Source organism: Eleutherodactylus coqui, chromosome 7, assembly GCF_035609145.1.
Source record: "Eleutherodactylus coqui strain aEleCoq1 chromosome 7, aEleCoq1.hap1, whole genome shotgun sequence".
In the NCBI taxonomy this organism is placed as follows: domain Eukaryota; kingdom Metazoa; phylum Chordata; class Amphibia; order Anura; family Eleutherodactylidae; genus Eleutherodactylus; species Eleutherodactylus coqui.
In genome coordinates, this window is record NC_089843.1 from 44,523,889 (window position 1) to 44,595,977 (window position 72,089).

Sequence of the window (72,089 nt, forward strand, 5' to 3'; positions counted from 1 at the left end):
TGTGCTGGGCACTGAAATGGGATATATTTATGTACCGCCGGTGGCTTCCTGGGACCCACCTATGCTGTCGGTCCACAAGGAGTTGTAACTGCATGTGTCCACTTATAAAGAACCCCAGTCTGACTGGGGCATGCATTGTGGGCCGTAGCCCACCTGCATTAAACCTGACGTTACCTCAGCTGTGCTGGGCACTGCAATGGGATTTATTTATGTACCGCCGGTGGGTTCCAGGGAGCCACCCATGCTGTGGGTCCACAGGGACTTCACATTGGGGATTTGTACCTGCCTGTGTCTATGAATTAAAAACCCCGGTCAGGTTGGGGCATGCAGTGTGGGCCGAAGCCCACCTGCATGTAATCTGACGTTAGCTTTGCTGTCCAGGGCACTGCAATGGGATATATTTATGTACCGCCGGTGGCTTCCTGGGACCCACCCATGCTGTCGGTCCACACGGAGTTGTAACTGCATGTGTCCACTTATAAAGAACCCCAGTCTGACTGGGTATGCAGTGTGGGCCGAAGCCCACCTGCATTAAACCTGACTTTACCTCAGCTGTGCTGGGCACTGCAATGGGATTTATTTATGTACCGCCGGTGGGTTCCAGGGAGCCACCCATGCTGTCGGTCCACACCGACTTCACATTAGGGAGTTGTGCCTGCCTGTGTCTACTTATAAAAAACCCCAGTCTGACTGGGGCATGCAGTGTGGGCCGAAGCCCACCTGCATTTAATCTGACGTTAGCTCTGCTGTCCAGGGCACTGCAATGGGATACATTTATGTACAGCTGGTGGGTTCCAGGGAGCCACCCATGCTGTGGGTGCACACGGAATTCCCATTGCGGAGTTGTACCTGCCTGTGACTATTTATAAAAAAACCCAGTCTGACTGGGGCATGCAGACACCTTGACAGAATGAATAGTGTGTGGCACATGGGTTCCCCATTGCTATGCCCTCGTGTGCAGATCCTGATGGAGGTGGCACAGGATTGGATTTCTCATTGCTTCTGTACAGCATTGTGGGCTATCGCCCCGCCCCTTTTAAAGAGGGTCGCTGCCTGGACCTGCCAACCCTCTGCAGTGTGTGCCTCCTGTTCCTCCTCATGGCAGATGCACTTATAAATAGACATGAGGGTGGTGTGGCTAAGAGGCCAGCGTGTGGCATGAGGGCAGCTGAAGGCTGCGCAGGGACACTTTGGTGTGTGCTGTGGACACTGGGTCGTGCGGGGGGGGGGGGGGTTTGGCAGCATGTAACCCAGGAGAAGTGGCAGCAGAGTGTCATGCAGGCAGTGATTGTGCTTTGTTGAAGGTAGTGTGGTGCTTAGCTAAGGTATGCCTTGCTAATGAGGGTTTTTCAGAAGTAAAAATTGTTGGGAGGGGGGGGCACTCTTGCCGCTATTGTGGCTTAATAGTGGGACCTAGGAACTTGAGATACAGCCCAACATGTAGCCCCTCGCCTGCCCTATCCGTTTCTGTGTCGTTCCCATCACTTTCTTGAATTTCCCAGATTTTCACAAATGAAAACCTTAGCGAGCATCGGCGATATACAAAAATGCTCGGGTCGCCCATTGACTTCAATGGGGTTCGTTATTCAAAACGAACCCTCGAGCATCGCGAAAAGTTCGGCTCGAGTAACGAGCACCCGAGCATTTTGGTGCTCGCTCATCTCTAAAGGTGATGTACTGTTAGGGCCAGAAATATTTGGACAGTAACACAATTTTCGCGAGTCGGGCTCTGCATGCCACCGCATTGGATTTGAAGTGAAGCCTCTACAACAGAATTCAAGTGCAGATTGTAACGTTTAATTTAAAGGGTTGAACAAAAATATATGATAGAAAATGTAGGAATTGTACACATTTCTTTACAAACACTCCACATTTTAGGAGCTCAAAAGTAATTGGACAAATAAACATAACCCAAACAAAATGTTTTTATTTCAATATTTTCTTGTGAATCCTTTGGAGGCAATCACTGCCTTAAGTCTGGAACCCATGGACATCACCAAACGCTGGGTTTCCTCCTTCTTAATGCTTTGCCAGGCCTTTACAGCCGCAGCCTTCAGGTCTTGCTTGTTTGTGGGTCTTTCCGTCTGAAGTCTGGATTTGAGCAAGTAAAATGCATGCTCAATTGGGTTAAGATCTGGTGATTGACTTGGCCATTGCAGAATGTTCCACTTTTTTGCACTCATGAACTCCTGGGTAGCTTTGGCTGTATGCTTGGGGTCATTGTCCATCTGTACTGTGAAGCGCCGTCCGATCAACTTTGCAGCATTTGGCTGAATCTGGGCTGAAAGTATATCCCGGTACACTTCAGAATTCCTCCGGCTACTCTTGTCTGCTGTTATGTCATCAATAAACACAAGTGACCCAGTGCCATTGAAAGCCATGCATGCCCATGCCATCACGTTGCCTCCACCATGTTTTACAGAGGATGTGGTGTGCCTTGGATCATGTGCCGTTCCCTTTCTTCTCCAAACTTTTTTCTTCCCATCATTCTGGTACAGGTTGATCTTTGTCTCATCTGTCCATAGAATACTTTTCCAGAACTGGGCTGGCTTCTTGAGGTGTTTTTCGGCAAATTTAACTCTGGCCTGTCTATTTTTGGAATTGATGAATGGTTTGCATCTAGATGTGAACCCTTTGTATTTACTTTCATGGAGTCTTCTCTTTACTGTTGACTTAGAGACAGATACACCTACTTCCCTGAGAGTGTTCTGGACTTCAGTTGATGTTGTGAACGGGTTCTTCTTCACCAAAGAAAGTATGCGGCGATCATCCACCACCGTTGTCTTCCGTGGACGCCCAGGCCTTTTTGAGTTCCCAAGCTCACCAGTGAATTCCTTTTTTCTCAGAATGTACCCGACTGTTGATTTTGCTACTCCAAGCATGTCTGCTATCTCTCTGATGGATTTTTTCTTTTTTTTCAGCCTCAGAATGTTCTGCTTCACCTCAATTGAGAGTTCCTTTGACCGCATGTTGTCTGGTCACAGCAACAGCTTCCAAATCCAAAACCACACACCTGGAATCAACCCCAGACCTTTTAACTACTTGATTACAGGTTAATGAGGGAGACGCCTTCTGAGTTAATTGCAGCCCTTAGAGTCCATTGTCCAATTACTTTTGGTCCCTTGAAAAAGAGGAGGCTATGCATTACAGAGCTATGATTCCTAAACCCTTTCTCCGATTTGGATGTGGAAACTCTCATATTGCAGCTGGGAGTGTGCACTTTCAGCCCATATTATATATAAAATTGTATTTCTGAACATGTTTTTGTAAACAGCTAAAATAACAAAACTTGTGTCACTGTCCAAATATTTCTGGCCCTAACTGTATAGCGGAAATCACTGTCCGTCTCCATTCACAGTAAACAGGAAGTTGTTCATTGATAAACAACTGAATTTTTGTAAAGGCCGTTCGTCATTCATTTTTTATGCCTACAGAAACTGAACGATGAATAATAAGCCAAGGAATTATCATTTGTTGTTCAGTCACTGCAGGCAATTACACTGAATGGTTTCCGTGATCCAGCAAGAACCTGAGCAATAATCATTCTGTGTAAAAGGGCCCTAACTGTAAGCGTATATTTACATGGGCAATTGCAATATTAGGACGTAGAAAATCACACAACTCCACATAATGCTATGCTATTATGCACTCACAGCATGGGAGTATTATTTATTAGCAGTAGGGTAGCATTATCTGCTAACACTATGGTGGAGTTATCTATTCATAATATGATAGTTTTATCCAGTTATCATATGTCAATTTTATCCAGTTACAGTATGGTGTTATTATTCAGTCACGGTTTGGTGGTGTTATGTAGTCCCAGTAGAGTGGTATTATTCAGTTATGGTAGAGCAATTGTACGCAGTCAGTGGTGCTAACATGGAGTGCGCGGAGGGGAAGCTGAACTTTTGCAAGATACATCACAGGTAAAAATATTTACTATGTAAAAGATAAGTTGGATAGAATAATTTGTAAAAGTGACAATGAAATATGTTTTAAATCCACCTTTAACATTTCAATTAAACTATGAAAGACTCACATCCAGTAATTTTAAGAGATAAGCTTGATGCTTGTTCAAGCATTAGTATGCTCGATGAACTCGTTACTCGACCTGAGCACCACGCGGTGCTCAAAAAAATCTTGACACTCTCCACCCCACCTGTATTCAATGGAGCCGCGGTAGCTGCATACTCGAAACGAGCTCTCTAGCATTAGAAAAAGCTTGGCTCGAGTAATGAGCACCAGAGCATTTTTGTGTTCACCCATCTCATGTAATATTATCTAATCTGGGGGATTTGCATATTTGCTGTTTTACATAATCCCTCAGACTATTTCCCTGTAGACTTCATGTGATATAAATAAGAGCTGAACCCAATGATCTGTGTCTGTGAGCGTCCAGAACAATGAAGATGCTTTCCCTGAGATCTCTGCTCTGTGTGCTGTATCTTTACATACAAGGTAATGTCCAGGGAGGTTTATACTATGTGGGATAGATGGGAATACATAGAACATCCCTGTATACATGTAGGAGGGGGAGAATGATCACATTTATATCACTGATTGTCACCATTATCTCTTCACTTTCTGCTCCTAGTTTCCTATGGAGAGATTACACTGACTCAGACTCCAGAATATATGTCGGTGTCACCCGGAGATACGGCCAGATTCTCATGTAAATGTAGTGAAAGTGTCTATGACAGCGAGGATTCAAATAATTACCTAGCCTGGTACCAACAGAAACCTGGACAACCTCCAAAACTTCTGATCTATTGGGCAAACACTCTAGAATCTGGGATCCCAGAAAGGTTCAGTGGATCCGGATCTGAAACTGATTTCACTCTCACAATCACAGGAGTGACAGCAGACGATGTAGGACATTATTTCTGTATGCAGAGTAATGAGCTCCCTCTCACACGGTGATACAGAGCCGTACAAAAACCTCCTTCCTCATTTTCTTGCTGAGATGCTAAAACACAGAAGTCTGATGTAACAACTTCTTGGAGTCATTAAATATAATGATAACATTCTCGTTATGGAGCTGCTTTAGTAAAACTGTTAAATACAATATAGGAAGTGAATAAACAGAGGTCCGGGGTCAGACAGGTGTGGTGCCCGTTTTGGGTAAATTATTAGTAGGTACAAGGGTGAATATATTTCATGAAATAAGGAAATACATGTTGGTACTTTCTTGTTAACAGTTATCCACCTAGCAGTATGCCAGTATGTGCAGTAAGTTTAGTATAACATGAGCCATATGCATCCTGTCCATATTGTGACATGCAGTGCAGATAATGAGCTGTGCCAGGTTGTACCCAGGGCAGCAGACTGCCCTCACTATGATGAATAGTGACAGCTGACTGACAGCATGTCCTGCAAAACTTTTTACTTCTCAGAAAAAAAACAAAACATGTTGTGGGGTTTGATACACAGACATCTCCCTGTGTCCCCCCATCAGAGTTTCTGCTGCTCCCTATTGTAGACCTTTCTTGGAATACTCCAGAGTGCTGCACTATCTATAAAGACAGAAAACCACTCAGTTATTGAAACTGTGGCAGTTTGTCAGAATAGACATTCTTAAACACATTTCTCCATCCCTGCCCTTCTGTCACACTCTGGAGGTCTCCTCTGTGTATTGCAGATACTTCCATGCAGTACATCCCCTGTGCAAATGTCATCAGCAACCATCTTGTGAGTGAGACTTTTTAATTTTAATTTTTAACCAATCCCATGATGCATCAGCACGGCCTTCGTGAGAATATACCATTTTTGCCTGTTGGGGAAATGTTTAATTATCATTAACTTTTCTATTGACCTCAATAAGCTACAGCTCTCACTGGGGGAATAGCTACAAAATGAATGAACTAAAAAAAAAAATCACCAGAGTGGCCCTTTACAAAAACAAACAAAAAAAAAAAACAGCATGAGCGCCATATTGGTAAATCATCTGGTCGGTTTTCTCCATGTTTCTGTTGTTTACAAGTATTCAGATTGGCAGTATAACTTTATATGTCACACGGAGAGGAAAGGTTTCTACAATATATTCAACCTTGTCAGGTTTCAATGAACTTCTAGCAAATTTTCCCGGATTTGCTTGTTATATGCATGTTACACACAAATACATACATATACATAGCGCAGGAAAGTAACACTTTGCACTAACACCCTTATCAAGCTGTGCCAAATACAAAGATACATATGACATCAATATGATGAAAAAAAAAACAGAAGTGTAGGCACTATAATACATGATACGTGAAAAAGTCAAAAATAATATCAAGATCCTTAGAACAACAAAAGACGCAATTGATATTAGTTTTGCCTTTTTCATGTATCACATACTATTCTGTCTGCACTTCTGTTTTCATCCTCATACTGATGTTATGTATATATTTGTATTTGGTGCAGCTTGATGAAGGGCGTCCACCCGAAACATTACTTTCCTGTGCTGTGTACATCTGTTATCTCATAACATCTGTAATAATGCTATAATTTACATGCAATTTTTTACTCATGATTCCTGATTATTGCTTGCAGAATATTTCTAGAACTAGAGGGAATGAGAACAGAGATGAGACGTTTCTACTGAATATCCCAAGACAACATGTTTTACAAAAATTACAAAGATGTAGAACAAAATGTGATTGCTCCCAGCAAGAGAAATAAGTAATCTTGTAGATATAATACCTTTTAACCCCTTGAGTGGCACACCCGGAAATTTTCCGGGACGAGCTCCACTGCCCATAGCGATATAGACCGGAAGATTTCTGGGCTATGTATCACTATGGGAGCTACAGAGCACAATCCCACAAGCTGTGGCAGTGTGCTCTGCCTGCACAGTCCCACAGAGAACAAAGCAAGGGCTTTGAAAAACCAGCAGAAGATATTGCCGATCTGCCGGTAATCTCCTGCTTCTAAGTCTCCTGCTTTGTTTATGGGTTGCCATAGAGACCATCGGCTTGTCAGAAGCAAGCCGATGGCCTCTGCGGCAGGGAGAGCTGGTGCTTGGCTGTCAGAGGACAGCTAGGTACTAGCTCTTACAGCAGAGATCAGAGAAAACCTCCGATCTCTGCTGTGTTAACCCTTTACATGCTGCAGTCTATGTGACTGCAGCATGTAAAGGGCTGTCACTGCAGAATGTAAAGGGGTGTCACCATCGGACCCCTGGAATGTGATCAGGGGGTCCTGATGGGTCCCTGTGGAAGTCCCCTAAAGGGAAAAAAAAAAAAACAAAAGAAAAAAAATTATAAAAAAAAATTATAAAAACACTTGTCTCCCTTTACTTGGTAAAAAATCAAAAATCAAATCACACGTGGTATCCGTGTGTGTCGTAATGACCCAGAGAAGGAAGTTAATGCATTATTTAACCCCTTAATGACATGGCCCCTTTTTTTCTTTTTTCCTCATTTCTTTTTTTCCTCCCCCCTGTTTAAAAAAATCACAACTTGTCCCGCAAAAAACAAGCCCTTATATGGCCAAGTCAATGGAAAAATGAAAAAGTTATGACTCTTGAGACGCAACTGCAAAATTAGTTGAAATTCAATGATTAGACCATTTAAAAAAACCTGCCCTGGTGGGTCTGACAGGGTGGTAGGAAACCCGCCACTCAAGGGGTTAATGGCTAACAAAAATACATGATGTTCTAGCAAGCTCTCATTCTAGCAAGCTACATTCATTTAAAGCGAAAACTCTGGCAAAAAATGAAAATTCACTTTTTGCCCAGTACCTTAGAACTCCTTACATATACTGCACGTGTGTTGTTGTTGTTGTGTGACCTGTAGTTCTATGGGTTTCCAGGAGCGCACTGCTGTAGGTGTGGTTGACTTCGCTGACTGACGCTGTGGAGTTATTGAGCCAGACAATCACCATCATTCCGTGCACATGAATACCAGCCCCTCTTACTAAAGGTTGCTGGTCATTTATCCATTATCCCCCTCAGTACTTGGTAGTTTGTGACATGCATGCTGCTTGTTTGAAGTTGTTTCTTCCACCTACTATGAAGATGGTCTATACACCTGATATTCCTGTGTACATGTTCTGCGGGCTGCTTCTCCTTCCCTTTTTATCACATGCGGCCTGCAGACATCTTATGTCCTGTATGTAGTCAGAAGGGTGATATCTAAAACTGACACTATGCAGCTTTATGTCAGATTGGTGTCGGATGCTTTTTCCCCTCTCTCGGTGTGCGGACACTTCAACTAGCTCCTGTTTATCTACGCATGCATGAGGTTCTAAGTGGTGTTTCTTTCTGTCTATGAGGTAAGCAGACTTTAGGTGTGAACAATTATTTGTTTACTGTCTGTCCGAATGTGGGGTCTACACTTGGTGTGTACAAGGTCCCTTTCAGGGTGTGTCTGAAGGTGTGGGTATACTTGGTTTGTGCAAGGTCTAATTCAAGGTATGTATGAAGGTGTGGACTACATTTGGTGTGAACAGGGTCCTGTTCACTGTATATCTGAAGTGTGGACTACTTTTGGTGTGCACAAGGTCCTGTTCGTTGTGGTCTACACTTGGTGTGTACAAGGTCCTGTTCAGTATCGTCTACACTTGGTGTGTACAAGGTCCTGTTCGGTATCGTCTACACTTGGTGTATACCAGGTCCTGTTTGGTATCGTCTACACTTGGTGTGTACAAGGTCCTATTCAGTATCGTCTACACTTGGTGTGTACAAGGTCCTGTTTGGTGTGGTCTACACTTAGTATGAACAAGGTCCTGTTCAGTGTGTATCTGAATGTGTGGTCTTCACTTGATGTGTACAAGGTTCTGTTCGATTTGGTCTACACTTGGTGTGAAGAAGGTACTCTACGGTGTGTGTCTGAGGTTGTGAACAAGGTCCTTTTCGGTGTGTGTCTGTGAAGGTGTGAACAAGGCCCTGACTCTTACATGTATGGAGAAAGGTCCTGTTCAGTGTTGGGGTGTTTGTGTGCTCTGCTGGTTTATGTATGTTTGATGTTGGTGTCTGATCCAGTCATACAATTTGTTGCGTTCGTGTAGGTTGTTGTTCCCACAGCCAGCATGGATATAACAATAGGTCTCTACTTCAGAGATTACCACTGTCCTTTAGTAAGCCCCAGCATAACAACGGAGCAGCACTGGCAGGAGGAATTTACTGGTCATCCAGGAAATACTCTAGTGATTACTGGCACAGGTGGTAGTTACCTGTAACATATACAGATATTTAATGGTTTTGCCATCACAGAAAATAAAGGCCCACGATGAGGATAAGTCATAGCCTCCTGGTAGGTGGTGGTAAATGTGTCAGGATAATTAAAATCAAGAGAATGAAAAAAGTTGCAGAATTGCTTTAGCGCTGCAACACCTCAAGGTTTGTCCCCTACACATTGGGGCTCCCAACCACCTGCTGTGCAGGGAAAAGCAGCATAGATCTCTTAACAGCGGTGTCGGGGATATCATTGTATAAGGAAACTGTACTAAACTAGCACTGAGAAGACAGGAAAAGGAAGGTCCAGAAAAAAGTAAAAGTGAAAACTGTCAAGCAACTGTTTCTTCTATTCAAATGTAATACTACATTTCTACATGGTATCAATTGGAGAACAAATCTACTGCATCTCCATTAGAATACCTTCATTGATTCAGGTATGTTGTTTTGGAAAAAACCTGCATGTCACAATTCTCCACGAGGCACTTTTCTGCGAAGAGGACTACGCCTGCTTTAGAGGAAGAAATGTCCACTATGGTTGTAAGAGAAAAGGCTTGTTTCAAGGTCTGAAAAGCAGTTTCAGCTTCTGGGGTGCATTGCTTGGAATCTGCTTCTTTGCGGGTGAGAGCAGAGATAGGGGCACTTAAAGGAGATGTCCCGCGCCGAAACGGGTTTTTTTTTTTTAAACCCCCCCCCCCGTTCGGCGCAAGACAACCCCGATGCAGGGGTTAAAAAAACCACCCGCACAGCGCTTACCTGAATCCCGGCGGTCCGGTGACTTCAATACTTACCGCTGAAGATGGCCGCCGGGATCCTCCGTCTTCGTGGACCGCAGCTCTTCTGTGCGGTCCACTGCCGATTCCAGCCTCCTGATTGGCTGGAATCGGCACGTGACGGGGCGGAGCTACACGGAGCCGCTCTCTGGCACGAGCGGCTCCATAGAAGACTGCTGAAGACCCGGACTGCGCAAGCGCGGCTAATTTGGCCATCGGAGGCCAAAAATTAGTCGGCTCCATGGGAACGAGGACGCTAGCAACGGAGCAGGTAAGTAAAAAACTTTTTATAACTTCTGTATGGCTCATAATTAATGCACAATGTACATTACAAAGTGCATTATTATGGCCATACAGAAGTGTATAGACCCACTTGCTGCCTCGGGACAACCCCTTTAAGGTACAGAAGTGTGGAATGAATTGCTTATAGTAATCTGTAAAGCCCTGGAACCATTGGATATCATGAAGGCCTGAGGGGTGAGGCCAGTTCAATACGGCAGATTCTTTGTCTGGGTCCATTTGTAAGCCCGTCATGGACATGATGGAACCCAAAAAAGGAAAAGATTTGCCTTAAAAAAAAAAAGCATTTTTCAAACTTAGCATACGAACGGTTCTCTCTTCCCCACTAGAGTACAGCCCGGACCTTTGGCGATGTGAGTGGATGTCAGATGAAAAAAGCAGGATGTCGTCAAGGTACAGAACCATGCACTCATAGATGAGATCCCTGAATATGTTATTCACAAACTCTTGGAATACAGCTGTCACATTGACTAATCCGAAAGGCATGAGTAGGTATTCGTAGTGCCCATCTCATATGTTGAACGGGGTCTACCACTCATCGCCCTCACGGATGAGGACAAGGTTATACGCTTCTCGAAAATCAAGGACAATATATTTGGCTGCGGCATGAGTCTGGGGAAGCGACAAGGAATATACCCTGTCTCTAGTGGGTATGGAACCTGGCACGGGCTCAATAGGGCAGTCATGTGTGCAATAAGGTAGTAAACACTCCGCCTACTTCTTGTCGAAGATGTCTGCAAAGCTGCAGTAGGCCTCTGGCAGGCCCTGGAGATTCTGGGGTACAGTGGGAAGATGAACTGGCTGAACTGAAAGCAAGCACTGAGTATAGCATGAAGTTCCCCAATGTAACACCTGTCCAGTCCTCCAATCCATAGTAGGATTGTGTTTCCGTAGCTAAGGCAGCTTTAATAGCAAAGGACTGGTTGCCCCAGGAAGGACCAGCAGAGAGATTCTCTCCAAATAAAACACACCAAGCTTCAGTTCCAGTGGTTTCGTGACAAAATAAATGGTCCTCAACAAGGTTGTTACATTGATGGTAGTGATTGCAAGGGGTCTCTCAAGGCATCAGACAGGGATGTAATAATCGGGTCACCATTAGCTGCTACACAAAGTTTCCAGCTGATCCGGAGTCCAAAAGTGCTGCCACAGTGACCTGGGAACCAGAAAGGAACAATGTCACCAGAAGATTTAATCTTAGAGAGGACTGATCCTCACTTAGGGTAGCCTCCCCTATTGAGCTTGAGAGAACAGGATCGAACCAGGTGATCCAATGCACCACAGTACATGCACGAGCCTTTCGACCGTCTGTGCCTGCGCTCCTCCTCTGTCTGTGACAGTCCACCTGCATGGGATCTGGGTCATTAGCCAGAGAAGACAGGTGGCTCAGATAGCGGTCTCTGGAACTTGGGTGCCAGGCGAATCAGTCTCCGCTTCAGAATATCCTCCCTGGTCCTATTCTGGAACTGAAAGTCAATTTTAGTAGCCAGGGAGATCAAAGCGTCCAGGGAAGTTGGAACCTCACAGCCTGCCAAATCATCTTTAATGGATCTGGCCAATCCGTCCCAAAGAGCCGCCACCAGGGCCTCGTTGTTTCAGACCAGTGCTGAGGCCAAAGTTCTAAATTTAATGGCATATTGCCCTATGGTGAGATTGTGCTGCTGTAAGTGAAATGTGGAGGAGGCGGCTGACATGGTGGATCCTGGCTAGTTGAAAAACCTCTGAAAAGTCTCAATAAACAAACTAAGTCTATTCACCACTGGATCATGTCTCTCCCAGAGATGGTTAATCCACGCTAAGTCCTGATCGGAGAGATACGACATCCTAAACGCAACCTTGGTACTGTCCGAGGTGAACAGGTGTGACTGCAGCTCGAAATGGAGTGAGCTTTGATTGATACATCCCCGGCACTGACACTGGAGTCTGTCTATTCCTGACAGGGTACAGGAAAAGTGAACTGAAAACTAAACGCACACACACAGAGAACAAAGAGATTCACCACAGAGATAAATACTATACAAGACAGGATGGCACTAGGGAACACAAACATGGGATAGGTGCTAGCTGGAGAGTAAGAAAGCACTTGGAAATGAGAACTAGACTGGATAGCCGTAGCAAGGCACACCAACACTAAGGCAATGAACCTAAGATCCCAGCAGAGCTGAATAGGAAGCTGATGGCTGATGCTTTGCAGCTAAACTGGCACACTGTAAAGATTAACCCATGCACTGCTGGAAAGAAAGCAGTTCAGGTTACCATGGAAATCAGATGAAACCTTCATCTGCCAGAAATAACCGGACTCAGATAGGGTTGGGACACAGGCTTAATATTAGTGTAAACAGTGCAAGGAATTACACAAAGTAGAACAAGAGCAGAGGAAATAAAAGATAGTAAAATAAGTACATTAAAATGAACAAAAAGGCAAAATACAAATAAGAGTTAAAAATTCTATAAATATAATCAAATCGAATATGAGTCAAAATTAAAATAGTTCCAGAGAAGACAAATGTATAATCTGGTGTCAGGCATTTTTAGTCAAAACAATTTCATGCAATAGCAGGAAGTGAGAAAACTGACAAGGCATTGTGGGGTTAAATGTATTATATATTAAAAAGACTGAAATCAGAAGGATATAAACTCAATTTTCTAAAAAATGAAATGATTAAGATGTCAAGGTCTTTTTTTTAACCAATATATAAAAAATTATAAAAATAATATATAGTAGCCAATAGATATATGGATGCCAGAAAAAGAAAAGCTGATAATGTACTTTATTAGTGACAACATCTATTATACTTAGAGGCCGCGCCAGTGTTCTATCTTTTTATTTCCTCACCACTTCTAAAAGAATGCTGACTAGGCCACTGGTCCTACTGTGTACTAAGCTGGCAGCACCTGCCCTAATAATTCTCTCTTGCTCTTCTCTTGACACAGCCTACCAGTGCACAGTCTCTATTCTTCTCCGAGAATAGTCCACCTGTTTTCCCCTTTTTTTTCCTCCTAAATCTCCTCAGCGTTAGTGAGGCCGGGGACTAGCTGTAGCTAGATGCTTGATGCTTGTTCGATTATTAGGGTACTCAAGATGCTCGTTACTTGAGACGAGCAACATGCGGTACTCGAGTCAATTGCATTTCCATTCCCCGCATGTTTAGCACCATTTTCTAGCCAATAAACATGCGGGGAAGGCATTACCACTTCCTGCTGTGACGTGTCAACCCTCTGCACGTCTACAGCAGTGAGTAGCTGGCAGGATCAGGTGACCGCCGAGTACTTAAAGTGGTCCCGCCCGCGGCTCACCTCAGATGCATGCTGGAAGTGGTAAGGGAAAGTGCTGATGCTGATATAGGGAAAGTGTTAGAGTAGGATCCTGTCTTCAATGAACCCCAACGGTCCTTCTTAGGGCTACACCTCATTATGTGCATTACAGTTGTGGCTGGCTGGGAGCAGTAGTGCACCATTTTTTTTAAGCATCTAGGCCTGTGCAGGCCATTACACCTATACTGTTCTGTGTGTGCAGTGCCGTAGGCAGAGGGCTGACTCTCATCGCTAAACAGTACTCTAATATTTCCTGGGACACTGCAGATCATTGCAGCTATACCGTTATCAGCACTATCCACTGGCTGTATAGCTTTCTGCCCCTGTGCAGAGCATCTCACAATACCCTTTCCTTGCATGTGGTGAAGTTGCCCCTATTATTAGCATTGTCCCCTGGCTGTATAGCTTTCTGCCCCTGTCAGAGCATCTCAAAATACCCTTTCCTTGCACTGAAGTTGCCCCTGTTATTAGCACTGTCCCCTGGCTATATATATTTCTGTCTCTGTGCAGAGCGTCGCACAATACCCTTTCCTTGGGTGCGGTGAAGTTGTCGCAGTTACCAGCACTATCTACTGGCTTTCTAGTTTTCTCCCACTTCATATAGCTCCTCTATTATAGAGGAGCTCTGAGCGGTAAATGACCCCTCGGTATCAGCGCAAGACAGCGGTTTAATTTTTTCCAGTCACAGCATAGAGCCTTCAGTATCTACAAGTCTCTGTGTGCGGGAAATTAGCCACTGTTCTCAGCGCTATACGGTGGGGTAATTTATTTTGGCCCTGCTCTATCCTTAATCCGACATGATGAGGAGTAGGGGTAATGGTCAAGGACGTAGAAGTGGGCCGAGGTCCTGGGAGGGGTGCATCATAGCCGGCTGCTGAGGGATTAGCACCAAGTCCCTACGCCCCCCAGCTTCATATCACAATTTGCGGGTCCGCGTGGTAGACAAGCACAGCTGTGCAAGCAGGTCTTGTCGTGGCAGATAACGCGTCCAGCAATGTATCAAATACCCAGTCTTCTACGCAGTCCACTACTCCCGGCCTAGGGACTGCAACTCTGAATCCTCTGGCTGCTCCTCCTTCCTCCCAGCCTCCTCACTCCATAAAAATAACAGATTCTGAGCAGGCATACTCCCAGGAACTGTTCTCGGGTCCCTGCCCAGAGTGGGAAAAAACGGTTCCTCGCTCACCTGAGGAGTTTTTTGTGACCGATGCTCAATCTTTGGAACGTTCCCAGAGTCCGGGTGATGAGGCTGGGGACTTCCGGCAACTGTCTCAAGAGCTTTTTGTTGATAAGGATGACGAGACACAGTTGTCTGTCAGTGAGGTAGTAGTAAGGGCATTAAGTTCGAGGGAGGAGCGCATGGAGGATTCGGAGGAAGGGCTGCTGGACGATGAGGTGACTGACCCCACCTGGCTTGCTAAGTCTACTGAAGACAGGGCTTCAGAGGGGGAGGCAAGTGCAGCAGCAGGACAGGTTGGAAGAGGCAGTGGGGTGGCCAGGGGTAGAGGGAGGCCCAGATGAAAGAATCCCCCAACTGTTTCCCAAAGCACCCTCTCGCTGCAAGCCTCCGTGCAGGGGCTAGATGTTCAAAGTTGTGGATGTTTTTCAGTGAGAGCGTGGACGACCGACGAACAGTGGTGTGCAACCTGTGTTGCACCAATATCAGCCGGGGAGCCACCACTACCAGCCTCACCACCATCAGCATGCGCAGGCATATGATGGCCAAGCACCCCACAGGGTGGGATGAAGGCCGTTCACCGCCTCTGGGTCGCACCACTGCCTCTTCCACTGTGCCCCAACCTGCCACTCAGATCCAACCCCCTTTCAGAACACAGGCACGAGCGCCTCCCGGCCTGCACCCACACCCTCACCTCCATGGCCTCTAGCAATGTCTCCCAGCTCAGCGTTTGGCTGTCGCTAACACAAGCGTTACAGCGAAAGCGGAAATACGCCACCACCCACCCGCATGCACAAGCTTTAAACATGCACATTGCCAAATTAATCAGCCTGGAGATGCTGCCGTACAGGCTTGTGGAAATGGAGGCTTTCAAAACATGATGGCGGCTCCGGTCCCACGCTACTCGGTCCCCAGTCGCCACTATTTTTCCGGGTGTGCCGCCCCCGCTCTACACCAGCACCTCTCCTGCAACATTACCCGTTCCCTCAACAATGCAGTTACTGGGAAGGTCCACTTAACGACAGACATGTGGACAAGTACTGGTGGGCAGGGCCACTATATCTCCCTGACGACACATTGGGTGAACTTGGTGGAGGCTGGGACCGAGTCAGAGCCTGGGACTGCTCACGTGCTACCCACACCAAGAATAGCAGGTTTTACCTTGGTGCTGGTATCTTCGGCGTATTATGCCAAATCCTCCAACCCCCCCCCCCCCCCCCCCTTCCTCCTCTGCCACCTCCACCTCTCAATTACGAAGTGTGAGCACATTGCCAGCAGTCGGTAGCGCACAGCGCGGCAGCACAGCGGTGGGCATGCCTCAGCTAGCCGTGCTGAGACTAATCAGCTTAGGTGACAAGAGGCACACGGCCCCTGAGCTGTTACAGGGTTTCACAGAGCAGACCGACCTCTGGCTTTCACCGCTGAGCCTCCAACTGGGCATGGTCGTGTGTGACAACGGCCGTAACCTGGTGGCGGCTCTGCAGCTTGGCAGCCTCACACATGTGCAATGCCTGGCCAACGTCTTCAATCTGGTGGTTCAGCGGTTTCTGAAAAACTACCCCCACTTGTCTGACCTGCTCAGCATGTGCGCCACATGTGCGCGCATTTCCACAAGTCCACCACGGATGCTGCTACCCTCGGGACAATGCAATGTCGGGTTCAGCTGCCAGAGCACCGATTGCTGTGTGACGTGCCCACGCACTGGAATTCTACGCTGCACATGTTGGCTAGGCTGTACGAGCAGCGTAGAGCAATTGTGGAATAGCAGCTGCAACATGGGCGGTGGAGTGATAGTCAGCCACTGCAGTCATTTACAGAGGAGTGGGCATGGATGGCCAACATCTGCCAGGTCCTCGGAAACTTTGAGGAGTCTACCCAAACAGTGAGCAACGATGCAGCCATCATTAGCACTACCATACCGCTGCTTTGTCTGATGAGAAGTTCGCTGCTAAGCATAAGGCCGACACTTTGCGGTTAGAAGAGGAGACGGGGGATGACAGTATGTTGCTTGATAGGCAGACCATCCTCACATCTATAGCGGGTATTGGAGGAGGAAGAGGAGAGGGAGGGCGAGGAGGAGGAGGAGGGGGAAGAGACTGCTGGCCACAATGCAGAGGGTACCCATGCTGCTTGCCTCTCATCTGTTCAGCGTGTATGGGCTGAAGAGGAGGAGGAGGAGCATCCTCCTAGTAAGGACAGCGATGTGTTGCATACTGGGACTCTGGCACACATGGCTTATTTCATGTTAGGCTGCCTTTCCCGTGACGCATGCGTTAGACGCATTCTTGCCAGCACGGATTACTGGGTGTATACCCTTCTGGACCCACGGTATAAGGAGAGCCTTTCCACTCTCATTCCCAAAGAGGAAAGGGGTACAAGAGTGATGCAATACCACAGGGCCCTGGTGGAAAAAGTGATGCTAAAGTTCCCATCTGAGAGCGCTAGCGGTAGAATATATAGTTCAAAGGGCCAACTAGAGGCGCAGGAATCAGGCAGCATGTCCAGCGCAGGGAGGGAAACACTCTCCAAGGCCTTTGCCAGCTTTATGGCTCTCCAGCAAGACTGTGTCACTACTCCCCAGTCAAGACTGAGTCGGAGGGAGCACTGTAAAAAGATGGTAAGGGAGTGGGTGGATCATCACGGATAGGCGTACCCGCCTGTCAACTGACAGCTCCGACATGCTTACCCTCATAAAGATGAACAAAGGCTGGATTTCCCCAGACTTCTCTTCTCCACCTGTGGAAAGCAGCGGATCCTAAAGATTCTTTTTGCTGCAACAGGAGAAAAATGCATCCTCTATCACCCCAAAAAAGGGGAGAATTAGCTTTGTGTATCCCTCTCGGATATTACTCCTCCTCCTCCTAAAACAGCATGTCATTACGCTGAACTGCCAATTTCTATGCGGCCCAAAAGGCTCTGTTTAAAAGTTTTAAAAGCTTTTAAAGTTTAAAAAGTTAAACTTAAGCCAAGTTTTTCGGAGGGCTGCCTCCAGGCTCTGTTACAAATAAGGCAATAACGAGCTGTATCTTTAAAAAATGTTTATGGGTTTCACCTGCCCTCGGCGTTCAGCAATTTTTCACGGGTACACTTGTACTCTTGGTACATCAATTTTTCTGGCCATTGCCAATACTGTTAGCAAACTAATTTTTCCAGGCCTTGCCTATACTCTTGGTAAACAAATTTTTTCAGGTGTTCGCCTATACTATTGCTACAGAAATTTTACAGGGGTCCGCCTATACACTTGCTACTGAAAGGTTTGAGGGGTTCGTCTATACTCTTGCTGCAGAAATGTTACTGGGGTCCGCCTATAGTCTTGCAACAGATATGTTACAGGGGTCCGCCTATACTCTTGCTACATAAATGTTACTGGGGTCTGCCTATACTCTTGCAACAGAAATGTTACAGGGGTCAACCTATACACTTGCTACTGAAAGGTTTGAAGGGTTCACCTATACACTTGCTACAAAAAGGTTTCAGGGGTTCGCCTATACACTTCCTACTAAAAGGTTGAAGGGGTCCGCCTATACACTTGCTACTAAAAGGTTTCAGGGGTTCACCTATACTCTTGCAACAGAAAAGTTTCAGGGGTCCGCCTATACTGTGGGTGCACAAAGGTTTCCCATAGCGGTGTTCAGCTGCCTGACACATACACAGAATGAAGTGTGTGGGGACACATGGAATTCCCATTGCTATGTAACTCACAGCACCTTGGGTTGCACAAGGTGGAGGCTGGGACCAAGCCTGACCCAGGGCCCGCTCTCGTATTTCCCACACAGAGTATTGCGGGTCCTACCTTGGTCTTGGTTTCTTGGCCTTATTATGCCACCTCCTCCTGCTGCTTGGGGTCTGGGGAGCAGTGCTGGGCAACATGTATTTGTTCTTGTGTTACCACAGTTATCTGAGACACTGGTTTGGACCAAACAAAAGAAGCGTTACTGAATTAATGTGAAATTCACAGCTGTACTAGCATCCAAGTCCACTTTATGCCCACGATTGCTAAGGGTGTAGGGAAGAGGCCAAGGTCCTGGGGGGGGGGGGGCGAGCTGCACCAGGATGGGCCTGTGGAACTTCTTTGTGGTTCATACAGTCTTTGGAGCGATGAAAGCAACCGTAACTGATTTAATGAGACATTCACAGCTGTACTAGCATCCGAGTCCGCTTTGTGCCCACGATTACTGAGGGAGTGGGCAGAGGCCAAGGTCCTTGGCGAGGTGAAACTCTGCCATGTTTGGGCACTCTGATTTTTTCATGTGTAATACCATCTTTGAGTTCCTTGGGCTCGCCTGTGCTGTGGGTGCACAAAGACTTCCCATTGCGGTGTTCAGATATCTGACACCTGCACAGAATGAATTGTGTGAGGACACATGGATTTCCCACTGCTATGTAACTCACGGCACCTTGGGTCACACATGGTGGAGGCTGGGACCGAGCCTGACCCAGGGCCCGCTCACGTGCTTCCCACACAGAGTATTGCTGCATTGTGGAGATGTGTACAAGTGTTGGCACCGGAGTCCCCTTTATGCCCACATTTGCGGCTTTGACAATTTTATGACGGAGGTGGCACACAGTTGGAATGATGATCGTAGATCAATTTATCAGCAATTCTCAACAGCATTGTGGGCTATCGCCCACACTTTCTAAGAGGGTCGCTGCCTAGCCCTGCCAACCCTCTGCAGTGTGTGCCTCTGGTTCCTCCTCCTTGCAGACGCACTTATAAATCGACCTGGGGGTGTGGCTATGAAGCGAGCGTGTGGCATGAGGCCAGCTGGACGTGCGCAGAGAAAAATTTTTGTGTGCTGTGGATGCAGTGTCGTGCAGGGGGTTGGACAGCAATGCCAGCATGTAACTCAGGAGGAGGCAGCGATGTCACCCGCAGGCAGTGATTGTCCTTGGTTGCAGGTAGTGTGGTGCTTAGCTAAGATGTGCCAGCGTGTGTGCCTTGCTAATGAGAGTCTTTCCCAAGTAAATTGTTAGGGGGGTGACCACCAAGCTCTTGCCCCCATTTTGGCTTAATAGTGGGTCCTGGGAGCCTCAAATGCAACCATGCATGTTGCCCCTATCCATTTCTGTGGTGTTTCCATGACTTTCTGAGGTTTCCCGGTGTTTCACAAGTCATCCCCTATGAAGAGCATCAGTCCCATACAAAAATGCTCTAGTTCCCCATTGACTTCAATGTGGTTCGTTACTCGAAACAAGCTCTCGAGCATTACGAAAAGTTCGACTCAGGTACCGAGCACCCAAGCATTTTGGTGTTTGCTCATCTCTAGCTGTAGCCATCATGTGATTGTTTTACAAGGACGTCCTCAGGTGAGTGCCGTGACACGGATCGAAGAGGCTGGGATCAGGAGAAGCGCTACAGGTGAGCTGTTTTTACTATTTTCATGTATAATAAACAACATTACAAACTAAAGGCCATGAGGGACATTAGCAGGAGGCAACTGGGGGCATCATATTTATTATGAGGCAACAGGGGAAATTATTACTAATAGGAGATCACAGAGAACATTATTAGTGATAGGAAGCCACAGGTGCATTTGTTAACAGGAGATTATCGGGGGCATTATAACTAATACAGGGCCACAATGGACATTATTAGTATTAAAAGGCTACAAGGGGTGTGCAGAACTGGTATAAACTGGTATATGGTTTCTGGTTGGGGGTAATATTGGTCTCTGTACAGTGTGTGTTTTCAGCGATACTGGGGGTATAATGTGGTCACAGTCCGGAAGTATTATTTGGCCCTTATACAATATTTTTATTAGCAATATTGATCTTTGTTGTGGTCTTTATTCAGTGACAAAATCTTGGTATTAACCCTTTGCAATCCAATTTTGGATTCAGGGTTTCCTAGGGGGCTCTCTCTTTCTGCCATTACACAATGTTGCCATCTGCTGGCTAGAGCCAGTACTGCAGTATATGACATGCTGGAGAGGCCCCCGACAACAGAGCAGCCAGTAATCTACAGTAAGAATACCCCGCCGGACATCTTCCGACATCAGAGCTGTACAGCCTTCAATCAGAATGTCTTTAGACGTCAGACAGTGGATTCGAAAGGGTTAATCTCTGTGTGTTAGTTATAGGGGATAATGGTATCATTTAGCTCGTATATAGTATTATTATTGGACATATTAGTCCTGGTATAGTGGGTTCTGTGTAGTTACAGGAAGAAAAAAGAAACACAGCAGCACTCCAAAAATTCATCCACACCGCTGGTGCAAGGCACTATGCAATAGCCCAGTTAGGGTCCCGACTCCCTGGGTCCACCGTTGGTCAGCAATGTAGAAAGGAAGAACCAGGCAGCATTCATTAAAATCCTCTTCTTTATTGAGTAACCATGAGGAACCAAGCAGCCACGTATCGACCCTGTACTCGGGTATTTATCAAGCTTAATAAAGACCCGAGTACAGGGTCGATATGCCTGGTTCTTCCTTTCTACATTGCTGTGTAGTTACAGTACAGAGGTAATTATACAAGTCATGATAATTGCAGTGATACAGTATATAGGGTTTTATTTCACCTTTTCACTCTCAAAAGCAGTTTTATTTTTTAACTGTATATTTTATTTTAATAAAATGTACTAATATTTGTCTGGTTATTTATTAGTCTCACCAGGAAAGTCATAATCTGATTATTTTATTGCTTTTATAAAGCTTTGATATACTCAGTATAGTAAAGGATTATTTCCTATAAATCACAAACTGCAAAGCAATCTGTTAGGTTGTGCTGATGGCTCAGCCTAGTAGACATACAGGTGTGGGATGCCTGGAGGCAGTTCCTTGGCCTCTGGCTGCCATGGTTAGCCACTAGCATCCTGTAATTGCATTTGTAGGGGCTGATGGGAACAAAGGGAGCCCCCTCCCTCTGTATAACTACCTAGATGCCGTGGTCACTATTGAACATGGCATCTAGGGAGTTAAATTACTGGGATCAGAGTTTTCTATGAACCTGGCTATTAAAGCCAGAGCCCAGGTGTCAGTCAGCAAAAAGCTCTCACAATGAACATGTGGATGCAGGACCCATGACATAAATATCTGTCACAGAGGCTTCAGACACACCAATCTATAATGTTCATTTATGTTATGGATGCTTTTTGGGTTAACAATAGGTGGCACCTTAAAGGGGTATTCCAATCCGTCCTGAGCCTACGGAAAGAGCTGATAGCTTAGCCCAGCACTGTTTTTGTAGCTCTTATTGAAGTGAAAGGGAGCTATGAGGCAGTGTAGCACAGTGTCTCCATAGTTTCTACCTATGTCCTAAACCTCCTTCCTCATTTACTTGAGTGCCTGACCCGTAATAAGTCAGTTTCACAGTAGCTGTACTTAAGCTCTGTGGTTCAGATAATAAAGAGACAATAACTGTGATACTGAGAAGTAGAAGATGATTTGCATGTGATATTTGTGTATCTGCTCTCAGGGGCCGTTCCCCAGTGATTCCAGCTGTTATATAGGAGACATTGTACAGGTGACATCTCTATAGTCTGTGCTGTCACTCCAGAGACATAAAGATGGCTTCTCAGGGGCTTCTGCTGGGTGTCTTACTGATGTCTCTTCATGGTGAGAGTTACTGACACAGTGTAAAGTCCAGCAGCACAGATGTCATATTACAGCCATGATAGAAATACATTCATGTCTCCTCTTATTTCTCCCCAGGATCCTGTGCACAGATTGTACTGACCGTGTCTCCAGAATATACCGCTGTGTCCCCGGGAGATACCGCCATCATCTCATGTACATGCAGTTCTGGTGTAGGCGGCTGGTTACACTGGTACCAACAGAAACCAGGACAATCACCAAAGCTTCTTATCCATACCACAAGCAACCGACAACCAGGAGTCCCAGAGCGGTTCTCTGGATCCAGATCTGGAACTAATTACAAGTTAACAATCACAGGATTGACAAAAGACGATATAGCACATTATTACTGTCAGCAGGGTTATAGCTATCCTCTCACACAGTGATACAGAGCCGTACAAAAACCTCCTTCCTCATTTACTGGCAGAGAAGAATCATATTCTATATTACAGAGAAGGAGCTCAGATGAGACGTCTTCTGTGGTTTCACCTCTTCTCATGCACTGCTGCATCTTCTAGATTGTTCTTAAGAAAATATCACTACAAATATCCCCAGTAGCCCACAAGCATTGGGGTGGTAATAATGATGATGATATATAGCAAAAAGGAAAATACTCAGTCCAGTATTTATGGAGAACTCAATGCTTGTGTACAAATAGTGACGGTGAAGGGACAATTACGGCTGTTGTGTTACATTACTGTATATAATGTGGGGGATATCATTTTTTTTGCTACTGTTACTCAGGAATAATCTAGATATAGGGAGGTAGATTATTGGTGGTCATAGACATACCATGATAACAATTAGACACACACTACATTCATATAGGCTTTAGTACCACCCTGATGTCCTGATAGACATGGAAGTAAATTATTTATAGAGGTGTGTTAAGGGAATAGTGATTTCCCCTATTGACTTGGTGACTATCACCCAGACAATCGCCACCTTAATGGTAAACCCCAAACACTGGTAGACCTATGCCTCGTAATAAAGGCTCAAAGTAGCACAAGGTCTATCAATACCAACTACAGGACCAATAAGTCCGAGTATAAATACCACACTTTATACAGAGGGTAGGGGCCCAGGGGGTTACAGTGTATAGTGCCCAATGATTTCTCTTTTCACAATCAGATAATTGATATCCACATTCACAGTTAGTTAATCTAATCTCATATGTTCATTCACTGGTAATTAAATCTCATTCACAATCAAGTGACCGATGTCTTCATTCACAATTTATTGCTCTCATATGTTCATTCACTGATAGTTGAGTCTTGTATTCATTCTCATTATTCATTCAGCGCATTTCCCCACTGATATCGTGGTTCATCAGGAATGTTTAATGAGTTAGGGACAAAGTAGTTTACACATAATCTGTCCGAAAGAACGCAATCATATAAGTAGGGTGTCTAGAAATGCTAATCCCCTCTTGTGAGACAAGAGATTTCAGGAGGAGAGTTTTAGTGAGTCACGTATGGTACATCCCATATAGACCAGATGAATACCAGATATATGGATTATGGGGTTACTTTTGAGAAGAGGGGAATCAACTTGGTGTACGTGAACGCCTGGAATTACTGTTTAGTATATGGCCGTGGTCACAACATGTATATAACCACCACACTTACACTGCTGTAATGGCAATCACCATGGACAGCGTGATTAGCAGATAGCTATTCAGGGTTATCCCACTCTGACTGGTCTTAATGGAAGATTCCAATAGTACAGGCCCCAAATATTTGTCAGTCCAACTATCTGTCTAACACCAGTCATATAGCACAGAGCACTCCAATCATTGTTTAAATGAAGGCTCAATTTTCGTTTTCTTTCTTATTTGCTTTTTCTTCAATTCTCCTCCATAATTCCTTTCCCCTCCTGATTCCTTCCTACTCTCTCCAATTATGGCAGGCACAATCGCCTGCCTCTAAGTCTCCTGGATTTAGCAGGTAAAATATTAAACAGAGAGCATAGCCCCCAACCCTGATGGTGGATTGAGGTATCTGAAGCCGTCAGAGGCAAGCCCCATTTACATATGCTCACAATAAAGCCCTTAGGAGGAGTTCTAATGTTCCTCCAGCCAATGGCTAACCCAGTGGGCGGATACCACACGTGCGTTAAAATGATTACCTGTAATAACAAGCGATTCAGTCTGGAAAACACATCCTGTCTGGGATATATAGGCTCTCTACCTACACGCATACATGTGTGACCATAATCCTACGCTTAGGACCATTACCATTGTAGATTCGGTCAGCGATCACCCCGTTGGTACCTATATTGTTATGGCAACCTGCATGTGTCACATGTTGCCGCGGTCATATAGGGGCATATCATGGGTGGACCAGTACTGGCATGATTACATCCATCCCTCACATCAAGTACAATGTGTTTGCGTTCCTAGGGCCGTCAACGGCCGTCAACGGCGCGTGCGCCCCAATGTCTGTGTATAGTATAGGGAAAGTCACGTCTCCGTTACCATAGTGACCTACAGCCGCAACCATCGCCGAGGAAAAGATCAAAAGAACAAAAGTTGCTCAGCAACTTATGCACATACTGGAACCCATGAGGCGGGGCATGAACATTGTGTTATGGGGCACCTATATGTTACCGTGATGAATGAATATTAATAACATATAGTTTTATATTGATTTGTCTATTCCATGAAGGGCATTTTATATTAAGAGATGAATAAAAGGCTTATTGTCCTGTTATTTACTGAGTAATGGTTGGTACAACGGAGAAGGAGGATGAAATGCCGGAGAAGAGCTGAGAACTGAGACCTGCTGAGGTTGTGGACTTAGAAATGGAGACTAGAAACTATGATACTGGAAATGGTCACATGTGAGGTGGAGGCGACACACAAAAGTCACTGAACAAGGATTCCTTTGAAGTTTATGTCACCCTTTTTTTTTTCATTTTCTGTTTTTCAGCAAAAATGACGCGATAACTTTATTCTCCTGGTCCGTACGATCACAAAGACACCAAATTAATATAGTTTTACTTTAGCTGTACTACTTAAAAAAAATGTAAATATTTTCTGCTTCCATCTTCTGACAGCCATAACTTTTATACTCCTCTGACGATATAGTTGTGTGGGGGCTCATTTTTTGTAGGATATCCTGTAAAGAAGCCCTCCAGCTGTAACAAGAGAAATGAAAGGTACTTCACTAACACATTCCGGGGTGACCGCTTGGGACACGGTAAGAACTATCATGGTATTTAGAGGTTCTGCAGCCACAATCAGCGTTAGTGCTTATAGCAGCTCTTGTACAGAGCAGGATCGACTTGCGATCCCACTCCATGTAAACCCCACCCATCCAGTATGTAAATGTACGCCTTGTGGTTTTAAGGGGTTTAAGTAAAAGAAAATTGTATTTTCCTTTAAATACTTTTTTGTAAAGAATAAAAATTGAAAACAAAACAAAAGTTAGCTTTGCTTCATTTTTAAGATCCGAACTATAAAACTGTCACAATATGTATCCCACTCAGTGACCGCTGTATAGAAAACTGTAAATGATTGACTTGCATGTTTTGGTTGCATCGCTTTCCAGAAGAGAAAATCCAAATTAGTTAAGAAGTCCTACAGAAGCTTGTACTGCCTCATTGGAAACACCACAAAGCTCCGTCCTCACACAGCGCCATCAGAGGGAGAATAGAATAGTTATGGCTCCACCAATGCTGCAATGTTAGCAAACAAGAAAATAGGAAATATCCTCTTGGCATGAGGTGCTAAGAGGTGCCTGGCGCTACAGAAGACATCTGCGGCTGGTACTGTGGAGGGCATCCATGACAGGGAATGAGAGCAAACGATTGGCTGACTTACATATGTGGCTGACATACTGAAATGGTGGCATCTGTGGCTGTCAGACTGTTATGGTTCTATAACAGTATTTGTAGCTGCACACGCTGTTATAATGGCACTGCTGACTTGTACGGGGACATATGTGGTTGGCACACGCTGTTATAATGGCACTGCTGACTTGTACGGGGACATATGTGGTTGGCACACGCTGTTATAATGGCACTTCTGACTTGTACGGAGACATATGTGGTTGGCACACGCTGTTATAATGGCACTTCTGACTTATACGGGGACATATGTGGTTGGCACACGCTGTTGTAATGGCACTCCTGACTTGTATGGGGACATATGTGGTTGGTACAAGCTGTTATAATGGCACTTCCGACTTATACGGGGACATATGTGGTTGGCACACGCTGTTATAATGGCACTTCTGGTACGGGGACATATGTGGTTGGCACACGCTGTTATAATGGCACTTCTGACTTATACGGTGACATATGTGGTTGGTACATGCTGTTATAATGGCATTTCTGACTTGTACGGGCACATATGTGGTTGGCACATACTGTTATAATGGGACTTCTGACTTGTACGGGGACATATGTGGTTGGCACACGCTGTTATAATGGCACTTCTGACTTGTACGGGGACATATGTGGTTGGCACACGCTGTTATAATGGCACTTCTGACTTATACGGGGACATATGTGGTTGGCATACGCTGTTCTATGTGTATCTGAGACTGTATTGAATGCAGCTGGACATTTACATCATGTGAGATTGGACATTGAGAGTTCAGCAGATTACTTTCAGGAATGTTGAGGTCAACAGGAAGGTGGTAAAAACAATCCGATAATAACGCCTGGGTCGGTAACTTGTTGCCATGGTCTATGCATTTCTTCTTACTTCCTCTCTACGAGGAGCGAAGATACGATTTATTGATGCCTACAAGAAAAACTCTCTCGCTTCCCAAGAAATCCGGCCCCATAATGGAGAACACATTTTACTGGAATTAAAAATCTTTGTGCTTGTTGTGTGCAGAGTCACATATACTGTCCTCCTCTTTTGCATATACAGACTGCGGGTAACTCTCTGTAGACCTCACACGGTATAAATGTCTGTGTTCTTAGTGATCCGTGTCTAAGACAATCCTGAACCATGAAGATGATGTCTCTGAGCTATCTCATCTGTGTCTTCTATCTTTACATGCAAGGTACAGTACTAGTTAAGACTTAGATCATCCTTTACACATTAACCCCTTAGTTGGGTGTATTGTGGAGATACTAGAATTCTGAAATCTTACTGATAATAACATCACCCTTCTTGTTTTCTAAGCTTCCTATGGAGAGATTGTGATGACTCTGACTCCAGACTATGTCACAGCTTCTCCAGGAGACACCATCAAGATGCAATGTAAAGCCAGTTCTGGTGTCACCGGTACATACGCTTACATAAGCTGGTTCCAACAGAAACCAGGACAAGCTCTGAAACTTCTTATCTATTGGGCGACTACTCGTCTGCCCGGGGTCTCAGAGAGGTTCAGTGGATCAGGATCAGGGCTGGATTTTACTCTGACAATTACTGGGCTGCAGAGAGAAGATGTAGGATATTATTACTGTCAGCAGCATTATAGCACCCCTCTCTCACAGTGATACAGAGCCGTACAAAAACCTCCTTCCTCTATCCCTCATGATATCAATGTACAGATGTTTGAAGAGATACAAGTAACTTCTCTATAATGAATTGTATGAAGGCAAATCCTCTGGGGGATGATCTCCCATCTGCGGCTCTACAAATGTTGCAAAACTTTCTTTAGCTGTAGAAATGTGTTGAAAGTTGATGTTTTTGAACATTTGGAGAGCTACAGATTGGTGTCCAGCACTCTGAAGGTCAGGAGCATTTTATATGGTCAGATGTCGGTTGCAGTGAAGCATACTCACATCCTGCCACTCGGTCCCGGTGGTTACACCTGGCTTAAAGAATTCAATGTGGAGGAAAAGGACGTATCACAAGTGTATGCTCTCACTGCTTTATTCAAAAAGTTGTGCTAGTGAAACAGCAAAGAAGACGCGTTTCGATTCACAGAATCTTGATCACCTCTTAACGTGTCATCATTTCCTGCTCATTTAAATAGTGCATTTTACTAAAACCAATTAAAAACATGTGTTTCATTAACTCCTTATAATGGATCCATATTCTTTGGTTAGGTTATAAGGAGTTAATGAAACAGGTAAGAGCTGCTCCTGCAGTTACCAACACCAGCCACAACAAAGGAGTCGGAGCAGCAGCTTTTGTGCTGACCACTGTGTATTGTGCCATTGACAGCAGTCGCTTGATCAACTGATCGTTGGGGATCAGGAGTGGCTGGTACCCGGTGATCAACTATTAATGATGTTTTCTGGGAATAGCTCATCAATAGCTTTTGCCTAAGAAAACAGTAAATTAACAGTGAATGATCAGCGCAGAAAGCTTTGGGAGAAGTGTCTCATAAGTGGAGAAAGAGGCATTTTTCTGTAATAAGATATAGTATAAAGTTTCTTACATACTTGTATTATTGATTTATGCATTTTTGTGAAACAGCAGTGACCATTGAAGCCCGTGCTAACCAAGATAACATGACAGCTATAAGGCTAGTCCGACTCATCCCATAGGTTGTATAGGGAAAATATAGTGAATGCACATTGCTACAATGCACAGTTTTAGTGTTTCCCAGCTGATAGCCTGGTAGCTCATGTCAGGTCATTAGTCATGTTAAACACATGCTTCAGTTGCAGCTTATTAGGAGACACTACTGTTCTCTGGAATAGCTGCATTCAGGTGTTTTAGAACCACATATGACTGTATAAAACTGTTGTTATACTCGTACAGGTCTTATCCACCTGGCCTGCATTAACAAACTCAGAAAAGGGTCACTGCGAGACAAAATGGTCCAAGTTGGGCCACACTGACAAACATAAAAGGGAAAGTTATCTTTAGCAACTTTTAAAGGAGCTGACCATGCCTTCAAACAGGGATATCTTCCTGACAAGAATGTCTGTGCGTCTCATACCGAAGAGCCTAGTCTGTCCTTAGATGGAAAATAGGAAAGACGACAGAACTAGACAGATGTACAATAAGTCACATGGGTACTCAACACACAAATGTTGGATACACACCCAACACATCAAACAAGACATGGAGTCAAGCATCTGCACACCAATGGCTAGAAGGGATTCACTCAGACGAGGTGTCTGCACACCCAGAGATGGTGGGGTATTCAGGTGTCCACACACCTATGGACGGAGGAGGACAAACATCACCAAATAGAACGAGAATTCCAATCTGGATCCAGGCAAACACCAACAGAACATAGAGTCTAGCTACTATGCAGCAAGTTACTTATGTATACAGAAAGCACGTCTGCCTTTCACACAGTGATACAGAGCAATACAAAAACCTCCTTCTGTAGCAAGATATCAGTTACCACAAACGTTATATAGAGAGTAATAAGGATGGAACTACTAGTGTCTTCTGTGGTTTCTTACATATTTGGTTCTGCTTCATTTCAAGTAATTGTCACCTCCATTCTAAGTCCATGTTCACATCTGCACTAGACGCCCCGCAGAAATCCAGCATGAAACCCCAGACAGAATACCATCACATGCTATACTATTGCATCCGGAAAAATGACAGCATGACTGTCTGCTGCTATTTTCTCTGCTGCAAGTGAATGGGATTTGTTAAACCCCATTCACTTACATCATACTGTACTTTCAATGTAAAATCTGTAGCCGAAATTCAAGTGAACTCCTCCTAAAGAAGCAGACAGATGCACAAACAATTACAAATGATACGATGTGTCATTTATAGAAGTCCACAATACGGTACAAAAGCAGTGATAACATACAATGTCATACTTGAAAACATAAGGGATACAAAAGTCAGTACTCATTATAAGGTCTGCCAGTATATACTGCAGCTAAAGGTGCAGGCCAAGATATGTTATTGCCAAGGTTGCTTCTTACCCCGCAGTGACATCAATGTGAATGGTGTGCAGGCGGAGTGGTTTGGCTATCTCCACAGTCTCATTGGAAATGTATAGAAAGCTAGTGTACTTGCACTACCAGCGCTCCAATCAGTCTCCTACTCACTGCTGTGGGTTGCAGTAACCAAGCAGGGACAAGGACAGGGAACACAAGATCGGCAGGGGTCTCAGCAGTGAGATCCCCACCAATCAGCAAGCTATTCCCCATTGTGAGCATAAAAGATAACTTGTAATCTTGGCAAACACCTTTAAACTAAGACTGGTGAAAACTATTGCTTAGATCCAGAGGCAGTAAACCTGGATGCCGCTAGTCCTGCTCTCAGCTGAGGAGTGGATGTAATTGTACCAGTCTAGACAATGCCCTGTGGGCGAACCCACCTGGATTCCACAATAATACATTATACCAGTGAGATTTATAGAGCTGCTGCTGATGTGCTGTATTCAGCTTACAGATCATTGTCTAGACTGGATATAATTGTTGTGTGGTCCTAGCAATGGGGGTCACTACAATCTGCTCATTGTTGGGGACACTTTGAAGCCAGAGAGCATTGTCCATGTGTTAGCAGTTTAGGGATTCCTCCGACCTCATTGCAGGCCCAAAGGATACTCCTGTAGCAGTCCGAACATTTATTAAGTGTATTTCTACAATATCTCTGAGTTTTATGATTTTTGTTTAGAATTTCAAAGGCAAAACTTGCAGCACTTGGCCCCAATGCAAAAACTGGGACAGTCCCCCACCTACCAAGTGCCATTTATAATACTGGTGTCTCCTTATGTAACAGAGGCACTTTGTGATACCTCCACACCTTCAATATCTGCTCACCTGTATAAAGTGAGTATCAGAAATTACTAAAGACCAAAGATAGTTGAGATTTTGTATCAATTCTCTTGTGTGAAAGTCCCATTTACAATATATTTGTATGCAGCAGAATGTTGTACAAATTTCCTCTACTTTGCCTTCTATCAAAATCGGCTCATAAAAATCCATGCATATCAAACTGGAAAGAGACCCAAGTCATGAGTATGGAATGGATCTTCAGGCAAAGAATTTGTTGCAAAAAATATGATGCTTGTGAACATCCCTTACTGTGCCTGAGAGGGAAGTAGGTTTGGGGACAAGGGGGCTTATCCTGCCAAAGATAGTTTGTATCAATTCTCTTGTGTGAAAGTCTCATTTACGATATACTTGTATGTAGCAGACTTGTTGTTCAAATTTCCTCATGCACTCATAACAATCATAAGGCATATCAAACTGGAAATAGACCCCAGTCATGAGTATGGAATGGATTTTCAGGCACGAAAATATGCAAAAAATATGATGTTTGTGAACATCCCTTACTGTGCCTGAGAGGAACGTAGGTTTGGGGACAAGGGGGCTTATCCTGACAGCAGGGATGCTGTTGGGCGGCTGCACTTCTTCCCCAGCAGCTGTGTTGGTCACCATGTAGACTTGTGTCCAGTTATAAGGTGGAGACCCACAAAAAATGAAACATATTGAAATGGGGCGGTACAATCAAAATGTGTACAAAGCAACAAATCACTAGAAAATACCGACCTTGTCTCTTTATGAGAGGGTTAGATGTTCATTTATGCTTAAATACCTACAGTCAGTAGTTGATGACTCTGTAATGTGACTATTTCCCAGTTGTACGATGAGCTGCTCATTCACTTATTACAGGCTGTATTGATATTACTGTACATTCTGGCCATTGTCCGGCACCAACACCATCTTTTACATCAGTTACTGATGAAGTGACTTTCTATTATAGAGATTTGCAGAATGCAGTAAGATTTGTGTTGTATTATTATTAGATTGTTGTATAAATTTGCATATATTTTGCATTTTGCTTCTATTCCTGTATTTCCCTATGGACTTCTTGTGCTATAAACAGCTGCTACTGAAGGCCCATGATCAGTGTGTGTGACTGCTCAGCCATGATGACTCCTCTGACATATCTGCTGTGTGTTCTGTGTCTTTACATCCCAGGTACTGTAATATTTGACCTGATACATGTAACATCAACCCATTAGTAGGAAGGATGATAACTGCATCTGGTTATGGATATAAGGGCCCCATGCTAATACTTCTGGAGGGAGCATTTATGATGCACTGAATTATAATCTGTTGGATATTTCTAGATATAAGGATTATATGTACAACATGTAATTCTATCATTTATCCCATTAGGATCTTGCGGAGCGGCTGTGATGACACAAACTCCAGATTATATGTCGGTGTCACCAGGAGATACAGTCACCCTCTCATGTACAGCCAGTGAAAGTGTCTACCATACAGTATGGAAGTATGATGCATTAGCCTGGCCGCAACAGAGACCAGGTCAACCTCCAAAACTAATTATGTATAAAGTCAGCGAACGGCCATCAGGAGTCCCAGAACGATTTAATGGGTCCGGATCTGGAACTGATTTCACCCTGACAATTAAGGGATTTACAGCAGTTGATGAAGCTCGTTATTACTGTTTTCAATACAGATTCCAGCATCTCCACAGTGATACAGAGCCGTACAAAAACCTACTTCCTCATTTTAATCATTAGTGTAAAGGAAAACTACTACATGCAACAACAATACTGTCGTTGGTGAAAAATATGAAAAAATGAAGTGAAAGTAAAAGTTTTGAATAACTTAATTTGTTTCTGCATTACCGGTAACTGCAGATGCTGGCCTGAAGACTTCAGATTCTATGGCATGACAATACATATGTGCTAGATAGCTCACTTTACCTTTGATGGTATCGATAACTAGTCAAAAGTGGTGGCATGTAAAATAAATTGAGATGAGCGAACGTACTCGTCCGAGCTTGATACTCGTTCGAGTATTAGGGTGTTCGAGATGCTCGTTACTCGTAACGAGTACCACGCGATGTTCGAGTCACTTTCATTTACTTCCCTGAGAAATTTGCGCGCTTTTCTGGCCAATAGAAAGACAGGGAAGGCATTACAACTTCCCCCTGCGATGTTCAAGCCCTATACCACCCCACTGCAGTGAGTGGCTGGCGAGATCAGGTGTCACCCGCGTATTAAAATCTGCCCGCCCGCGGCTCACCACAGATGCATTCTGACAGAGATCAGGGAAAGTGCTGTTGGTGCCGGAGCTGCTATAGGGAGAGCGTTAGGAGTGATTTTAGGCTTCAAGAACCCCAACGGTCCTTCTTAGGCCATAGAAATCGCAGATCGCACCTATGTGCGATCTGCGATTCCTGTTCTCTTCTCTATATGCGCTCAATGGGGCCGGCGGCAGCAGCGCCGACCCCATTGAGAACATATAGAAGACAAATCATTGTTCTCTGCCACAGCTGTAACAGCTGTGGCAGAGAAGAACGATGTTTGCCCATTGAATTCAATGGAGCCGGCAATACAGCAGGTTCCACTGAAAGCAATGGGTTGCCGGCGATCGCGGGATGAATTGTCTCGAAGGGCTTAAATATATAAGCCCTTCCCTGCAATTCATCCAGAAATGTGTTACAATAAAAATATATACCGTATATACCGACGTATAAGGCGACGGGGCGTATAAGACGACCCCCCAACTGTCACCTTATACGCCGGGAATACAGCGGAGCAAAGAATAAAAATCATTACTCACCTCCCTCGGCGTTCTGCGGCGCTGCTGCAGTATGTCGCTCCCTCCTGGTCCCTGGCAGAGCATTGCTTTCTGGACGCTGGGCTTGAAATCCCCGCCTCCAGAAAGCTACTGTGATTAGCTAACACACGCCGTCAGCCAATCACAGCCATTCAAAGACATCATTGTCATTGGCTGTGATTGGCTGAAGGCACGGGTGTTTTCTGGAGGCGGGGATTTCAAGCCCTGCGTCCAGAAAGCAATGCTCTGCCGGGGGCGCAGGAGGGAGCGACAGCCTGCAGCAGCGCCGCAGAACGCCGGGGGAAGTGAGTAATGATTTTTATTCTTTGCTCCGCTGTATTCCCGGCGTATAAGGTGACAGTTGGGGGTCGTCTTATACGCTGGTATAAACGGTATATATTTTTATTTTTACACATTTCTGGATGAATTGCAGGGAAGGGCTTCTATATTTAAGCCCTTCCCGACAATTCATCCCGCGATCGCCGGCAGCCCATTGCTTTCAGTGGAACCTGCTGTATTGCCGGCTCCATTGAATTCAATGGGCTAACATCGTTCTTCTCTTCCACAGCTGTTACAGCTATGGCAGAGGAGAACGATCTTTATGCTGACAGAGCGGGGGGGGGGGGGGCACTCTTGCCGCTATTGTGGCTTAATAGTGGGACCTGGGAACTTTAGATGCAGCCCAACATGTAGCCCCTAGCCTGCCCTATCCGTTGCTGTGTCGTTCCCATCACTTTCTTGAATTGCCCCGATTTTCACAAGTGAAAACCTTAGCGAGCATCGGCGATATACAAAAATGCTCGGGTCGCCCATTGACTTCAATGGGGTTCGTTACTCGAAACGAACCCTCGAGCATCGCGAAAATTTTGTCCCGAGTAACGAGCACCCGAGCATTTTGGTGCTCGCTCATCTCTAAAAATAAACCTACATCAAAAACTGCTCCTCACAAACACTGAAGCCAAAAATAAAAGTACAAAGTATTGTAAAACTGTAGGTAAGAAATCTTCCTCCTCCTTTGTCTGATAGAATAAGATCTGTGTATGTTTCAGTAGACATTTATTTAGCCCCCTCCCTTCTTCTCTGCATGTTAAATACTGTGTTCAGGGAAAATACATTAGTTTATGGGAGGCAGCTTGTTACAGCAGAAACCCTCTTGCCTTCCAGTGTAGAAAAGGCAATCTAAACTCCACTAATTTATATAAACCCAACGCTTCACTTTGGGCCTTTACATAAGATGATCTGTTGAGCGCAGATACCTGACAGGGCGTCCCAGCAATAATCGTTCTCACGTTTTTACGCAGCAGCGATCATCGCTAGTGAATGACAGCCTGTTTACGAGGGCCGAATCATTCTTCAGTTTTCTGCATGCAGAAACTGAATGACAAACAAGAAACATACAAAATCTTGTTCGGCGTTCAGTCGGAGAATGCATTTACATTGGACGCTTTTATCGTTCAGATTCCTGCTGCATTCATGAATCTGAATGATTTATTGGCCCATGTATAAGCCTTCAAATCCTTTTTCCATTTGGTGTTTCCTTTTTTGCTCCTTTTAGGGGTGTTCCAGGCAATTTTTGTTGATGACCTATCATCTAAACCCTAACCAGTCATCTGTTTGAGTGGTCACTGTCATTGGCCAATCTCAAAGAGTATCAAGTGGAATCAGATCCCAACCAATCAATTCTTTTTTTTTTTTAAACATTGAGTTTTATTGGCATTTCCAAAATATACAACAATTGAGAATACAATGCAATAGTTTCATAGTCGATGGCTTTCAACAACATTGCATATAATATCTTGTATGGGAAGGGAAGGTGAGGATGGGCAGGGAGGGGGGGAGAAAGAGATAAGGACAGTAGGGAAGTTGTACCTTAACATTCAACATTCAAAGGTATCGTAATTATTTGTGCTTGTAGTTAGGCAGGAATTGTCAGTATTCTATAACGTTAGGCCATGCTCTAGGGTTCACTGGGCGTAGGGGATGGAATCCGGGGGGGCAGAGCCATTGATTGTCAAGACGCGTAGCAACATTGGCCAGATCTGGACGCTTAGAGTTCAGCGTCAAAGCCTCCAGCTAGCAGAGCGGACGAGGCGGAGAAAGGAGGGCAGGGGGAGACAGAAGGGCCGCCTGCGTTGTGTTAGTCAAAACCTGTCGGCATTTTTACTGTTTGTATCCATGCTGTCCAATCTTTCCTGAACTGATTTAGGGTGTTTTTTTGGTGAGCTATTAGTTTCTCATTTATACAGTTCAGATTGACCGCTTCTTGTATTTCTTCCGTAGAAGGAATATTTTTAGATCTCCAGTTTCTCGCTATTGATATACGCGCAGAATGAAATATATGGGATACAATCACTCTGTGACTTCTAGGTATGTTTTCTATACCTATGAGGAGGAGGGCTAGTTCTGGCTCAATTTTTTTTAAAGATGGTAAGAAACCCGATATGTATTGCATGATCTTTCTCCAGAAGCAAGACATCTGGGGACATGACCAGAATATGTGTAGCAAGGATCCAACCTCACCACATCCTCTCCAGCAGAGAGGGGATAGGTCGTTTTTCATTTGCGACAATCTTAAAGGAGAGCAGTACCACCTTGTCAGGAGCTTCTGGTACTGCTCCCAGTGGGAGGCACAAGAAGTGGATTTATGAGCCCATTTTAAGGCTTCATACCATGTTCCCGGAGAAAATTTTTTGTTTAGATCTTTTTCCCAGTTCAGGAAGTTAACAGTTTTTTTGAAGGTTTGAGTGCCAGAAAGGCTACTATAAAGGGAGTTTGAAAGTTTTTTTTGTGGTGCTACGTTTCCGTTTAGTAGGTCGTTTAGTGGGCAAGGTAGTGTTACGTGAAGAGTTTTGCGGGTTCTCAAAAAATTTTGAATTCGTAAGTATGTATAATGCTCTGATTGAGGAATTGCGTATTTTACTTGTATCTGATGGAAAGAGAGCATGGAGTTTCCATCGTATAGGTCCAAGATCTTCATAGTTGTTCTGTGTGGCCAGTTGTTCAGCGAGAGGTCAGGGATTAGATATTTTAGGCTGAGAAGTGGGAGAGGTACTATTGTTGATATGGTCAGCTCCAGGTTTGGTCTGGTGCTCATTGCCCTCCACCCCTGCAAAGTAGCCCTCACCGTTGGAGGGTGGTGAGTATTCTCTTGGGCTTGAGCAGCGTTTGCTAAGAGGTATGTTCTCCATTCAGTTATGCCTGTTATGCCTGTTAATGATGCCTCTATAGGAGCCCACGTTTTGTCTGTGTCTGTTCTGCACCAGTGCCTGCTTTGATCTATCAGAAATGCTCTGTGGTAATTGCGTAGGTTAGGGAGGCCCATACCTCCGAATTTTAGTGGTCTGTTTAGGATAGAGAATGCCACCCTGGGTTTGGCTCCCCTCCAAACAAATCTATTCATCTGTTGATGTAGGGATGAGAAAATGAGATCAGGAACGGGCACCGGAAGCGTTCTGAAAAGGTATAGAATGTGGGGGAGGATAAGCATTTTATATAATATCACTCTACCCATCCAGCTGGGTTCGAACCTAGCCAAACGGTCTAGTTCTTTCTGTATGGATAGCTCCAGTCGGGGAAAATTTGCAGATGGGAGATCTTCAATTGATCGAGTTAATACTATTCCCAGATAGGGCAAAGACGAGGGGCACCACTGGAATGGGAACAAAGATTTTAGAGTCTTCTCATCTATTTTTGCTAGTTGGATCCCCATCATTTGAGATTTTGTAGGGTTCACCCTATAGTAGGATATAGCTCCAAATTGTTGTAGGGCAAGTACCACTTGATGAAGTGAAGTCTCCGGGTTTGTTAAGGTTAAAATTACGTCATCGGCAAATAAATTAATTTTATGTTCATTCGTCCCTATAGGGATGCCTTGGATAAGAGGGTTGGATCTTATACTCTCTGCCAATGGTTCCATTATCATTGAGAAGATTAGGGGGGACAGCGGGCACCCCTGACGTGTGCCGTTAGTTATTTGAAACGGTTTAGATAGTATGCCATTCGACAGGACGGATGCAGACGGAGTTGTATAAAGGGCTAATATAGCTGACAAAATCGGTCCCGAGAGTCCGAACTTCTCTAGCGTCCGGTGCATATATCCCCAGTGCACTCTGTCGAATGCCTTCTCCGCATCCAAAGCAAGGAGCAGAGAAGGCATTTGCGCGGCGCCCGTTTGGGCTATTAAGTTTATCAGTCGTCTTGTACCGTCTGGAGCCTGACGCCCTCTCGTGAAACCCACCTGGTCATTTTTGATCAGTTGGGGTAGAATGGGAAATAATCGGTTGGCTATAATTTTTGCATATAATTTAATGTCCGAGTTGAGGAGCGATATAGGCCGAAAGTTGCCAGGTGTGTCAGGGGGCTTGCCTTCTTTGGGTATAGTGACTATAGTTGCTTTTAGGTTTTCTGGAGGAGATCTACCTGTTAACATAATATGGTTAAAGAAATCACATATGTGAGGGAGTAGGACTGGCGCAAATGCTTTGAGGTATTCGTTTGCAAAGCCATCTGGGCCAGGTGATTTGCCTGTTTTAAGTGATCGAATGGCTTTTTCCACCTCCTGCGCTTTAATAGGGAGACTCAGTTCCTGGTTTTGTGCCTGTGAGAGGCACGGCAGGGATAGCGTTGAGAGGAATGCATTAATTGTTTCTTCGGTAGGTTGGGGGGTATCTTTGTCAAGTTTTAAATTATAGAGCTTATTGTAGAATTTGCTGAATTCATCAGCAATTTCTTGTGGGGCGTAGATTTTGTGGTTTGAAGTCTGTGATGTTAAGAAAGGAATTTTTGCATTTGCTCTTGCAGCTTTAACTCGATTGGCCATTAATTTGCTTGCCTTATTATGTGAATGGTAATGTAGCATTTTAAGTCTTTTTAAATAGTTTTCATGGTCTATTGTGAGGTGTGCTTGAAGTTCTGTTCTCGCTTTTTTCAGCGGTAGTAGGTTCGCTAAGGAGGGGTTTGCTTTGTGGACTGCGGCCAGATTTGAGACTTTAGATAGGAGGTCTGTCAGGGTGGCGTTGCGTTGTTTTTTATAGATTGCTGTTTGCTGAATGAAGAGGCCTCTTACAAAGGCTTTGTGTGCATTCCACAATATGGAAGGATTAGTGGACGGAAGAGAGTTGAAGGCAAAGTATTCTTTAAGCATTTTTTCGGTTGTGGCAATATTGTTTTTTAGAGTCATTACATATGTGTTATTCCTCCAAATGAAGGTGTTCGGGGGAGTCTGGGGCAATTGAAGAGACATAGTAATCAGTGCATGGTCTGACCAATTAATATCCCCAATCTCGCATTTCACCACCATCGGCAGAAGCCATTTGGCTGTTAGAAACATGTCGATGCGAGAGTACGTGTTATGTCTATGTGAGTAAAACGTATAGTCTCTCTCGGAGGCATGTTTGCATCGCCACACATCGTATAAGTCTTCCTTTTGGAGCCACTCCGAGAGGTGAGGGGGAGGTCTGTTGCTTTTTGATGTGGAATCTATTACCGGGCTATGGATGATGTTAAAGTCCCCGCAGATTATAAGTTTCCCTTCGGCTAGCTGGGAAATACGTTTTAGAACAGTGTTTAGAAAGGGAAGCTGCTTTGTATTGGGGGCGTAGACATTTACTATGGTGAATATTTCATTGTTAATCTTACAGACCAGGGCGATAAATCTTCCTCTATCGTCCTGCAGCTCTCGGAGAAGCTGAAAGGCGATCGTTTTTTTTATTGCAACAAGGACTCCCGCTTTTTTCTTAGGCCCGTTGGCATAGAAAATGTGAGGGAAGTCCCTGTTTGATAGTCTGGTAGTATCAGATTTCTGAAAGTGGGATTCCTGTATACAGGCTATGTCAGACTTGGACCTTTTGATTTCTCTCCAGAGAAGTGACCTTTTGTATGGGCTATTCAGGCCCCTCACATTAAGGGATAAGATCTTAAGTGACATTTGGGATATTATAGTAATGCATTAGAACGGTTAAGAATCGACAGAAATAGTGCCCAGTATACAACATAGCATAGTCTAAATGCAGGCAAATAGATACCCTTGAGAAAACATAAAACATTAGAAATGTAAATAGGATCAAACATATACTCGTGCAGTGAGTCATACTGCGCAAACTTGGGGGAAAGTCTGCAGAAATAAATGTGGCAAACCTGTAGTTGTCAGGTTGGGATCGTCGTAGCCGCTTTAACTTGTGTCCCTCCACTCTTGTGAAATCTTGGGGGAAGATTTGTTCTCCTGGGTCTTATTTTGGTTCGGTCGTGATGAGCAAGGAATGTTCCATTCATTCAGAAGTTCCATGCCTTCTTCGAGGGTGGCGATTACATGGGTTCTTCCGCTCTTTGTAATGATGATTTTCGTTGGAAAGCCCCATTTATATCTTACGTCGTGGTTTCGTAAGGCGGTGGTTATGGGGGTAAATTTTCTCCTGGCTGTTATTGTGGCTTGAGAGAGGTCAGCAAAAAGAGTAATATTCTGGTAGGGAGCTGGTAGGGCCGGCAATTGTCTCGAGATTCGCATAAGTTGTTCTTTAATGTGGAAAAAATGCACTCGGGCAATTGTGTCTCGTGGGTAGGAGGTCGGGATATTCTGAGCTCTTGGTAATCTGTGGGCTCGATCAATGATGAGATCTATAGGGGAGCATTGCGGAATAACCGCTCGAATCAGTCCCTGAAGAAACTTAACAAGCTCAGCCGGCGGGGTCGACTCCGGGATGCCTCTCAATTTAATGTTGTTTCGGCGATTTCTGTCTTCGATATCTGCTAGCTTGTTTCGTAGTGTTTCCACTTCGTCTTCTAGGTTGTTATGTGAGTCTGCCAATGAGTTGTGGGCGGATGCAAATTTTCCAATTTTACGCTCTGTATGGTCTACTCTGCTTCCCAGTTCCTCCACTGATGCATTTATGCCGGCCAGGCTGCTAGCAATGTCCTTTTGTATTGAAGTGTATAGAGCCAGCATCGCTTCCTTCATAAACACTTCAGAAGCAGCTTGGTTGAGCGCTGGTATATCCTGTAAGGTCATTTCCAGCGGATGGTCAGAAGTTGAGGAATAGCGAGCTCGCTGTTTTAGCGGGCTGGAGGAGTTTGATTTATTATTCTTTGTTGCCTCTGCGTTGGATGGCGAGTGCTGTGCTGCTCTTTTACTGTTTGTTTCAGCGTGAGTGTGAGGTGAGGAATCGGTGGGATTTGCGCGGTTTGTATGCGCCCGACTTGGGTGGATGTCGTTAATTATGGGAGCCAATTTGCGCAATGGTCTCTCAGGATGAGATGCTTGGGAATACTGCTGCATGTTTAAAGAGGTACTATCATTCCCCTCTGTGTTGTTGTGGGCCTCCAGATGAATGGACATTTCCTGGCGTGCCACGCATGCATCAGTCCCAGAACCAGGTCCTGGAGTAATAGGAGCTTTTATTGTTTGCTTGTGGCAGTTGTTGGTGTTTATGGATCGGGGGCTGATATCATGCGGTCCCCCCTTGAGTTCCATCTCCCCTGCATAGCTCTCCAAGGCAGGGTGAGAGTGGCCATTAGATGTTGTGTGCACAGTCTCAGGCAGGAGGACCTCGGCAGAGGCATCCCTTGGATGTTTCACTCTGCTATTAGGGGAGATGTGCTCCTGTTCTGTGGTAGCGGCAGCTGCTACAGTCAGCGGCGAGCCTGGACGGCTCATCCCGCTGTCAGTGCTTGTCGGGTGATGTGAAGTGTGGAGTTCCGCAGGAGAAGCTGCAGGTAAGCGCTGGATCACGGGGGAGACTCTGGCGCTGCGCTCTGAGTATGCCAAAGTGTCAGTAGCCTCATACTCCGCGGGGGGGCTTGCAGAGGTGCCGGCTGTGATGGTTGGAGGGGAATTTCTCATACTCCGGTCCGAGCGGCCGCCCGATATATTACCGGAGCTTGGGAGAAGTAAAGGCTCTTTTCGTGGGGCAGAAGGGAGACTCTCCCTACCTGAAGGCAGCTCAGGAGGACTTCTTCCTCCACGTCGGCTCGTGTCTTCTCCGGCTGGATCTGATGTGGTAGCTATCGGCTCCTCCTCTGCTGTGGAGTGCGGGAATCCGAGGCCGCCATCTTCAGGCTCCTCGTCTCGGCTCCGTGCGACATAAAAGTCGGTAAGTTTCTTAGGGGGGAGCTTTTTCCCCCTTTTGGGCATGTTATTAGAGAGGGGGAAGCTTCTTGCGAAGAATGGAGGTGTTTTTGGTTCGTTTCCTCGTCGTTTAGGCAGTCGCTAATCAGGTTAGAGGGAGAGCTGTGTTAAAACACGTCCATCTAGCTCTCCTTCCAGGCCATGCCCCCCCAACCAATCAACTCTGGATTACCTTCCTGAGGATAGGTCATCAATAAAAATGACCCGCAAAACCCCTTTTAATATATGGTGAAATAGGGTGATCCGGTGTTAAGATCCCGCACGGGTTGGTCCTTTTCAGGGACTCTGCATTGCTGGTAGCCGTAGTAGGGTGTAATAGGGCAGTACTTCCCTGTTTTCTGTTATTTATATTGTTTTAAGATAAGTGAATAAAAAATCTGTTTAGTCTATAAGACAGGCAGCGCGTTGCTCTGTGACATTATCATTTTGGTCATGTGGTCCAAAAGGGATGTGAACAATGGCTAATAAGTGTTTTATTTTTGCCTCATATATTTTTAAATATTTTTTCTACAAAAGACTACTTAATTGAGCCCCAATGCAGAAACTGGGACAGTCCCCAACCTACCAAGTGCCATTTATAATACTGGTGTCTCCTTATGTAACAGAGGCACTTTGTGATACCTCCACACCTTCTATATCTGCTCACCTCTATAAAGTGAGTATCAGAAATTATTAAAGACCAAAGATAGTTGAGATTAGTTATTTGTTCTCTCGTGTGAAAGTCTCAGTTACAATATATTTGTATGCAGCAGAATGTTGTACAAATTTCCTCTACTTTGCCTTTTAACCAAATTGGCTCCTAAAAATCCATGCATACCCAACTGGAAAGAGACCCGAGTCATGAGTATGGAACGGACTTTCAGGCAAAGAAATTGTTGCAAAAAATATGATGTTTGTGAACATCCCTTACTGTGCCTGAGAGGGAAGTAGGTTTGGGGACAAGGGGGCTTATCCTGACAGCAGGGATGCTGTTGGGTGCTGCACTTCTTCCCCAGCAGCTGGGTTGGCCACCACATAGACTTGTGTCCAGTTATAAGAGGGAGACGCACTTAAAATAAGACACTGAAATGAGAGGGTGCAATCAAAATATGTACAAAGTAACAAATCACTAGAAAATACCGACCGTGTCTCTTATCACTTTACGAAAGGGTTAAATGATCCTTTATGCTTAAATATCTACATTACAGTGCCAGGACCCAAGAGGCTAGACATGCCTGAGCCCCGTCTGCAGCGTAGAGGTGAGTATTTATTTTTTTTGATACACCATACTGGAATGATTTTCAGGGTAGAGCTTATCTTTAAAGCCCTTACCCGAAAATCACTGTGACAGCTGTGGCAGGGGATTCTTTCCTGCGGGCGGGGAGTCCCCTTGTCGCTGAACACCTATGGTGGACCTATGGTGCACGCATGTCCTATGTTTTGCAGGTATGTGCAGTTGCACGCCTGTAAAAGAGACATGTGAACACACCATAGGGAACCAATGGTTCTAATAGATGCATGACTATGTGTGCACGTATGTATGTACACGCACATGCTCATGTGAATGCACCCTCACTGTTTGAAGGGGTATATCGGGGCTGCTTTTACTTATAATTTGTATACATTTAAGGACATTATATTTTTTATCCATGTGGATTTCTTTTTACGCCTCCATCATGTGACCTACACTGAAGCGCTTTTCCTCCTTCTGCCAACATCATATCCTACTGCTGGGTCTCTGAACTTTCACTCCTTCCCTGCCCTGCCAGTTCCTGGTAGAATGGGGCAGGCTGATAGGAGCAGATGCTAGCAGCAGGCCGGAGCGTGCGCAGTTCCTGAATGTGAGCTGTGCATGCGCCATTGGCGCGGTTTGTTAGCTTTCAGCAGACAAGTTTAGCATTCATTTATTCAGCTTATATTTGCTCATACTAGAAATCCATGTTGGAACTTTCCCCTCCTCCTAAAAAGGAGCAAAAGAAATAAAACAGGAGAGAATTTTTCACAGTTTCAGCAGTCTTCAGTCAAGCAATTGTCTTTCTTCCTTCCAAAATTTCACATTTCAAGTATTTTCAGACTCCCTCTGAAAACAATGACATTTCAGAGGCTGTTGATCAAGCAACTTTCTTCCCCCCCAAAATTGCCCCTTGATTGGCTGTAGTTCAAGAGATTGTCTCCCTCAGAAAAATTGCCTTTTGAGTAACTGTCAGTCAAGTGATTTTCTCTCCCTGTAAAACTGTAATATTTCAGCAGCTGTTGGTGAAGCAATTATCTCTCCTCCTCTGAAAAACTTACATTTGAGAGATTGTCGGTCATGTGATTGTCTCTATCCCTGAGAAGAAAATTGACATTCCAGCGATTATCTATCTCCCTCCAAAAATTGACATTTTGGTGATTGTTTTTCTCTCTGGAAAATTGACATTTGAGCAATTATCGGTCAAGTGATTGTCCCTCTCCTTCTGGAAAAATGCCATATAAGTAGCTGCCTCTCTTCCTGCCTCTGAAAAACACCCATTTCAGTGATTATCCGTTAAATGATTGCCCATCCGAAAAATTGCCACTGTATTTTAGTAGCTGTTGGTTAAGCAGTTGTCTCTCTCCCTCTCATAATTTGATATTCCAGCAGTTCTTGATCAAACAATCAAGTGATTGTCTCTCTCAATGAAATTGCTACTTGGAAATATAAATTCACATTAGGGCTACTTTAATTTTCGGTAATGCTATAGGTAATTGCTGGACTAGAAATCCCTCTGCTGTTTGAAAGTTAGCTTTGCTGTGCCAGGGACAGAAATCTACCACAGGGCAACTCCTTATGCCTTTCTTGTGGGAATGTTAAGTTTCAGTATAGAAGAAGAATAGAAGTTTTCCAGTAACTCGGGCGGTATGACTAAGAGCTTCTGCTTGAAACATGTAGGAATTTCAAATACTCATGCTGAGCTTTTATCTATTTTTTTTTACTAGAAAGCAGAAATAATGAAATCCTTTTATATCTTCTGAGCTGCTGGAAAATGACAAGGCTGGGTAAGCTGACAATTCCTCCAGTGTTAACTATAGTTATTGCATTTGGCCTGGATGGTAAAGATTTAGGCAGAAATCTCCAGGAAGTCTGAGCAGAGCTTACACTAATCTGTACTGGGATGGCACAAGATGGGCAAGACTGTAAAAAAGGTAAAAGAATAAAATGAAACATAATTTTGTTGACAAATACATCATTAATAGGGCTTATTTTTCACACAATACATGAAACTGAGGAATTGCACCTTATAGTTTATTGGCCCGTCTCTCCTATGTTCAGAAATACCCCCACTTAGATGGTAGTCCGCTGCCTGACCACAAGGGGAAGCCCTGGAAGAACAGAGCACCCTGCAGCTCTCAGGACATCATTTTGCTTGAATGACTTCGGCCGGCTTCATGCTGAACAGAAATACTGCAGATATTCTGCAGCGGATTTTACTGGGAAAATTCCCCAGTATTTACAGAAGAATATGAAGTGCAGAGTTCAGAAATCTCCTTCACGTGGCGCAGAAACTATCAGCAATGAATCTACAGCGTAAAACACAACGGATTATATATCCGCAGCGTGTAGATATGATGCAGACTTCTGCGGCAGAATTCAGCCCTTGAAATTAAAGGGTTAAATCCTGCAGCAGATCCACAATTAAAAATACATCCAAATCCATTGTGCGGATCTGGCCGCTGCAATCTTACAGTGTAATTGCTGCGGGTATTCGGTTCACCAGATGTGAAGCTGACCTTATAGGTCCCACTCCATGCCTGCAAAGGATTTAAAGTGGGAGGGCAGTGCAGCATCCTGAGAAGTGATCCTATATGACCTGCATCCCCTAAGGTATTCATATATGAGTGTATTCAGTAGTTTGAGTTAACATTGCAGGAAGTAATGCAAATCCAATGTAAAAAATAAAGTTTGATTTTATTTTTGTGAATCCATCATTTATAGGACATGTTTTTTACACATAGAACATGAAATTGAGAAAATGCACCTTTCTTACCCTATTTCTGGCCTCCGAATTCTTACCCTATCCGTGTGCTTCTGCAGTCTGGGACACTTCCCTCTGGTCTTACATGGACCAGTGGTGATGATATTATTAGTGTGTGCATCACCTCTCATCCCCTACAGGAGAGCAGGAGAAGCGTCTCACACGACAGAAGCACAATGTGTATTGGGTAGTCTGAGGATCCATGAAGAAAGGACTGGGAATGGGATGAACCATGGCAGCAACACTGAAAAATAAGGGTACCAGATAAGCCAATTACACAATCTGCATCTACAGGGAAACATTTACTGTGAACCGGAGGTTGGGTTCAGGTAGTAAAATAATTTGCATACGTTTTACATAAACATTGGCTGAGATATTTCCCCGTAGATTTCATCAGGTATAAATAGTATTGTAACTTACTGATCCACATGGCAGATTGTGAGCAGGATGACTTCTCTGAGACAGCTGGTCCTTGTCTGCTGTATTTGTATTCAAGGTAGAATGATGTTAGATGAGACAGACAGACAGATAGATAGATAGATAGATAGATAGATAGATAGATAGATAGATAGATAGATAGATAGATAGATAGATAGATAGATAGATAGATAGATAGATAGATAGGAGATAGATAGATAGATATGAGATAGATAAATAGACAGATAGATAGATAGATAGGAGATAGATAGATAGATAGATAGATAGATATGAGATAGATAGATAGATAGATAGATAGATAGATAGATAGATAGATAGATATGAGATAGATAGATAGATAGATAGATAGATAGATAGATAGATAGATAGATAGACATGAGATAGATAGATAGACATGAGATAGATAGATAGATAGATAGATAGATAGATAGATAGGAGATAGATAGATAATATACCTCTACATATGACTCTATAGTATTTCTGACCAATGTATTTGTGTTTTTCAGCTTGTTATGGGCAGATTACATTATCCCAAACCCCAGAATATGTTGCAGTGTCTCCAGGAGATAATGCTGTGATACAATGTCAATGTAGCTCCACTGTTACTTCTGGTTCAACTAGTTACTTACACTGGTACCAACAGAAACCAGAACAACCACCGAAGCTTCTTATCTATAATGCAGTCACTCGACAACCAGGAGTCCCAGAGCGGTTCTCTGGATCCGGATCTGGAACTAGTTTCAAATTAACAATCACAAGATTGACAAAAGACGATGCCGCACATTATTTCTGTATGCAGGGTGGTTATAGCAATCCTGTCACACAGTGATACAGAGCCGTACAAAAACCTCCTTCCTCATTTACTTGCAGAGAATCCTGTTCTATATGAAGGAGATCAGATGAGACGTCTTCTTTGGTGTCGCCTCTCCTCATCCACTTCTCTGTCTTGCATATTGTTCTTCAGATATAGAAAATGTTGCTACAAATCCCCCCAGTAGCCCCCAAACTCCAGGGTGATAATAATGGTTATATTTCCCAAAAAGGAAAATATTCAGCCCAGTATTTGCCATAAAGAGGAATCAGTGTTCATGATAGAAGTTGTGAAAGTGAAGAGACAATTCATTAGAAGTGTTGTGTTCGCCCGCCCACGCTGGCACTTTAATTTACTTTTCACATGTGCGAGAAATGTACATGAAAAATATGTAAGGCCCAATGCCCGCGGGCACGCAGGGATTCCATCTGCTGAATCCCACAGCGGAATGCAGCCGTGCCCGCAGACATGGGCAAAAAAAGACATTTTCTTACCTGTTCAGATCCAGCGCGGGTCTCCTCTGTGCCGGACGGATCTTGTTTCTTTAGCACGGTGAATGCGTCTGAGCGCGCCGACTGACATGACAGACACATGCGCAGTGCATTTTTAGAAAAATCTCCTGTTTTCCCGCGGATTTGCTGCAGATCCACAGTGACAGCTGTGGTTGAATGGAAGGCGATCCTGCGGGATACGCAGAAAAATAAAGCATGCTGTGAATTCTTCCCGCGTGTGGGGTCCGCACACCGGGAAAAAGAAATCACAACCTCATTCTTTAAATTGTTTTATGGGTGCTAATGCATTTCTATGGGCAGCTTGATTTGCGGATCTCCCGCGCGGGCGCCACAAATTGAATCCACCCGTGGACATTGGGCCTAAAGGCTCATGCATTTTAGGATATATTTACGGCTTTTGAAGAAAAACTTTTTTTCTTTTACACTTTTTAAAACTTTTTTTTAACTTTTACATGATCGCTGTCATCCAATGGATAACAGGGATCATGTGACCATGAACCGCATACAGCTGCTACCGGTGACAGCTCCCTGACATTGTTTACTCATACTAGCTGGGAGCAAGTTTAAAATTTCCTCGGCCTCCCGGCCCCCTGTTCATGACGTAATGCCGTCAGGCACGCATGCACAGATGCCAGCGTCAGGTTCTGGAGGACGAGAATGCCGGGGGACATCGCGCAGGACGTGGGTGAGTATCCTCAGCTCCCCTTATGGATCTAATCCATAAGGGGAGCTGAAATTTTAACTTTTATTTACTTTACATTGAGTTTAATGCGATTGCCTGTATCCTCAGGATAGGTCATCAATAGCTAATTGGCTGCTGTCATTTTAAGTGATTACAATTAGAGATGAGCGAGCATACTCGTCCGAGCTTGATGCTCGTTCGAGTATTAGGGTGCTCGAGATGCTCGTTACTCGAGGCGAGCACCACGCGGTACTCGTCTCGATTAAACGAGCACTGACCATTAAATTCAATGGAGCCGGCAATAAAGCCGGCTCCATTGAAAGCAATGGGCTGCCGGCGATCGTGGGATGAATTGTCAGGAAGGGCTTAAATATATAAGCCCTTCCCTACAATTCATCCAGAAATGTGTAAAAATAAACAAAAATATATATACTCACCTGGTCACAGCCTGACCAATCAGAGGCATGAATGGGTGAGTGAGTGCTGCCTCTGATTGGCTCAGGGGCAGCTCTCAGCTGAATGACAGCTGAGAGCTGCCCCTGATTGGCCCTGCGCTGAGCCAATCAGAGGCAGCACTCACTCACCCATTCATGAATTCATGAATGGGTGTGAGTGAGAGCTGCCTCTGATTGGTCAGGCTGTGACCAATCAGAGGCAGCTCATTCAACAGGCGGGGATTTTAAATCACCGGCTGCTGAATACTACAGAGAGCAGTTCAGAGCAGTTCTGGAGAACTGCAGCCGGCCGCGGCTGAACTCCGTCTGCCGGGACAAGGTGAGTATATATTTTTTTTTATTTTTACACATTTCTGGATGAATTGCAGGGAAGGGCTTATATATTTAAGCCCTTCCTGACAATTCATCCCGCGATCGCCGGCAGCCCATTGCTTTCAATGGAGCCGGCTCCATTGAATTCAATGGGCTAACATCGTTCTTCTCTGCCACAGCTGTTACAGCTGTGGCAGAGCAGAATGATCTTTATGCTGACAGTGCGGGGGGGGGGGTCTCACTCTTGCCACTATTGTGGCTTAATAGTGGGACCTGGGAACTTGAGATGCAGCCCAACATGTAGCTCCTCGCCTGCCCTATCCGTTTCTGTGTCGTTCCCATCACTTTCTTGAATTTCCCAGATTTTCACAAATGAAAACCTTAGCGAGCATTGGCGATATACAAAAATGCTCAAGTCACCCATTGACTTCAATGGGGTTCGTTACTCGAAACGAACTCTCGAGCATCACTGAAAGTTCGTCTCGAGTAACGAGCACTCGAGCATTTTGGTGCTCGATCATCTCCAATTACAATATCATCGGATAATTTATTGCATAAAACTGAACACTTGAAGTGAGGCTCTAGAACCTTGCTAGGCCGCCTCTAGCTTGGATGCAAAATGTGATACGGGCAAACATGGAGACAGATTGGTCCAGTATGGTATCCTCTGGCATATCAGTAATTGGCTGTAATTCCATTTCTATCTATTCAGTTGTGTCCGACTTTTAGATACTCTATAGGTCAGTCTTCTCCATGTTTTGCTATTCTTTTAAGGTGGCTTTCAATCGCCTGATGTCAATTCTCATGTCCTCCTTGATGGTGTCCAGACAAGATGTCTTTTGTCTTCCCTGAATCACTTTACCACTGACCATTCCAAGCAGCATCTCTTTTTTCAGATAATTTGCTTTCATCTGACTTTGACATTGAAATCACCCGTGATATAGATAATGTCATTTGCTGTAAATGAGCCTCTAAATAATGTGAACTTGTAGCTACTAGAGATGAGCGAGCATACTTGATAAGGCAAACTACTCGAGCGAGTAGTGCCTTATTCGAGTACCTGCCCGTTCGTCTCTAAAGATTCAGCTGCCGGCGCGGGTGACAGGTGAGTTGCGACGGTGAGCAGCGGAGAGAGAGGGAGACAGATCTCCCCTCCGTTCCTCCCCGCTCTCCCCCACCGCTCCCTGCCCCCTGCCGGCACCCGAATCTTTAGAGACGAGCGGGCAGGTACTCGAATAAGGCACTACTTGCTCGAGTAGTTTGCCTTATCGAGTATGCTCGCTCATCTCTAGTAGCTACTTTATTATCTCAGCCTGCTAAGTGGTAGATGTATTTACCCTATGTTGTGCTGTTTGCTCTCTTTTTTTCTTCCATGTTTTATAAGCCATTCTTTTGGAGAATAGATTGAAAGCTACCCCAAGGTCTGCTGCGTAATTCTGAGTTAGTGCATCCATAAAATATTCAACCCTTTGCTTTTAAAAATGTTACTATGTCTTAGTCTTATTCTAAAATGGTTTTGAATAGAAACAAAATAGTTTTAGAGAAAGTGTAGCCCTGGGCAAAACCACAAATACTGCATTATTAACCTTCACATTGTAGATATTCACGAGGTGGTTTGCTGCAGTGTTGAACTCTAGGGTCACCTCACAGGGCAGAATTGCTTTGGGCATTCCATAATGGAATTGCATAACAGCTGCAGAATTAAACCCTTGTATTACAGTTGAATTCCGCAGCATCATTCCTTAGCATGAATAGACATACTATGGATTTAAAATCGTGTTTCTTCTTCTTGTCCAGTCACTTGGTTCCATTCATTATACATTTTTGATTTCATGATGTTCTTGAGTTACATGTCATTTATTACTGTCAAGCTTTTCCTTCGGTGTTTTCCTCCTGCAGCTATCCTTCGATGCGGGCCCAGCTTCCCCGACCAGGGCTCTTTATTCTTCAATTGTCTCCGCTCTCAATTGAATTCTACTCTGGTGAATCTGCCATTAAAATCTCTTGACCCAGAATCCTGGACAATCGATCCACAATCTGTGCTGTCTTGCCATTACATACATCAAGTACATTTAAGGGAAAACATCTAACTATGCTGTAACTCATCAAGAGATAAAGAGAACGCTGATCCTATAGACCCTGGGAGCAGGTGAGCCACGGTGGTCACTGCAGGGGCACGGCTCACATCCCAATACGAGAATTCTCGCAGCTGGATCTGACCCAGCCATCTGCAGGAGGCCTAAAGGTGTCGGAATAAATAAATTGGAGGTTGAACTTGCACGCTAGTACCTCAATCATTTCAGTGGTACTGCCAGAGATAGCCAAGCTTTGAACCCAGCTATATTACGCAGTCCCATTGAAGATGCAGTAGATTTGGTAAGGGCAAGAGTGTACATAACTTAGAGGCAGACCTTGTGGCTGCTATGAAGCTCCTGGAGAGAAAGAGCCTATTCCATATTGATCACAAAAAAAATTCTGGTTGGTGGGGACCAGACTGAATGGACCACCATCGATCATGAGAATGAAGGAGTTTCTTCAGCTCTTTGGCTCATCAAAGTTTCTCTCTACACATTGGTACTACCAGCCACTCAGGTGTATAGGTAAAAACAGCACAGATCTCTATATAACTGGTGCTGGGAATATCATTGTAAGGAGAAAACTGATTTAAACTAGCACTGCATTCAGTCTCAGGATCAGTGGTGGCCCCCAAAGATCATATAGTGATAGCTTCTCCTAGCAATATTTATATGATGAAAAACCCATGTAATAACAGCTTACATATTTGTATTTCATTTGCTGTTTTAATATAACATTTCTCGTTACAAAAATTAAGCCATCCCTTTACTTCTCCGGAGAGGTTTCATCTTTATCCTGCAGGATTTATTTAGAAAGTTCTTTCTTCGCCACAACCGTCTGCTCATCTGTGAAGCTCTGTTAGATATTTGCATATGACTGTTTCACATACATTTCTTCTGTGAGGCCCCAAGAGACATCAGAAGATATAAATAATGTTCCTTGAGACCAAATGATGAATGAGACAGTTCAGAAGCATAAAGATTAGAGATGAGCGAGCGTACTCGGATAAGCACTACTCGCTCGAGTAATTGGCTTTATCCGAGTATCGCTGTGCTCTGGGCTAAAGATTCGGGTGCCGGTACGGAGCGGGGAGCTGCAGGGGACAGCGGGGAGGAACGGAGGTAAGATCTTTCTCTCCTTCTCTCCCGCCCGCTCTCCCCTGCTCCCCGCTGCGACTCACCTGTCAGCCGCAGCGGCACCCGAATCTTTAGCCCCGAGCACAGCGATACTCGGATAAAGCAAATTACTCGAGCGAGTAGTGCTTATCCGAGTACGCTCGCTCATCTCTAATAAAGATGTCTTCCCTGAGGTATTTGCTCGGTCTCCTGTATATGTACATACAAGGTGCAGTAATATTTCTTCTGTATAGGAATCAGCTTTCCATCATTATACTATATGACCAGCCCTGACCCCTTACATGTAGGGAGAAAGACAATGCTAATATTCTGCTTCTCTTCTCGGGATCTTGTGGAGAAATTACAATCACTCAGACTCCGGGATACATATCAGTGTCACCGGGAGAAGATGTCCGTGGAAGAATTTATTTTGCCTTCTCAAATGATGGCTAGGACAACCTCCTAAGCATCTTATCTATAGCGCTGATCTTCAAGTTGAATCCCAGACAGATTCATCGGGTCTGAATATGATTTCACCTCTCTTGGGACTAAGCCTATAAATAAAACTAGGGAAGGTAGGATAACATTTATATGCTCCAGTCGGAGGGGCAGAAGGTAAATGGGCATCTTAGTCCCAAGAAAGGAGCATTCTTAGAGGTAGGTACCCATCTTTTCCAGGTTAAGATTAAACCACCTGGTACTAGCAGGGGAGATACTCGCTAAAGGCAATGCTCATTCGAGCAATTCCCTTTAGCGAGTATACTCGCTTATCTATATTTGTAATCAATGAAACTTGATCTTTTTATCCTTTTGAACTAAGGCATGTCCTGCAGCATGCAGCTTTGAGAAAAGCAGTTGCATCAGCCGAAACATGTAAGCTACTTGTTAGCAGAGACATGCATCTTTTAACAAGTGCCTGAATACTTGAAATAAATATTTAAAAGAGAAACTCTTGTGTAGAAGCTGGCAACCTTATCAAAAAACGCCTTGAGAAAACAGCCAAGGCCGGAGCTACGAGAAGATAATGAAAAGGCCTCCAGACTGGCCCCCATGTCGAGATGACATGTTTCTCGCTGTTCATATATGTTCCAAAATATACTCTCTAAACAACTTATTGTTTACCATTACTGTACTTTTGTGTTCTGAGAAGCTAATCATGTATGATTCTACTGCACCTGTGCTGTGTTTCTTTTGCATTTTAGATCTTAAATCCCTTATTTTGCATATTTATATTGTGTTTGTTCTATTGAACAATGGTAATAAATGAATTATAATAAATTTGAATTATTGTAATCAAAGCATGTGCCTCTATAAAAACTGCTGCCTGTCAATCAATAAACAGATAACTTTGATCACGCTAAATGGTGTGGTTGGAAAGTTATTCCCCAAGCTTGGCTATCCTCTAGCTGAATTTGAACCCCGGAAGCATATCTTATAGCAAATATTTTTTTTTGCACTAACACATGTATGTACAGTCACATGAACTCCCACCACTTGCTGCCTTGGAGAACCCACCTAGGCCAGAGGACAAAGAGTCAGCCTCATCCTGCTTTCTTTTCCATTGCTGTAGCTGTCATTTCTTCTATCTCCCTCCCTGTACATGCAGTAGTCTCTGAACACAGAGAGGCAATTTTGTTTTGGGGCAGTAGCACATCTACTTCAGGCCTCTCCTCCAGAATCAACGATTGGGCTGCAGGCTTCAGAGCCAGGAGTGGGAAACAGAGAGCAAAAGTTGAGCCGCCATTATCACCACCACTTTAACCAATGTTGACATCTACCCCATATTCCAGCATGCCCCAGGTCAGAAGCCAGCCCCCTATCACCCATATATGGTAACAAAAAAAATACCACCCCAACCTGCACCACCATGAGAGTGATAACATGTCCCTAGCATTGAAGAATGCCGTCAATGAAAGGGTGCCCCTAACCATAGACACATGATTCAGAAAGCATTACATATCATTAATAGCACACTGCCAATGTCCTGCGGGTGGGACATGAAGCTGAAAGTGGTGGTCCATAATGCTGTAGCATAGTGACAGTGGAACACACCTACTGCACCCTGTTTAAGTGTGTGCCATTCTAATCCCATATGGTTTTGGTCCTCCACCATTTTTTACAATTTACTATTTCCGGACCAGTCCTGGCTCCATCGGTTTGGAGTGGGATGCATATAGTACTGTGTATGTGGTGCTATAGTAATGCTGACTGGACAGCTATACACAAACATATTTGCGGACGCTTGTAATCCAGTGCATTATTTTGATCGCTCAATGTCTGTTTATTTCTTTTTTGCATGTGTGCGCTGTTTTATCTTGCTTTGAGGAAGCAACTAAAATGGTTAGTCATAATGATGCACTGATCGTTATGACCATCCCTGTTGTCTAACTGCTGGAACAGATGCTGCAATAATATGTTGTTGTTTGGAGAAGGAGGGATGGATACCAATCTCACAACTATCTGCCCAGTCAGCCATTACTTAACACCTCAGGGAGGGTGGCTTTGGGCAAGAAAGGGAGGCATCTTCCACAACACGTTTGTCCATCCATGAGAGAAGTATAGAGAAGAAGAAGAGGAAGAAGATGAAAGGGATAATATAAAACCAGAGGTAGGGAGGGGGGTTACACAATGTTCCTTCTACCCATTACCAACCCCAGCAACTCTATGTGGATGGTGGAACCAGCCGGGGGACATTCTTAGTCCTGAGGAATATGGGCCCTTACTCTTAGGGGTATGTGGATGCTTTTATAGTGTAGTGCTTGCAGACGAACTGTCACATAGCCCACATCAAAACATCAGATCATTACTGGGTGGGCACCCTGCTTGATTCCTGCTATAATGCCACAATGTCAAATTTAAATCCGTCAGTGGAGACATACCTCAAAATGTAGCAGTTTCAGGACTGACTCTTAAGTAGCTTGAGAACACCATTTCCCTATGGTCACAGGGATACATTCACAAAGGTTTCCAGCTCTGTGGCTCATGGTGGATGAACCAGAAGCCGTTGCAGCAGCACTATCACCAGTGGCAGGGGAAGTCTAAGGGCATTTACTCACTAGTGCTTTTTTTTAATGCTGCGATATCGCTGCATGTTTTCAATGGGACTTTCTAATGTTAAAATCGCATCGCACAAAAATCGCAAGTTTGTGCTTTTGTGATTTTTGTGCGATGTGATTTTCACATTACAAAGTCCCATTGAAAAAAAACGCAGCGATATCACAGCATTAAAAAAATGCTAGTGGGTAGAAGCCCGAACAGAAGTGTGGCATAGTTTTATCAGCCTGTTACAGCTTGCAGCAAAAGTACTGGGCAGAACGGACAGTCACAGGCAGCACTTATCCATGATGGTCCAAGAGTATGCCTGCTCCCGTGAGGATGTACTCAGATATGGCGTTGGCCCCTTTGACTTCTGGGGGTCTAAGCTGGATGAGTGGCCAGAGCTTGCACAACTTGAATTTGCATAATTAAATTTAAGGTGATTTCATGAAATTATCCCGATACCAACACAAACCAATTATTCCACTAATCACTTATCAATAGTAATAACCACCAGGACTAGGGGGGTGGGGTGGCGGGCTGCAGCGCTGGATCCCAGCAGCTAAGGAGGACTATTTTTGAGTTTGCTATTTTATGTCCTTCAGCTCTATTGAAGTGTAGTTGTCTAGTAACTGGAAATTCCCTTTAAAATCCAAAATATTTCAGTCCTGAGGCGCTTCATCTGAAAAATAATCAGGTCTCAGTTCTCTGCTCTTTTATCTGCTGTCTGATTCTGGAAACTACTGATGAAGTTTGTGTTTGTCTCTTATTTCCATACAGTCTCTGGGGGTCCCCTGGAACCTCCCCCGTCACTCTCTATATAGATCTCATTGTACAGGCTCATCTTATAGTTTGTATCTGACAGTCCAGAAACACCAAGATGGTTTCTCGCAGTTATCTGCTGGCTGTGATCTTCATTTCTATTCAGGGTGAGAGATTAGGATCATTCCATGATTGTGTGTAGAGAAATCTATACGGCGGGATCAATCATCAGATCAGGATTTGTAGGAATAGATCCGCCATTTATCACTAATGACTATGTCTCTTCTAATCCTCAGGATCCTGCGGAGAGATTACAATGACTGTATCTCCAGATTATATGTCTGTGTCCCCCGGAGATACAGTCACCTTCTCATGTACATCCAGTACTGGCACAGGGAATGCTATAGACTGGTATCAAAAGAAACCAGGACAACCACCAAAGCTTCTTATCTATGGTGCAACCAACCGACAACCAGGAGTCCCAGAGCGGTTCTCTGGATCCGGATCTGGAACTAGTTTCAAATTAACAATCACAGGAATGAAAAAAGACGATGAATCAAGTTATTACTGTATACAGCGTAAAGAGTATCCCCTCACACAGTGATACAGAGCCGTACAAAAACCTCCTTCCTCATTCACCATTAAGCTTCTATAGTAGAATTAAGGAGGGAAGATACAGGTAACAGAGCGATCAGTGGTTATTTATCGCTGATGTTATTCCTATGTGACTATATTATGTAAAATCTTCATACACATCTGTTAGTAGACACATGTACAGGAAGCAGAGGCAATGACTGTGTGATACCAGAAGTGATTTACCATAAATCATTAGATCACTCTTACTGACACATGGTAAGCTAGAAGGCAATACCGCCATATGCACATGTATAGTATATGGTCAAAGGATCCTCTAAAAGACAAAGAACTGATCATTTTGTCATGTGGAAAGTCCTGGAGTATTAACTCTAAGTTCCACCTTTACATATAGTCTTTCTTAGTTGTAGAAACCTGAGCTGAGTGTAGAGGACCGCACGCTAGTTACCAATAGATGGCTGACACTGGAGTACAGTAAGGTAGACAGCTGTGGCTGTAAATTAGGTAATGCATGTTTGTCCACTTCACCACACATCAATCCTTTTGTCTGCACACTCTGTGGGGATGGCCCATAGTCATTCAACTACAAGCGACTGGCTGTTTACTATGAATGGAGGCGGGTGGGCCGGAAGGATCTCTGGCCTGCTCTACCTCTATTCAGAGAGCCACTATTGCTCCTATGTAAAGCTCCATTAAGACGGGACGAATGTCGGGCAAACGATGCCCGTTATTAGTCCCCGCACATACTAGCTCCTGTACCTTTTATGCAGCATAAACGATGGATGATGAGCTGATCGCTGATCGTTCAGTGTAAATAGCAGCTGTTCAGTAATGAACAACCGCTATGTTAAGTCAATGGAGAGGGGCGGGGCAGCGCGAGGACAGAAGTCTCCTGCAGCCTCCCTGCCCCCCCTGCTGGCCACTCTGTGAACAAGCCAGAGATGCTAGAATTAATTTGTAAGTATTGTATTCAAGTTGTGTTTTGTACAGACGGTAGGAGAGATTCCTGGAGTATGTTTGATGCAGGTTCAGCAATTTAGCCCTTATATTAAGTGTATTCTTTATATACAGTATCAGCAAGCTGGAATATTTCCTATCCAGTTCTAGAGCTGTTCGACTTTCTGTAGGTTTTTAAATGACAAAGTAACATAAAGAGGTGCTAGACAATTTGCATGTTTCCTGTTCTACATAATCTTTAGAGATGAGCGAGCAGGGGCAGCTTAGTAAGGGCAGTTACTCGAGCGAGCCTCGCTCATCTCGAGTAACTGCCTTCTCCTCTGAGCGTGCTTGGGGGGGGCAGCGGGGGGCGGCAGGGGAGAGTGAGATCTCTCTCTCTCCACCCGCTACCCCCCGCCGCCCAACTTCCACGCACGCCCTTACCGAGCGTGCTCGCTCATCTCTAATAATCTTTTTTCAGGGAACGACTCCTCCAGGGATCCCAACTGTTATAAAGGAGACATTGTCCAGGTGACTTCTCTAGTCTGTGTCCAATAGTCTTGGGAGAAGAAGATGGGATTACAGGGAGTTTTACTGGGTGTAATTCTAGAGGAACATCTGTTAGGGCTCCTGCACACTTGCGTTTTTTTCACGCGTTATAGCTTGCCTTTTTTTCATGCTATATTGCTGCTTTTTTTCACGCGATTGTCAATGGGACTTTCTAATGTTAAAAACGCACCAACTTGCAAAGCCTTTTTAACATTAGAAAGTCCCATTGGCAATCGCTTGAAAAAAAGGCAAGCTATAACGCGTGAAAAAAACGCAAGTGTGCAGGAGCCCTAACACACATGGACAGCGGGATCACAGGCTTTACAATAATTGAAGGACCCAGCTTTGCCTTTCACCTTCCCTGTCCTACACAGTGACCTTTGTACATGACACAGAGCTTCTCACAAAACTTTTCCACAGAAGTCAATAACTAAGCATGGCTGATGTCAGTGTTTTGATTAAAAAAAAAATCTAATTTTCTGATCCCTTGCTATGTGCGGCTGAGTGTTATTCTGCCGGAAAATGACTCTTGGAAGCCCCACCAAAAAACGCAACACATGTGGCCGCAGGTTGTCCTGAGCATATCACTGAGCTGTCATTGTCCCTCGTACCACTACTAGGGGTGACTAACTGTCATATGTGATGGCCCCTCCACACCATAACACTAGCAGTGGGGGAAGTGTGCCGCTCAAAAGCAAAGACAAGATTGAGGAGCTCACCACAAGGTTTCCAGACACAACCATGGCCATCATCAGTGTTCAAACTATACCTGGATTTGTCACTGAAGACATCTTGGTTCCCTTCCATAGAAGTCAAGTTTCTTCATTTATAACATTACGGCAAATGGAGGTGATTGTGGGTGTCAAAGACAGTACACATAATGGGCTGCCACTGCCACCACGCTGCCCACACATCCTGCCCTGCCATCGCAGGCAGAACCAACCCTTGCACTGCTGATCTATACTGTTGAGAAAATGCATGTTAACTACTGCTTCTATACTTTAAAACACACTGATATACATGGAACCTGAAAACTCAGGCGCTGCAACCCTTTTGCATTTGGTGGTACTATCTAAGTCTAGAGGCTAAACTTTTCATGGACAGGGTGCTTCTGCCAGTCAAGCAACACCCCCACCTGTCCACACATCAGTATGCTACTGCTTGCTGCAGAAACAGCTGACTGCTGCTCTGGAACATCACTCAGCACACAGAGCCAATTTGATAGTTGACTGTTACTGACAAAGATGCCATGCGAGTTCAGTAGTCTTCCACAAAAGCTGTCAGCTATCCTGCTGTGATTTTGTCCGGCTGTTACTTCCCCATGCCATCCTTCCTGGTTGCTCTCAGGGCACATGCCCCACCTTTCCCCCAGCTATGTCAGTGGAATTCCGATACTACACTCTAACCATAACAGTGACAACAGACCACTTTTCATCATTTTTATAGATTTTTTTTTTATATTCAATCACCAATAGGTTTAAAACATTATGTAGAAGGGAAACATATTGGATTCATATTTTGTTGTTGTTGTTAGCTGTATAGTTGTTCATGACCCTCGGTGATCCTAAAGCCGAGCTCCCTCCACGTTTTTCCGTTTTGGTACTGCTTCTTTCAGTTAGTTGATATTCATGCCAGAATCAGCTTTGAGAGTATCAAGCCATCATGTCTGTAATGACTGTGGATGTGGAACTACTGTGTCAACCTACTGGATAGGTGATGATCCAATCCAGCACAGTTGACAGCCGACCCCAGCATAGGAGACAAGATACCAGATGTACAAATCCCATATGCAGATGAAAACTAGGGAAATCATCTTGCTCTGAGCTGATAACCAGTAGAGAAGCAGAGGATTATATCTGAACAGTGCACCTAACACTGTCCTTTAGCAGTCAGGTCTTCTTTTGCCACTGATCAGTCCAAGTAATAGATATTTTATGCCCATGTTTAGCATTGCGCTTTGCCCCAATGTTTTATCTTTGGCATAGATTCTCTATCCTGGTCAATTTTTGAACCGAGGAAATTGAAGTCTTGCATGCATTCTATGGCCTCGTTGTCGATTTGGATTTGAATTTGGCCATTTTTTGGAGTTGTCATAATTTTTGTCTTCTTCAGTTAGAGGCCAATTTTTTCACTTTCAGTTTTAATCTTCCATATCAGCTGCTTCAGACCTGCTTCTGTTTCTGCAAACAGAGTTGTGTCATCTGCATAAAAGGACAGGCTGTGTTAGACAGAATGCAGCCCTGTCTGACACCTTTGCTGATCCCAAGCCAATCTGTGTCCCCATACTGTGTTCTAACAGTGGCTTCTTGGTTGGTATAAAGCTGATTTATGATATTCATATTTTACAAACCTTTTAACCTGATGGTCCTAATAAAATGGCAGCTATTACTGATTATTTATTTTGGAGGATGGGGAGGGGGAGAGGATATTTGAATCATGAGGAATAAGCTACCTACAGTAGCTCTTATTTTATCTATTGGTGGAAAATCAGATTGCAGACATCTAGCATTATTTCATATAGGTGGAGTTTCTATCAATGTTTCTATAATTGTTTCTATTAGTGTTTCATTATTATGACTCATGGAATAGCTACTAAAGCAATAGAGTATTGTTTTAATGTAATCATTTATTCATTTGTATATATTTATTTGAATATTCTATCCCAAATGGAAAGTTATAGCAGAATGTAGCTTATCTTATACTCACTATCCTTAGTGATAACGAATCAGACTGTTGCCTTTGTTAACTAATATTTTATTTAAGTGAAGTTTTTACAATACTTTATAACCTTATAATGCCCACAACCTTATCATCGGAACCAATACCAACAGATAAAAGAGACAGAGAAATTATTCTCGAACCATTATCTGAAGATATCAATACAGCACCCTCGCTTTCCTTACCATCTACATCTCCATGCACCATTTTGAGAGAGTCCTCAATCAAGGATTCCGGTGAGAAAGAGAAACTTTCCATTGATCTCTCTGCCCATTCCACTCCATACATACTAGATGACTCCTTAATCACAGTATAAAACACACCAAGTCTTACACCGATTACCTTATATTTACAACTATATAATACCCCATTAACTTCTCAATCGGAACTGTCCTAGTCCATATTAAATTCCTTCAATCGTTCAGTGTCTTTTTTAGACTTTCCATCCTCTCTAACACCCACACCCCCACCAATATCCACAAAAACCTCAAGACATCACAGTTTACCAAATTATTCACCCCCAAGGAGTCAGAAGAGGAAACACCAATCAAAAGAACAAAAAGAGGCAAAAGGGCAAGAGAAAACATCCATTACCCAAAAGGAACAAACAAATGCGATAAAACATTTCAACCTCTCCAACCAGGTTCTATCAAATACAGAATGGGACCTCCTTTACAAACAACTCTCTTTCTGTCCTGATGATAAAACTAACACATTTAACCTGTTCATTGAAACCAATCAATTCATTAGAAAACTTACCTTTAAGAGACATTTCGCCATCCAAGGCCCATGGGCACTACAAGTCTCCCAGCTAACCCCAACGACAATCTGCGACCCTACAATATAGCCCAAACTCCTCTCCACCTCCTTTCCACATAGAACTAAAACCCAAATCTTCTTTTAACCCAATTCATCATCGGGGCAACTATATTGATACATTTTCCACCCTTAGCAACATGAAATTCAGGAAGGTCAACAGCATTCACCCACTTGATTATAAATAAAACCGCCATAAAAACGAACTAACAGCTCTCAGGTCCATCACAGAGAATCCAAAGATTCGGATTGCAGATAAAGGAGGAGGTATTATCCTCCAGGACTACATACATTGCAGAGGCCATGTAGATCCTGTCAGATACATCATATTACAGCCTCTTATCAAGTGATCCCACCACCAATATACAGCAATCTTTTATGGATTTAATCCAAAATGCATATAAAAACCAAGTCCTAACTAAGAAAGAAAAGGACTTCCTTATCATAAACAATCCCGGAATGCCCATCTTTTACCATTTACCCAAAATTCACATAGACCAAATAATCCCCTAGGGCAGACTTATAATTTCTGACATCAACTTTGTTACTAGCAATCTATCTCAATACAGTATATTGACATTCTATTGCAAAAATATGTTATCAATTTGGATTCATACCTCAAAGACACTCCAACATTAATAAATGTACTTAAAATGACTCCTTGACATTCATCATACCATTGGGCCATTTTGGACATAACATCACTGTATTCAAATATTGCACAAGAAAAGGTCTTCATGTCATTCACTCCACTTTACAACAAAAGTCCACCACACCCACTAGACAAAAGGAGTTTATCATAAGCACCATCAATTTCATGTAAAAAAATAACTAATTCTTGTTCTACTCAAAGCTCTATTTGGAAAACTAAAGGCACCGCTATGGGAACGAAATTCACACCGAGCTTTGTGAATATGTATGTTGGGGGTTTTGAGAAAGAATATATCATGTCCAAGCACAAATGGTCAAAGAACATTAAGTTTTATAAGAGATACATAGACGATTTAGTTTTATCATGGGAAAGTTCTGAAGAAGATTTTAATCATTTTGCCCACCATTCGAATAAAAACCCTTTTAACCTCCTTCTTACAGGCAAGAGTTCAGATACTTATATAGAATATTTGGATCTTATCCTCTATCACGAAAACAATACAATTTTAACAAAAACTATTTTTAAATCCGCTGATACTAATAGCGACCTCAACTTTAAAAGTACTCACTATAAAAAATGGAAAATTAATTTGCCATATGGCCAATTCATGCTACCTGTCCACATCATGAGTTAACCCCTTGGTAACATCCAAAATACATATTCGTTGGATGACATGCGTAGGGTTAGTATGGAGTGGGCCTGGAAGCCGAACTCTCTCTATACGTAGCAGGTGTCAGCTATCTTTGATAGCAGACATCTGGCCCCAATAGTGGGATTTGGAGCTGAAGAAATATGTTCTCTGGGGTGATGAGCCATGTTGTACCATCTGCAGTTTGATGAATGTATTTAGGTTTGTCATTTGCCCAGAGGATTCTACCTACCTACTGAAAAATTATATGGAAGGGGGATTATAGTACAAGGCTGCTTTTTGGGTTTGGCTTGTTATTTGTAGTGAAGGTTAATGCTAATGCTGAAGCAACCAAAGACATTTTCCACGATTGTTGGCTCTAATTTTGTGGTGACAGTGTGAGAAAGGCCTTTTCCTGTTCCAGCATGACTGCACCCCTCCTGTACACAAGAAAGGTCTATAAACCCCTGAGATGATGAGTTTGAAAAGAAGAAACTGAAGTGGCTGCACAGAGCCTGGACTTTCACGGCATACAATACCTGTGGGGGGAAGGGGAAAGCAGATCTAGCGCCGAACCTTTTCCTCCAAAATCAGAGCCTGACCCCACAAATGCTTCTTTACATGGAAAGGGACACACATTTCTACAGAGATACTCCAAAATCTTGTGCAAAGCCTTCACAAAGAACTGGAAGATGTCATAGCTGCAAAATGGGACCAACTCCATATTACCAGGCATGGTATTTTAATGCGCTTTCCAATAACATGCATCCACCTTAATTTTTCCTCTAATTTATTTAAAGGGGTCCATTGCTCGGGACCCCAACCGATCAGTCGAGCGGGCGCATGTTGTTAGCGCCGTAATAACACGGATGTCATCGACCTGGCCAATGCTTGTAACTGCAGGCACGGCTCCCATTGATTTCAATAAGAGCCGTGCCTGCAGTTACAAGCGCTGGCCACTACACAGAGGTCAGCATGGAGACTTCTGCTCCGACCTCTGTGTTATTACGTTGCTGACAACATGCGCCCAAGTGACAGACCCCGGCCGATCCTGATGATAGGTCATCAATAGTATTTAACTAGAAAACCCCTTTAAGGATTCCAATTGACAGGCTGCGATTCATAACACAACCACTAGGTGGTATAATAGACACATATAAAATAGATATCTCATTTACCAGTGTACAGTAGATTTACAATTCTGATACTTTGAATATTCTCAGTATGCAAAACGTAAGAAATATTTAACATAGCAAATTATTTCTAATTGAGACCCCCATCATGTGAGCACATTTTAGGTCATTTTTTGTTTGCAACACAAGCATCGGGGGATTTATGAAACTGTCTAAAATAAAAACTGTTTTAGTTGCCGCTAGCAACCAATCACAGTACATTTTTCATTTTGCATTTGCTCTGGTAAAATGAAAGCTGATCTTGGATTGGTTGCTAGCAGCAATTGTGACTGTGACCTACATTTCTGCAAAGCTTTCTAACGAATCATGTGACGTTGCACAACCTATGTCTGGCAATGGGGGAGACTTGTAACACCTCCAAATCTTTGAAGAGGTTTCCATCATAAAAAGTAAAGGGATGTTGCAATCATTTTCTGGTTGATGGGGGTCTGAAGGACAGGACCACTGCTGAGCATAGGAATGAAAGGGTTAAAATAGTGAGTTAGAGGGGTTATATGAATCCCAAGTCGGGCTTTTATCACACTCTTTGTATAGCTCCACCAAACTTGCCATGTACTAATATTAGCCAAAAAGTCCAGTTTTTCTGATTGGGACCCTCATGATGTGATGCCACTCTGGAATCCAAGCCACGTGGCACTGAGGTTACGTACACAGACCACCTTTGTGGCTCAGTGTACATGCACTCTAGCAGTTATGTCAGTTTGTGAGGCCTGTTCTTTCATTCATATGCACTTTGTATACACCAGTGTAAAGTACACTGAGGAACATCAGTGTATGTGCAGTATGCAAACCGAAGGACAGACCCCCAAGTCTGACGCTGCTGTTGAGGTGCACCTACACGGAGCTGAAAAGGCTCATTGGGGACTGTGCAGGTAAAGTCAGATGAAGTGGATGAATTCCACAACGGCATCATATAAAAAGGATGAACAGAAAAAAACGGAACATTTTTCATTTTTACATAAATGTAAGTTTTTGGTTTTTTTTTAAAGATTGCGATAACGTCTAATCGATGTCTTAGATAGGTCCTATTAACACTGTGGTCCTCATGTTTTCTCCCTACACTTTGGTGCTCCCAGCCATTCACTATGCAGGGAATGTCATCATGGATCCCTACACAGCGGGTGCCTGCATTGTACAGGGAAGAAGTTTGCTATCAGCATTGTTTTCAATCTCTGCATCAATTGTTCTTCTCTGTAGAGGTTCCATCTTTATCCTGCAGGTATTTACGGAGTTCTCTCTTCCTCTCTCCAGATCCATCTGCTCATCTCTCTTACCTGTTAAGCTCTGTTAGTTATTTGCATATGACTTTGTTGCATACATTTCTTCTGTGAGGTCCCAAGAGACATCAGATGATACAATGTTCCTTGAGATCAAATGATGAATGAGACAGTCCAGAAGCATAAAGATGTCTTCCCTGAGGTATCTGCTTGGTCTCCTGTATATGTACATACAAGGTGCAGTAATATTTCTTCCATATAAGAATCAGCTTTCCATCATTATATTATATGATCAGCCCTGACCATTACATGTGGGGAGAAAGACAATGCTAATATTCTGCTTCTCTTCTCAGGCTCCTATGAAGAGATTACAATCACTCAGACTCCGGGATACATATCAGTGTCACCGGGGAGAAGATGTCCTCATTTCCCGTAAAGTCAGTGGAAGGATTTATATTTCATACTGGATGGTTAACCTCTTAGCCTGGTATTAACAAAAACCAGGACAATCTCCTAAGGGTCTCATCTATGATGCTGCTAAAAGATAAAGTAGAATTCCAGGCAGATTTATCGGATCGGGGTCTGAATATGATTTCACTCTTAGAATCAAATCAGCAACACAAGATGATGCAGGATATTGTCACTATCAGCAGGGTGTACAGTTCCCTCTCACACAGTGATACAGAGCCTGGCAAAAGCCTCTATCCTTATCTATTGCCTCTTATATACTGTATATATTTGGGTTGCTCGGAGGCCATATTTGGAGTGATGACAATTTAGATATTTGTTCTATATGAAGAGTTTGAATCTGAGTCCCAACAATTTGCGGACCTCGGCCCTATGGCAACAGTGCTAAACACTGAGCTATATCCATTGAAGGACCACCATAATTTCTGCTGCCGTATACTATTTTAAGGGATTTTTTAGAACTAATGTACTACCTGAGGTTTGACTTCTTGGCAAACAAATTTTTTTTTAGCAGAGTTAACTGAGTTCTAGAGGTTTGATTTGCTTATCTCTATAGATCATCAACAATTGATTACTGGGAGAACAACTCTCAGCACCCCACTGATCAGCTACTTAAAGGGTTTACGGTTCTAAATGATCCCTCTCCAATGGCATATGACATCTGGCTATTTCAGACAACCTCAACCTGTGGAGAGTGCCTCATTTTCAAGTTCCTTTAGGTTTTTCTGCTCATGGTTTACTTTCAAGTTTGGTGTGACTCCTTAGTTTTCTAACATTTGGCTTTTTCCTGGCTTGGCTCCTGTGTCAACTCATTACCTTGACTTGTTAATCTGACTATATTCTGTTTGCTTTCTGTCCTGACCTCTGGTCTGAACACCATATTGAACCTGTTTTCTAAAACCAAGCCTTTCGCTTTATTCCTCATGCTGAAATGTGCTGCCTGCCCCAACTCGGACTGTCTGACTACGCTCCTGTTCACACCCTCAGGGACCGTGCTAAGACCTTAAGTAGTATCAACAGATTAATTACAAGCTGTCTGTGTTTCTGTAGAGAAAATTTCCACTAAAAACTGTAATTACAGCAGCCTCAACACTAAGCTAAAGCACTGTGATTAAAGCAGCTTTTTCTTTCAGTTACCAAAATTATTTTTGCTGCTTTTTTTCCCTGTGGAATATAGGGCTATTTTTTAAATATCTTTTTCAATATTTTTTTTTCTTTTTTTTGTTTTATTAGGGGTAAAAAGCTAAAAAACAATATTGTTTTAACATGTATAGTTTTTTTTTTATTTGTATATTTACGCTAAAATAAAGTATTGGAATGGATTCATCATTTTATTTTGGACATTTTCATATGTAATATTTATTGTTTTGGACTGCAGGGTGCATACGGCAATGTTTTTGGATTATTTTTTTCTTATATTTTATTCAGTAGTTTTGTTTTACTTTATGTAATTATTTTTTTTACTATCTATGTTCTCTATGACGTCATATAAGACCTCTGGGGGATATTCACATGTTCTTTTTTTTATTTGACATTTTTCCACTGTAGATGATGCATCCATGGAGCCACCACTACAGTGAAAACATCCCACTGTAGGGAGAATAGTTACTGGCAGAGCTGATCAGGGTATGCTAGACCCTGTAGCTCTGCTGCGCCAGGGAACCCCAGAGGTCATGCGACCACCAGCTCGCGTAGTGGGAGAAACACTTCCACTTTAACTCTTCAGTACATAGCACTCTTGGAGTGCTATGTACTAGTGAAAGGAAAAGGCAGAAGGGGTTAAAAAACACTTCTCCCTCCTTCTCCGGATTATCAGCCTGTGTCTAACAGCTGACAACCCAAACTGCTTCTGATTGATTGCAGAAGCAGAGGCTTTAATCAATCCCCTGATGCATTTTTTCTATCGGCTGGGATTAAAGACCAGGACCAAGCGCTGTAAATTTACTGTGCTTGGTCCTTAGTGGGTTAATATTTACTTATTTTACAATAGGTGTATTTGACTTCTAGGTTGAAAAATGTAGGTGCCATATAACATTTTTAATTTCAAAATGGATTTTTTGCTGATACTGTATGTTGTGTAATCTCGGTAAGCTGCTGTGATGCTGATCTTACTAGCTTTACAATAAGTACCAACAATATAACAGCACAGAGAGATATTGCAGTGACAGAATTCTAGCAGCATGATTAGATATAATACTGTACGGTTGTATTACTAGTAGTAATATGGTAGCACAGTGAGAGAACACTGCAGAATACTGATATTGCTATTGTTTTTATTTTTATACCAACAATAAAACTCATGCAGTGCTATATAAGGGGCGTTCCTTCTACTGATTGACGTGTTGCCTTGTATGTAGATACGTCAAATTATACATATCTGATATTGGTAAGATTTTGTACACATGTATCAAACTTAAAGAGGAACATTCTTTTGGCACAATGAACATTTGCATGCAATTTTCAGAACAGGCCGGCTCCAATACAAATCCAAGTCACTGCCAGCAATATCTGTAGAGTAAAATTAAAGTGTTTTTTGAACCTTAAAATGGATGGTGTAAAAAAAAAATAAGCAAAAAAATTTACAAAATTGCTGCTTTCCGAAAAATAACAAAAAGAGCTACTAAGCTTATGTTGTAGTTACCACCGAAAGATATGTCAGTCCATAAAAATAATCATAAACTGCCCTTTTTGAGCAAAAAAATGTTTCAATCCTGAAAGAGTTATTCTCAGGAATAATCAGGTTTCAGTTCTCTGTTCTTATATCTGCTGTCACTTTCTGAAAACTACTGATGAAATGTCTGAGAGCGGAAACCCCAATCTCTGTATTTGTCTCTTATTTCCATACAGTCTCTGGGGTCTCCTGGAACCTCCCCCGTCACTCTCTATATAGATCTCATTGTACAGTCTCATCTTATAGTTTGTAACTGACAGTCCAGAAACACCAAGATGGTTTCTCGCAGTTATCTGCTGGCTGTGATCTTCATTTCTATTCAGGGTGAGAGATTAGGATCATTCCATGATTATGTGTAGAGAAATCTATATGGTGGGATCAATCATCAGATCAGGATTTGTAGGAATAGATCCACCATTTATCACTAATGACTATGTCTCTTCTAATCCTCAGGATCCTGTGGAGAGATTACAGTGACTGTATCTCCAGATTATATCTCTGTGTCCCCCGGAGGTACAGTCACCTTCTCATGTACATGCAGTACTGGTGTAAGCAACAGCTTACACTGGTACCAACAGAAACCAGGACAACCACCAAAGCTTCTTATCTATGGTGCAACCACCCGACAACCAGGAGTCCCAGAGCGGTTCTCTGGATCCGGATCTGGAACTAGTTTCAAGTTAACAATCACAGGATTGACGAAAGACGATATAGCACATTATTACTGTCAGCAGAGTGCTAGCTGGCCTCTCACACAGTGATACAGAGCTGTACAAAAACCTCCTTCCTCATTCACTGTTACATTTCTATGGCAGAGAGAAGATACAAGTAACAGAGCGATTAGTGGTTATTTACTCCACTGATCTTCTTCCTATGTGACTATATATGTAAATTATTCATATGCATCTGATAGAAACACATATCCTGGAAGCAGAAGCAATGACAGTGGAATCTCAGATTTGCTTTACCTAAGGTCACCAGTTTTTCCCAGGGTCAAAGCGTGATGCAGGAATGTGGTCAGGGGACGGGGCTAATGATGATGTATGATTTTACCTCAATTGTTATAGAAAGTACAGGGCCATTTCAAAAAAGACAGGGAGCACATTCCACAGCATTTCTGCATCCAAAAAAACAGTCAAAATCTGTACCTTTAGTGTGAATTTTAACGGGAAATCAGACACATATCCGTAGTTGATTTCATACTTTGTGGCGCTCTAGTCACCTCCTCCGGAGGCTCCCCGCTGTCAGCACTCCCTGGCTAAGAGCTTGCTGTGGCCTGTAGTGGCCTCATCTGACTAGCATAAACTGCCCAGTACAGCCTGACCAGGCTGCACCAATGATGCAGATTGTAACAGTTTTTTGAATGCAGAAATGCTGCGGAATTAGCAGCAGAAATCTCTGCTGCAGACAGTCTGCAGAGTTTCCACCACATGTAAACATATGCTAAGTTAGAGTGACCTCAGTAGTAATAGTGGCTCTCACAGTGGCCTCAGTAGTAATAGTGATCGCCACAGTGGACCCAGAAGTAATAGTGACCCCCACAGTGGCCTTCACTAGTAATCATGACCCTCTGCAGTGCTCCCAGTAGTAATGCTGACCCCAACTGTGTCCTCAGTAGTAATGCCGAACCCCACAGTGGCATCAGTAGTAATAGTGACCCCCACAGTAGTCTCAGTAGTAATGCTGACCCCAACAGTGGCATCAGTAACAGTGACCCCTATAGTGGCACCAGTAGTAATAATGACCCCCGCAGTGGCCCTCAGTAGTAATAGTAATCCCTAGAGTGGCACTCAGTAGTAATAGTGACCCACACAGTGGTGACAGTAGTAATAGTGTCCCCCTCAATGGTTTCAGTAGTAATAATGGCCCCCACAGTTCCCCTACTAGTAATAGTAACTCCCCACAGTGGTTTCAATAGTAATGTTAACCCCTCACAGGGGCCACAGTAGTAATTGCGCACCCCGCAGTAACCACAGAACTAATGGAGCCCCCCTGTATATTTACCTTCCTCATGGTCTTCAGAGTGACACTGCTCTTCTTAGCGAGCAGAAGTGTGTGCATCCGCAACAGCGCATTCTCCTCTCTTCTTGTGGAACTAAGGAGAAGAGGTCAGGGGAGGAGGGGAGGAAGATCCCGGATTCACACACTGCCATGGTGCAGAAGAATGATTACCAGCCGGGGAGCTGCAGCCCCCCGGCATGTAATCAGTGTATTGGTGACCAGATGTCTGAAAACTAGGACAAATGACTGTCCCGCTGGGGTCCCGGGGGAGAGTGGGACACAGGGTCCCAAGGCAGAACTGTCCTCCTAAAGTGGGATGTCTGGTCACCTTAGCTTTACAATAAAACATAATTGTATGACCCTTATGGGGCGAGTACATAGTGCCAGATGAGGGGAGCTGATGGATGGATGACAGTGGAGTAAAGTAAGGTAGACAGCTGTGACTGGTGCTGAGCGGGGATACTCAGACTGGTGAGATGTATCAGACAGGGTGTAGAGAATATGGAGCATAAATTAAAGTAAACATGTTATTTATAGTGTGCAAAAAACACAGAATTTCACACAAAAAATAATACTGAAACTGCTGCTTTTTTACCATTCACACCAACAGTAAATAGTTACATTTTGTCTAGATGAAAACAGTGACATAGAAAATACTGAACAACTTATCCCACCAAAATAAGCCCTCATACAGCTTGTGCATCTTTTTATTTATTTATTTTTTTTTAATTTTCCAATTGTAGAATTTTTTATTCTGCTGTCTATACATGACTAGGGAGCGGCCATCTTTCCTGAGCTACATTTAACAGCATTTATAACATTTAGAGAGATGCTTTACAGCAGCCTCATAGGCCATTGACTCAATGTACAGGATGGGACCCATTGACTTGTATGGGAGTCTATTCTAGATATGCTCTGTGACCTGTACAGGGGGGATTTTGCAGGGTGGGGAATAGTAGATAGTCACAGCTTATTACCAACAGTGAATGGTGGATCCTTTATAATCTACATATGGATGTTAGCGGTCAGTGAAATCCTGCATGTGAGGTTAGTGAGGTGATGCCAAGTCACCAATAATGGCTATCCTGCCAGCCCAAAGTACTATCGTGACGCCATAAAGCTCTATGGTGAGCACTAATTTTATTATTATTCCTTGTGGCTGGCAATTAATCATGATTCGTTTTGTTCGGACGCCAGTGCCCTTGGGCACAATTTGTAGTTATTATTAAATAAGGCAGTGAGATGGGGTAGTTTTCTTCATCACATTCAGTGCATTATAAATGATACTTGTCTAACTCCATATACTGGGAGCTTACTCTGGATTTCTTCTCTCTATCCTTCTTCCTATTTATATCTCTTTATTTCTTTATCTCCCTCTCTTCATATTTACAACTCTTTTATTTTATTTTCTCTCTATTCAATGTCAAAGCCGTCTCTCCTCAGTTACTCATGGTTTTCCCAGATTCCTCTCCTGTTTCTCTCTTTCTCTCTCTGTCACAGGTGATCTCTGTCTCTTTTCACTTCTCTCTTCTGCCTGGCACTTTCTTTTCTCCTGTCGGGCACTTCCTTTTCTGGCGCTCTCTCTCTGCCTGGTGTGTCTCACTCACTCTGTCTCCTGTGACCATTGTCCAGCT